Below are 60,948 nucleotides of genomic sequence, written 5' to 3' on the forward strand. Positions count from 1 at the left end.
TGGTCCAAAAAATATTTTTAGAAAAACAGATACTTTTAGATGAATAACTGCTTTTTCATTTAGAAGAAATTAGTAAGGTAGAAATGTGATTATTACATATGGTGCATGAGAAACCTAGAAAGCCAGTCTCAAAAGAACAGGGAACTAGTGAATAACTGACCCCATTTTTTTGTTTGTTTGTTGGTTTGTTGGAAACAGTCTTACTATGTAACCTTGGCTGGCCTGGAATTTATAGAAGTCTACTTGCCTCCTGAGTGCTGAGACTAAAGGTGTGAGCCGCCATACCTAACTGACTGTGGTTCTTTTTAATATAGGAATGGAAGACTGTGAAACAATGGAAGACGTGTATATGGCCTCAGTGGAGACAGACCGTGGGGTGAAGGAACAGCTCCATTTATATGACACCCGAGGCCTGCAGGAAGGCGTGGAGCTGCCAAAGCATTATTTCTCTTTTGCTGATGGTTTTGTTCTTGTGTACAGTGTGAATAACCTTGAATCCTTTCAAAGAGTGGAACTTCTGAAGAAAGAAATTGACAAGTTCAAAGACAAAAAAGAGGTAAGTGGCTATTTCAGATGCCAAGTGTGAAGTCTAATACTGTTAGAATTGTAGTGTAGTATAGAGTAGCATTTTGTGTAGTTCACACATTTAAAAGCCATTCAGTTTTATTGGCAGGATCTGCAAACACAGGGTATGCAGGACTGGCTGAGCCCTTTTAGCACAAGTATGGCTTCTGCCTTTCTGTTTTACTCTGTCCAAGGTACGCTTTCTAGCTCCCTAGCTCAGGTTCTGCATAACTCAGTCATGTAGGGATCATTGTTTCTTCAGGCATTTAGTATATCTGTGGCAAAATATGATTGCTGTCATCTTCAACCTAATAAAAAAAAAAAAAAAAACCACACACATACAAGCTAATAACTAGTCATCAGCTCCTACCTATTTGCCACTTTTCCTCTGCCTGGAATTGTCTAGTCACAGATCTTTACATCTCCCCCAGCTCAGTCATTATCCTTGGATCCAGGCAGCATACTGGTTAATAGCAATGATAGATTGTCTCATCACAGATTCTTTCCTTTCCTTATTTATTTATTGGCTTTTCTTTTGTGTTTTTGTTTTTCAAGGCAGGGTTTCTTTGGAGGCTGTCCTGGAACTAGCTCTTGTAGACCAGGCTGGTCTGGAACTCACAGAGTTCCACCTGCCTCTGCCTCCTGAGTGCTGGGATTAAAGGCATGCACCAATATACCCATCTGACTGGCCATCTTTAAAAAGAAAAAAAAAAATAGCGGGGGGGGGGGGGGGGTCGGGGGGTGTCATCAGGTTAAAGGAAGGAAGAAGTTGGAAAGACCACGGTCTGAGATATCATTTGGCTAAAGACATGAATGCAGCAATTTGTTGGATAGGAGCCAGAGATGGTAGTAGATGGTAGTTATGAAGTGGGACCCACATCCATCCCACCCCCCCCCCCCCGAAGCAGGGTTAAGAGTGGAATTTAACATAGGGTTTATCGGGAATGTGGTGGTATAACTAGAACAGGGTGATGAAAATACTCTGGGCTGGATGAGGGACTTTGGGGATGTGAGGTAGACTGCAGCTAGAGGTAGCAGAGCTAGAGGGTGCATCCTAGTGACAGTAGCACTGGCTGCAGTTAGGCATAAGGAGGAAGTAGGGTTGGTGTGGAATTGAAATCAGGAAAGGGAGTGACCATGGCAGGGAATGACTGATCAGGAGGAAATGTGATCATCAGAAAAGTCAAAACCAAGAGTCCAGGTTATGGAAGCATGTACATAAGGAAGGAGTGACATTGTTAGGGACGATGACCACAGTCATGATGGGGTGACCATGAAATTAGCCTGTGATTGGCAACAGCATGTGAGTGGGGGCTTGGTAGGTGAGTGTGTTGGACTAGGGGCACTAACGTTCTGCAGAAGTTGTTAGGACAGGACTCTGTCCCAAGCCAGTCATTTGGGAAGAGGGGACCTCAAGAAAGTGCCCCCACCAGACTGGTCTGTAGGGCATCATCTTAATTGATGTGGGAGGGCCCAGCTCATAATGGTCAGTGACATTCCTGAGTGTAGTACTGGGTGCTTTGAGAAAGCAGACATGGGGAGCTAGCCAGTAAGAGTACTCCTCAATTTCCTGTTTCAGTTCCTACACTGACTTCTCTCAGTAATGGACTGGGACCTGTTAAGCTGAAATAAACCCTTTTCCTTCCAAGCTGGTTTTGATCAGTGTTTTATCACAGTAGTAGAAACCCTAACTAAGGCAGATTCTGTTGGAACACCACTGGGGTACTACATACCTTAACTACACTGCCTCTTCCAGAGACTCAGCAGTAGTGGGAGACATGCCCAGAGCTCAGGCCTTCCCTAGAGGCCAGGGACAGCTGTGGTTCAGTGCTCTGCTCAGGACTATTCCCAACAACTCCCCCATCCCTTCCTCCACTGGCCTTACAATCTGAGGGCTGCCTCCTGCCCTTTTTGGGGGGCTTCGGCACTGTGGTTCTTTACTATGTTCTAGTCATGCCAAGGACTGCCTGTTGGGTAGTTAAATGCATGATTTACTTGTACTTAGTGTAAAATGTTCCTTCCGGCTTACAATTCACAGGATATTTAGTAGGACAGTAGTAGTTCTGACCTTTTAAGGACAGAATAACCAGGAACACACTGCCTCTAGAGCTACAGAACTCGTAGCTCTGCAGTGTCTTTACCTTAAAGCAGTGTAGTCATGGTAAGCCATGGTCCTAGACTGGATGGTAATTTCCAAGTCAGCTAACCAGTAGTTAAAAATATTGACTGTTTGTATGACTCAGGAAAAGAAGTGAGGTGATGCCTTCTCTTATTTCTGTCATGTCTGAGGATGCTTCCACCAGCCTAGTACTGTGGACTAACCTAAGGCCTTATACTTGTTAAGTTCTCTACGTCCCCAGTCTTTTATTTTTTAAACTTTGTTTTTGACAGTCTAAGTTGCCCAAGCTGGCCTTGAACTTGCACTCCTCCTGCCTCAACTCCAGAGCAGCTGAGATTACTGACTCTCATCACCTCAGTATTATTTAAGTAAAGCAGTCTGCCAAATGGAAGAGCGATTCTTACTTACCCATTTTGCATAGAAACTGTTACTGACCCTATACTAGTGTGGTCTTTTCATCATTTTCTTTCAGGTGGCAATTGTTGTGTTAGGAAACAAACTCGACCTTTCTGAGCAAAGACAAGTGGATGCTGAAGTGGCACAGCAGTGGGCAAAAAGTGAAAAAGTGAAACTGTGGGAGGTGACAGTGACAGATCGGAGGACACTGATTGAACCCTTCACTTTACTAGCCAGCAAGCTTTCCCAGCCCCAGAGCAAATCCAGCTTCCCTCTGCCAGGGAGGAAAAACAAAGGGAACTCCAATTCTGAAAACTGAGTCAAGCCTTGAATGTCTGTAGCATGGCACAAGGCTACAATTTAACACGGCCCTTTACAAAACCACCTCTGGGCCTTATGGAACTCCTAAAGTGGTAATTCAATGCACTTTATGTTATAATTAACTTATTGGGATAGTTTATTATTGTTGAACATATTTGTCTTTATTTGAAACCTGTTCTTGAAATCAACATCTTTGTTACTTATGTTGCACTTGTCATTAATAGTAAAATAAAATTTAGAGAGTATGCAATGTACCATGGGTACCCTTCCAGCCTGTTAGGAACTGTCATATTCATTGTAATTTTATGCAAATTCCTTAGTGTGAACATAACTTCAAAAACGTTTATTACTGTGTGCATGTGGTATGTGTGTATGCAGTCAGTTCTCCTTCCATCTGTTGGTGAGTTCCAGGGGTCAAGTGAGTTCCAAGGCTGCTGGATTTGCATGGCAAGCACCCTTTCACTGGGGAAGGCAGATTAATCAGGACTGGAGAGATTGCTGAGTAGTTAAGACTGATGCTCTTACAGAAGACCCAGGTTCAATTCCTGGTACCTACTTGGTGGCTCACAAACACCAGTAACTGATTCCAAGGGATCCAATCTTGCCTTCCTCAGGTACTGCATGGACAGTGTCCATATATACATGCAGGGAAAACCACTCATATACATAAAGTATTTTAAAGTTTTAAAGGCTAATTATCTAATGTCTAAGATTTAAAATGTGGCAGCTGTTTTGTGTACCTAAGTATATCAATAACAATTTGGATGTACATGAATTGAAGTATAACAGAACTTAAATTTAGGATAAGTAGTCTTGTCATATTCAGAACCCTGTTTTTATTCTATAGCTAGGCCTGTGCTGATGATAAAACCAAATACTAGAGGATCTTCTTTTGAAAATGGCTAGGCTGAGATAAAACACCCCTTTCCTTCTGATAACCTTGTCATGTACAGTAGAATATGTCAGACACTGAGCTACCATTATTCTTAAATATTTATCTGAGTTTGTACTGTAGTTTATGGAAGATCTTAGCAAAATTCAAACAGTGTGGTAACTGTTAAAAAGCTTGACAGCACTATACTAAGAACTAGGAAATAAGCTACTTGGAGGTTTCAGCTATAAACCAACTTTAACCATTTAACTGAAAAGCAAAATATGAAATAAGTTATAGTAGAGAACGTATTAAGACAACAAGTAAAGTATGGTTTTAACAGTAGTCATCTCAGCCCAGTGAGTATAGCATACTACTACACATCAGCATTAGTGCTGTTGGCTTTTTTTGTTGTTGGTATTGCAGACTGAACCCAAGGTTTCACACACATGTCATTAACTTTTTTACTTTTGAGAAAGGGTTTTAATAAATTACCTAGGTGGAATCCTTGTGCCCTAGACAACCCTGAATACTGGTATTACAGACAATCAGGTTTGCCCTGCCATCTCCCTTTAAAGACAAGGTCTTATTATATAACCCTGGCTTGTTTGGACTATGTAGACCAGGCCAGCCTTGAACTCAAAGCCTTCCTCTGCTAGGATTAAAGGTATGTACCACTATGCCCAATCTTGGCCGGTTCTTTAAAAACAAACAAACAAACAAACAAAAAAACAAAAAACTTTTTTTCTCCTTTTTAATTATCACATGGATATTATGTCACTTCTCTAGCCTGCCCTTCAAGGTATGTATCTATTAGCTTTTTCCTCTTAGGTATTGTATATAGATCCCTGACAAGCAGTCTATTTTTTTCTCTTGACTGCATTTAGATCTTATGCTTTAATACAATGGAATTAGTTACCATGTTTTTAAAATGATAAGAGTAAACATCTCCTGGGTTAGCTTTCCTTTTTCTGAGACATGATCTCAGGTAGTCTAGGCTACTCTCAAACTCAGTGTATTGCTGAGGATGACCTTGATCTCTAATCCTCTGGCCTCCACCCACAAACTGCAGCAGCAGTACTACTGAGTCAGAGAAACTGCCGTGCAAGGTGGTAGCACCAACTGACCAGGGCAACTCATTTCTTATGTGCCCACTGCCATTGCATCTGCAAATCAGATAATGCTTTCAGAAACAGGGAGCAAGTTTATCTTTGAAGCTTAGCTGACTTTGACTGCCTATTGGGTTTTGGGTTTTCGAGACAGAGTTTCTCTGTGTAGCTTTGAAGACTGTCCTGGAACTTGCTCACAGAGTACTACCTGCCTCTGCCTCCTGGATTAAAGGTGTGCCCTACCATGCCCAATTCTATTTTTTTTTTTTTTTTTTAAGATCCCTCCAAATCTGCGTGTAAGTACCTGTCCTGGCATATGTTAGTAGCATGTATTCCTTAACCTGCTCCAGAAGCAAAGACTCCAGAGAGGCAATGAATATAGAAGGGTCAGGGTTGTTCTTAATATTGTTTATTAGCACAGTAACAAATGCAGACGTAAGAAGTCTAAAACACATAACCAGTCCACTGAGCATTTGCTATTCCACGCCTACGGTTAACAGCTTAAGGTATTTCACTACAGGTTTCCACAAATCCTGATTCAACCTTTAATTTGCAAATGAAATAAAATACATTAACTACTCGTTTCCTACATGGTATCTCATAGCCAGGTGTCCATTTTATATTTATATGAGGTAACAATCTCTACAAACTGTTAAATACCATTGTTTCCTTCTAAGAAAAACAAATTCAAACTTTTTTAAACAAGAAAATAGGACTTTACATAAATGGCCATGTGTGTAACCTATACAAATTTAAGCTGATTTTGAAATTACAGTAGACTACAATCAATGGAACCCAAGTGTCTACACATACATTCTTTTCTGTTGTACTAAAAGTCAGCTAATCTTGCAAAACTGACAGCTCTAAAAGTCACTATTACCAATTTGTCTACTGTAGCAAGATACCTTAAGTTACAACAAAATCTTAGGAAGTAAGACTGAATAATATCTGTTATAGAAATACCCTACTCTTTACCAACTCCCACCCTCCCCCACCCTTTCAAAATCATAAGCAGCTCTCTTCTGTGACAGACAGATAATGGAAGAACTGAAAACCCAGTTTATGTAGCGTATCTCTTGGTCCACTGTCTGGCCATTCTGTCGTGTTCTGCTCTGTTGGTCATATACTGAGTGGCAATACTTCCCACCAAAGGGTCAGCTGGAAGAAAAATAGGTAGATTACTTTGGAGAAAGAAAATCAGATACTTTAGATATAAACACACAGCAGTTATAACCATGCCCTATGTCTGAAACACCATGGTGTTTTCAAATCATTAAAAACAGTTTTTGAAAAGATTTATGTGTATGGATGCTATAGATGTGGGCTGCCATGTGGGTGTGGGACTTGAATCCAAGTTCTCTCCAAGAACAACTGCTCTTAATAGCTGGGCCATTTCTCCAGTCCAGCCTTCTAATCTCAATAAAAAGTAAAGCAAGGAAGGTTAGGAAAAGTCTTGCTAAAAAACGGAGTGGCCTGGCTTTATTTTCTTATTCTCCTTCTCTCCCAGCAAGTGGCACTCTTGTTCTTCATGAGTATGACCAAACTTACAAGTGTGGATACCCAAGGCGCCAGGACCAGCTCTGCTCACAATTAGAGCACTGTGGATGCTGTGAAGTCTGTGGCTGGTGCAATCGACACTATTATGTCGGTATACCTAGAAAAGGCCAAACCCAGACCACCCAACTAAATGTATTTCTCTGAAAATGGAAGGCCTAGTTAAATTTATATGTTTATGCAGAAAAATAAATCATTTCTTTTTATTTTAAAATGATTAGACCTGGGCTAGAGAGATAGCTCAGAGGTTAAGACCACTGACTGCTCTTCTAGAGGTCTTGAGCTCAATTCCCAGCAACCACATGGTGGTTCACAACCATCTATAATGAGATCTGGTGTTCTCTTCTGGCTTGCAGGCACACATGGAGGCAGAATGTTGTATACATAATAAATAAATCTTAAAGAAAATAAAAAAAAATGCCAAAATTACATTTGCAAAGATCCTTTAAAAAATAAATGAGTAGTCCCAGTAAGATTGTAATTCTGAAATAATTTCTTTTTATTTTAAAATGATTAGTCCCAGTAATTCTGTAATCACCAAGTACTTGGCAGAAAAATACCTCTTTAAAAAGTGAGAATTGGCTGTGGGGCAAGTGCTCACTGAACCACCACCTAAACAAGGAGGCAATAGAGCCACCCACCCAGCCTCAGTGCTGAACACAGAATAATAAAGTGGCTGCATTTTCCAACTAGTGGGTTAAACTCTTGATTAAAACATACTTTGAAAACTTGGTTCTTGGTTTATGTGGAAAACAAGTACCTTTTCATTTAGTAAGAAATAAAGTACAGATTATGACCCTTACCAGGATTGCAGTCTGTAAGGAGTGAGCAGATAGAGAGGAGGACTTTCGAGATGGTTAGTGCTGGGCTCCAGTTGTCTTTCAATATGTCCAAGCAAATAACTCCTTGGCTATTAATATTACAGTGATAAATTCTTGTACGAAATGTAACCTAAAAATAAGATTATTGTTAAGCAGCATTCAGGTAGGAGACTTTTTACTACATTTCAGCTGGCTAATCCATAAAATGTAGAAGACTTGACTGTGAGGTTACAGAGCTCACTCAAACCATTTCCTTTCATTTTAAGGCAATACCCACTGCCAAAGCCAAAGGGAGTTCAACACTTCCTCTCTTCTATAGGGTTTCTCTTTTCTTTACTTCTTTTTTGTTGTTGTTGTTATTTTTGAAACAGCATTTCTCTGTGTAGCCCTGGCTATCCTGAAACTCACTCTAGACTAGGCTGTCCTCAAACTCAGAGATCTGCCTGCTTCTGCCTCCCTGGGATCTACTGGGATTAAAGGTGTGTGTTAACACCGCCTGGCAGGGTTTTTCTTTTCTTAATAGGTTAGCCTTGTACTATATATCCTAGACTAGCTGCAAACTTTAATCCTCCTGCCTGTTGCTGTTTCCAGAATGTTGGGATGACATGCTTGGCTTAATTTTAATGTTTTAAATATGGATATTTCTAAGTTTGAATTGTTGGTTGTTTGCTGACCTCTTGTGTTAGCTGGTAGTAATACACTGCTTTTGAGTAAGCTTCAAATCTAGTAAGCTTGACTATAAATAAATAAATAGCACATGTTTTAAGCACTTACCTCTAGAAATGCCTACTGCCAACTAAGTAGTCAACCCAATCAATAGTTATTATATTCACTTAAAACTACAAACATGTATACCCAAGAAGCTGAGATCTTTTCTGACCCGCACATCATATCTAGACTGTCTATCTAAATCACAGACTTTACCTAAATGGAGTATCCATAGGTAAGAAGGCATTGGTAGTGGGGGAGAAGGAATGGGGGTGGGGGGAGGGAGAGGGAGAGGGAAAGTACATGTGAAAATATTAATAATTTAATAAAAAAAAAGAAAAAAAAGAAAAAAAAAAAAAAGAAGGCATTGGTAGGACACCAACACAACCATGGAAGGAATTTAGCTTTTGTGATTACACTTTTAAAACTTCAATGTGTCTCTCATAGGAACAGTCAAATCTGAGAATACATATGAGATTTCTTACCTTTGGAGGCTTGAAGGGATATTCTGGTGTAAAAGTGATATCAAGGAAGAATACACCACCTTCATATACAGATCCTGGAGGTCCAAGAATGGTTGATCTCCACTCATAGATGTTGTCACCTTTGGGACCAGCACTGTGAAATAATACACCAGCAGATAAAGGATGGTGACACTGTCTCAGAAAAGGAAAGAAGCCCTGCCCTGCCCCTTTGGTTTAATGCCTGGATTCTTCATAAAGACTGCCATAAACTCACCATCCATCAGGGATGACAGAGGAACGTCTGGTCCATGCTAAGCCTACTAGTTATAACTAGACACAATACCTTCAACTCTAAAATGTCTTAATATGTAAGGTAAAACAGCAATTAAAACCATGGCTTCGGTTGGTGACTGTTAGATCTCAAAGAAACCTGAGCTACGTCTCACTAGGCTGTGTGTCTTCTCCCTGCACTTCTCACCTCCCTCCCAGAGGCTGGGCTTCTATCCCCCCTGGCTGTCCTGAGCAGATAGAGAGGAAGGACAAACTGCTCAGTTCCCCCTCCTGTTCCCCCCCCACAGCCTCTCTACCTTATAACTCAGCTGTTTTGACTATGGGTCTCTCTTGGTTTGCTTGTCATCCCCGTGTCGTCCGTCTCCCCCCCCCCCCCCCCGACTCCAGATCATGGTCCTGTTCAATCTGCTGGCCAGGTTCAGTCTGGACTCTTCCAGATGTCCCTGCCTGTTCTCCCCCTTTTTCTACAATAAAACCTCCTCAACCACACCTAGGACAGATCATGTCCTCATTTAAGTTTTCTCAGGGCTACATCATCTCTTGTAACTATTTCTGGTACCAAGAATCTCATTTTCTGACCCATAGACTGACTCTTCCTTGTGCTCTATCTCCTTAATCTTTGCCCTAACTTAAGGTGCTTGGCAGAGTTTGGACCCTGGTAGGGCTGGTCAGCTAGCCAGGCTAGCAAATTGGTGAACTCCAGGTTGAGATAAAGGCATTCAACGCTGACTTCAGTCTCCACGGGCACACATAATGAACATATACATATATACACTTTTGCTTTAGCAATAGATTTACCCTGAGACAGAGTAGCCCAGGCTGCGTTGGAAGTCATGATCTCCTGACTCAGCTCCCACAAACACTGGGTCATCCATAATCCCAGCTTGATGATTATGCTTTTTACCTTATGAAGTAATGAGTGAGGTAGGAGAATGTCAAGGATGTAATCAGTTTTCACGTCAGTGTTAAACTTTAACTCCAGTAAGCCATTAACCAAACCCTATTCTTGTTTAATATGCTTAGGCTAGACCCTCACTTGGCTACAGTAAGTATCCTTAAACATCGACCTGGCTACTAGAGTGCTTTGTATCCAAGCACCTTAACAAAAGTGGTAATAGCTTACCCTCCAATTCTAAGACCTATGAGAGTGCAATACACCTACCTGCTCTGATCAGTAAGGAAAATACTATGGCAAGGACAAGAGTTGGGAAATAGTACACACTGCATGCAGGCAAATGGCAATGCAGACAAACTACTCCCCTCAATCCCCCAGACAGGTTTCTCTGTGTAGCTTCCCTGGCTGTCCTCAAACTCAGAGATCCACCTGCCTCTACCTCCCAAGAGGTGGAATTAAAGATGTGTGTCACCACTGCCAGGCTCAAAACTGCTCTTTTTAATATACTAGATTTGCTTCAACTCTTAATGAATGCTCATGTACAGGGCAGAGTGCCAAACGGTCATGACTAGGGGCTGAATAAGACAAACTGTCCTCAAAAAATTTACATTAACTGATTTAAAGCAGGGTTGACTTTCAGATGAGGGGACAGAGATGAAGTGGAAAGGAGAGCAGATAAAAGGCTACCTGTGACTCTACTTCCTTACACCTAACCACACTGTTTCTTTTCCCTTTCAGTTAGGATGAGAGAAGGATGAAAATAACATGATGAGAGTGAGCTTTGAAAAGAGAACAGGCTGGGAGTGAAAACACTAACAACATTGAGATTTTAAAATATGGGCCTGACCAACTGGGATAGACATGTTGCAGCAAGAGCTCATACATAGCCCCAAACACATGCCCTGTGACCTGAGCAAGTCATTAAGCCAGTTCAAACTGTGTCAGACTTGGCAGTGCTCAGGAATTAAAGGGAACTGAGGGAATCTAAGACTGGCTCACAGGCGTCACTGATGGTGATGGTCACCAGTAGAGAGAACCGGCTCAGACAGTACAGCCTTTAAAACCCTTTAGTGTTATTTCCAGGGACCCAAAGCCAGTGTGGTAGACTGTAATCCTCCTTAGGTTAAGGCAGGAGGCTAGCCTGGGCTGGAGACTTTCTTTAGGTTAGATATCAGTACAGTCACTCATCTTCGAGTACACAGAATTGGTATCACTTTCACAAGGGGTGCAGGGAAAGACTCTGAAAAATTACTTATTTCTACTTACATATATGTGACTATGAGAAAGGGGGGGGGTGATCCTCCTGCCAAGGCCTCCAAATGCTGGCATGATAGGTATGCACCATCACACCCAGATGCCCATCCATTTCTCACTAAAATGGCTGAGCAGGTTTACACTTGAGGTCAGCTAAGTTTATTTCTACTAGCCTTCTGCCTTCTCCCCCTTTGTTATGTAACACAGGCTGCCTCTGAATTCAAGACTCCCTGCCCCATCTTCCCATGAGTTGGGACTGCAGGTGTCCACACTCCAGCATTGTTGCTTGCATTAACAGGAAATACTTTGGTTTCCACAATAAGAAACTTAACTGTCACCAACCCGAATGGTTACACTATATGATGTTCTGGATGGAAGAGTAGCAAGTGCTCTTAATCAGTGAGCCATCTCTTCAGCCCCACTTACAGATTTTCTTAGACAGTTAAAGCAGCCAAAATATGGTTCAAAATGAAAGTAAAAATAATAAAACTCTTTTACAAGGCAAAAAAGATGGTTGTTTCTTGTCACATACACTCAAGAAAAGTGAAAACTGCTTCTAATGTAAACCTTGTATTTTTTTTCCCCTATAATGCTTTCTGACCCAACACAGATTTAAAGCACTAGGAGCAGGTGTAGCGAGCCACAGAACAATTCTGCCAGTGCAGCCAAGTCTGCCGACTGTCAGGCAGCATCTCACTTAGTCAACAGGACTCTCCCCACTGGTGGCTTTTGTTGCGACTCCAAGGTGCATGTGACCCATGGATATGCTCACTTTGTTAATGGTACACTGCTGACTATAATTCCTGAAGCCACCATTGGCAGTAACTTCAACTCAACACATGTGACTTAAAGAGAATTTAGACAGCACAGATGAGTTCAAGTCATTTATGATACAAGCATAAACCACCAACAAACAATAAACAAAAGAACAAAAACAAAAGCCCTGTCATTGGAGCAGTCCTCGTAGAATCTGATGTGCTCTCTGGATTGACCTTAACTTTTCCAGTATAAAAATTTCCACAAAAACAAACTTTTGTTTTACAATAATTTCTGTGAATCCTCCCTACTCCTCCTTCCAGCACTCTGCAGCTCTCCCATACAGTCAAGTCAGTTACATCCCAGTTTTCAAATGAGAAACCCTGAAGAAGCGGAGTTACACTCCATTTTAAAAACTATACTTCTGGCTATCAACTTTAAAATTTTATTAGAAGACAGCACCTTGGCTTACAGACATATAAAGCCCTATTTTAGTATAATTCTTCAGGTTTCATTTTTGAGGAAGTTTCAAAAGTTTACAATCTCTCCTCTTCCACCTTTGAGGGCTGAGATTACAGGTGTAGGTCACTGCACCCAGCTATTCAAGTATAATTCTAAATACTTAAAAATATAGAGATCCTCGGGTTGGGAAGAGAGGACAATAAGGCTGAGCTAGAAGCAGGCAGACAGGCATCAGCAGGAAGTGAGAGTGTAGGGCAGCGCAGTCCATGTGAGCGAGCATGTTTCAACAGAACCCAAGCAACTTCTGGCATCCATGATGTGAAGTAAAGAACCAGTATCCCTAGGGAGCAAGAGGCTGTAAAGACTGCCAACGGGCTAGTTACTCCATGTATCTCATTTATAGGACTTTGAAGATAGTGAGCAAGCTGCTTATATGAAGCACACTATTCACACACAACACTCCACCCAGTCCCACATTTCAAAATAAGTTTCAGGGTATCGGGTGATAGCCAGAGGCTAACACAATCTACAACAATGTCACAGTCATTTCTGGATTGTTACACCCGTGAGGGAGGAGGGTCCTGCTAGCATCTGCCAGACAGAGGTCAGAGGATACCCTATTAAGCATCCCGAAGTGCACCAGACAGAGCACAAACACAGACTCACTGCAGATTCCAGCAGTGCCGAGGCCAGGAAGCCCTGCTTTGGAGAACATGGCTCAAGGTCAAGGTTGGAAAGGAAAGGGCTTTAGTTAGTTATACTAACACCCAACATTACTGCCTTGTGCCTACTACAGAGAAAGAAGTACATATGGTTATTATTACTGTTGGATTTGCAGGTACTCTGAACAACCTCTGAACTTGCTACTCGAAGTGTAGTCTACTCTCTAGGCAAGCAAGCAACATCTCTTGGGATTCTGTTAGAAATACATACACCAGACTTTACCCTATACCCAATTCACTTGTTTTTTAACAAGATCCCTAAATGATTCTTGAATACACTCAGGTTTAGAAGTCAGCTATAGTGGACATTAAGTGACAATAAAAAGAGCTTCCAAGTTGCTGTATTGTAGCTCTTTCCTCCCTCATCTGTACTGGAGGGCTGAGAGCAGCTGTGGAAGAGCAGCTTCTTTTTTTTTTTTTTTTTTTTTTGCCTCTCGAGTGCTGGGATTAAAGGCGTGCGCCACCAACGCCCAGCCCTCCCTCATCTGTAACTCTGCAGTAAGACATATCACCCTTCAAAATACTTAGTTCTGTTAAATGGCAAAACAATCAAGTTCACACTGTCTATCTATATCCCCTGACAAACACTATTCAAAACCCATTTCTTTTTCTTCCCCTACCCCTTAAGACAGGGTCTCTCATTGTGTAGATCTGTCTGCCACTAAAACAGGATGGCTTCAAACTCACAGAGATCTGCCTGCTTTTGCCTCCTGAGTCCTGGGATTAAAGGAGTGATCCACCACACCAGGCTCAAAATACTACTTATCTTGTCTTCTTTTGCTAGGAAACTCAGAGAGTATGATCAGCTATGCTGGTAGCAGAGGGTAGCTCCTCCCCTCCATAATGAGGCTGCAAACACTGTCCTCCCCCTAAGACCTATCTACTTAGCATATGTAGTTAGGGCTTTTATTTAAACAAACAAACAAACAAACAAACAAACAAACAAACCCACAACAATCAACTCTGATTAAACAATAGTGATTTGTAACCTAGATGTGGGGAGCAGAAGGAGCTTGAAAATTCTGAAAACTGCACCAGAGACTAAGAGGCCTGATATAGCATACACGACTATACCTTCAGGACTGGAGAAGCTGAGGCAGAAAGTAGACTGGAATGAGTCAGACAGTCTAGTCGAAGAGATTGAGGGTAAAGGCTTTCTTAGTGAGCACTGTGCAATAGTGTATACAAGAAGAGGAGAGGAGGATGCTGGGGCTGTTAGAGCTGCAGTCAGATCACTGTCCCTTGGACAGAACTAATAGACTGGCTCTCAGGTAACACATCACTGTGTCCAGGGAATCCAGACAGCCTCACTAGATCAGAGTGGGCCTTTGTATCTTCCTCAACAAAGGGAAGGAGAGTGGCCTAGGCACCCAATCAAGAGTGGCATTCACACCAACACTCAACTCTCCTACAGGAGTGTCCAACAAGAAGTAAACAAATCTCAAATGGGTCCAAATTCTGTGGCTCTCATAGTAATTAAACAAGAACTCTATCTACATCGGGGTTACACCTCCACCTTCTCTAAGGAATTAAAACCCTTTTAATTACTTCATGTGCATGCATGTTGTCCCCGAACATGTCTGTGCACCACATGCATGCACTGCCTGCAGAGGTCAGAAGAGGGCTTAAGATCCCTGGAACTTGAGTTAAAAACAGTTGGGAACTGTCATGTGAGTGCTAAACTTGAACACTGGTCATCTGGAAGAGCAGTCGGGGCTCTTACTGCTAAGTCATCTCTCTGGCCCTTTCAAGAATTTTTCCCCTCCCATCTCCTTTCTCATAGAACAGGCTGACCCTGGAATCCTTCCTTCCTCTATCTTCTCAATGTACATTGGGATTTTTTGTTTGTTTGTTTTGAGACAGGGTTTCTCTGTGTAGCTTTGGAGCCTGTCCTGGAACTGGCTCTGGAGACCAGGCTGGCCTTGAACTCACAGAGATCCGCCTGCCTCTGCCTCCCGAGTGCTGGGACTAAAGGCATTCGCCACCACTGCTGGGCTGTACAACAGGATTTGTAATGTAACTTTTTATAACACACAAGGCCTTCGGATGCTGTAGCATTGAGATTTTACAATGTATTACATAGTAGGAGGAAAAATCTATCAGGGCTATTACACAGGTATGATACAGTTATCTGGCTACACATCTGTCTTATGTGTCTCTGGAGAGTGGTAATTTCCTCACACATACTAAAGGGCCTGCTATATTAGTGTTCAACAATACTTAATCAAAAGGTCAAATATGCACCACTGTTTAGGATTACACAGCAGTATTCAAATCAGTTGAAACAGTGACATCATTATCTCAATTCTTACCCAACTAGACCCAAAGTAATGACAATCTGATGCATCTGGAAATTTATATTCAATCTGATGTGTTTAGAAAACTGGCTATTTACTCACAAATATATAGTAATGAATCTGAAAAAAAAGAAATGGATTTAAAGAGAGACTAAGCAAGAAAGGGAATACTCTTTCCTTTAACACCAGCAACAGCTCTATGTAAAACTGTATTGTAGATTGTGTATTCTAAATTGAATTTAATTCTGTCTTTGAAGGATAGCACTTAATCTGAAATATAGTATATCAAATAAACTTGGAGTTTTTGAAATTCTGAAAAAAAAAAAAAACAAGAATAATGGGGGCATGGCTCAGCGGTAGAGGCCCTGACTGGAAGTGAAGGGCTTGTATATAACTTGGGTAGGCTTGTCTAGCATGTTGCAAGGTTGTATATTTAATCCCAAGGATTGAAAACTAAATTTATTTGAATCAAAAAAAAAAAAAAACAACTGGCTATATGAAGAATAAAGTCATGATTTAACCACATTTTAGTTTGCATGACTGCATGTGTAATGGTCAGAGGACAACCAAGTGAACTCCAGAGCTAGAACTCAGGTGCTTAGGTGTGGCTGCATTCAGAAACTTTACTGGGTAAGTCACCACACTGGTCTGATTGTATGTAATAAGAAAACCATTGCCGGTGTGATTTGTAAGCAAAGAGGCTGAGACAGGAATGGCTGGACTAGTCTTTAGTAACCTGAAATAAGCAATATGCTTTTATCTCTGGTCTGTCAGCACATGCTGTGAGCACAGAGAAAGCAAATGAAATGACAATCAGTTCCTGGTCAAAGGCTTAAAATGGCATGATTAGAGAGACTCACAGGAAAGCCATTTTCTTAGAAAGGTTAATGGGAAGCATTCAGGATAACAGCAGATCTACAGCACTGTAGACTAAGTGAGAGGCATCTGGGGGAGAGCAGGTCTTGTTCACACACACACACACACACACACACACACACACACACACACACACACACACACACACACACACAAAGAACACCAACATTCCCACAAAGGAATTAACAATTGACTTAGCTGTGGGATGGATGACATAGGAACATCTTTGCTCTTTCACACTGCTCCTACAGTTTCCATGCTGCAATTGCTGTCAATCTCAGAATACAAGTGGGGGCTGAGCTGGGGCTAGCAACTCTGGAACCTTGCTACAGTAATTTTTGGTCACTTACTGTGTGACATGAAACTGATTTTTATTGTTTGGCAAAATTTTTATTAGTAGTAGTAACAATTTTAAGTGTTTTATAGCTCCTGTTGCTCTAAAAAAAACAGTCATTTTTATGAAACTTTCTACTTATGGGGAGATTACAGAGCATTTCCATACCTTCCAGTCAAGCTTGGAACTTTCTTGCCTTCCCTTCCAACCCACTCACTCTTGCAGGACATGAAGATCCAGTCCATGTAACACTCCTCAGTCCATAACTCATAGGGATTTCTTTAGAGGACAGATATGCTTTCAGAGAAAGCTGGCATTTATAGGGCCAGGGAAAGAAAGGCCACACAGAGCTCCTAAGAGCCCGTTCAAGAAACCTGCAAGGTCAAGACTTTTCACAAACGCAAAATGCTATTTGCTATTTTCACTCAGAACTTCAAGGGATTTTCCAGTGGCTGCAGCTGTGCAGGGAATGAATGAGGCAGATGAAACCCCAGCTGTCTTCTATTAAGCTAGACATTAAAGAAACTGGCAAATATGTAATACAGCACCACTCTTCTAAGGTTTTTTAATTTTGGAAAATGGCTATTTTCATTTAAAATACTGTTTATATTCATTGTTATTTTAAAATTAGATTTTAATGTTTGTTTTAATTTGTAATATAGCAAAGATCCATAAATATTAGCTACACAATCATGTTACTGTGTCTAATGGGATGGTCCAAAGGTGTAATGGAATATTCGTTTTAGTGGTACTATCAATCAAACCCTGGGACCTGGTTATTCTACCTGACACCACACAATCCCAGTGTCTACAGATGGCTTTCTTTTGCCAGAGACAGGATATTGCTTTGTAGCCCAGGCTGGCCTGGAACTCTGTTATAATCATGAGCCTCCGTGTCTAGCTTGTGTCATCCTGTACTGTTGTTTTGAAACCAAAACATCTTGAGAACCAACTAAGTTAATTATTTTAAATGTTAATTAAATTAGCTAAAACAACTGAGCATCAAACATGGTGGTGACACTCAGAAGACAGGCACTCAAAACAGGCAGGCAGTGATCAAATCTCAGATTTAGTTCAGTCTGAACTATACAATGAATACTATCTCAAAAACCAAGGACTCAGGTATAGCTCAGAGGTAGAGTACTCGACCTGACATTTTCAATGTCCTTCACTCAGTCCCCACAAGGTAGCACATGGGTTTAATCCTAGCATCTGGGACCAGACACAATTGGATCTCTGTGAGTTCCAGCCCAGTCTGTTCTACATAGCAAATTCCAGGACAGCTAGGGCTACATACTGAGACATTGCATTAAAAGAAAAAGGGAAGGAAGGAAGAAAAAAAAGGCAACAAGAACAGTTACTAGGACCTAGAAGAAATATAACTGGGCAGTTTCACAGTTTGGGGTGTGGGAGAAGACACTCTCATCCAGGAGAGACTGTCACCAGCCTAGGCAACAGCCTCCACTGTCTAGAGCTGTTATGCCCAGACTGCTCACTCGGAGCAGTCTTGGGTTTTTTTTTTGGGGGGGGGGCAGAAGGGGGCAGGTTTTGAGACAGGGTTTTTCTGTGGCTTTGGAGGCTGTCCTGGAACTAGCTCTTGTAGACCAGGCTGGTCTTGAACTCACAGAGATCCACATGCCTCTGCCTCCCAAGTGCTGAGATTAAAGGCGTGCACCACCGCCACCTGGCTTTGGAGAGTACCTCTTAACAACTGGATTCTTTGAAATTTCTCCAACTTCTTTTTAATATAGCTGGTGAAATTTATATGTAAGTCTATGCAATATGACTTCCCAGCCAAACTGAGTCTTTTTGATTCTTTCCTTAAAAAGAGCACTTGCTGCTCTCTTTCCTCTGACACACAGGCAATGCCTTTTATTGTGTCTTGGAAACTCACCACCTCCTCCAGAAAGCTGGCCACCCTGAGGATCATTGGAGAGGTCACCCAGAGAATGGTAATCACCTAGATGGCACAAATGTGCCAGCTGTAGCTAGTTTCTTCCCAACCCAGGCATGCCTGTGGAGAAGCTCTCAGAAAACTTAGCCAGTGCTACCTGTTACCAGAGCCCAAGTGAACCCTGTCCCAGTCAACCTCCAGATCTAAGGAAGGTTACAATAATAACCAGTGGCTGTTCAGGTATTCGGGTTTTTTTTTTTTTTTATTTTGGGTTTGTGTGTGTGTGTGTGTGTGTGTGTGTGTGTGTGTGTGTGTGTGTGTGTGTGTGTGTGTGTGTGGAGGGGGGTTCTTTTTTTTAATGTAGCAATAAAATAGCTGGTAGTTCTTTCTCCAAAATGGATTTTCCCTGATGTTAAAGCTACACAGGAAGACACCGAAAACAAAGTGTAGGAAAAAGTGGTGGAGTTACAGTGTCATAGCTGGCACCAATGTCAACTAACACACCTAGGAACTGGGAACTCAGTAGAGAAATTACTAAACTGCAGGCATGTCTGTGGGGCATTTCTTGATTGCAATTTGATGAAGGAGGGCCCAGCCAACTGTGGGTGGTACTAGGCCAGGGCAGGTTGGCCTGAGCTGTATGAAAAAGGAACCTGAAAAAGCCTGTAGGCAATATTTCTCTATCATTTCTGCTCCAGGCTCCTGCCTTGGCTTTGCTTTCCTCAAGGGTGGACTACACCCTGTAAACAGAAGCAAACCTTTTCTTCCCAAGTTGCTTTTGGCCATGGGTATTTTTTGTTTTTTCTTCACAGCAACAAAAACTAAGAAGTACAAAAGGATATTTCAAGAGCACAATATCAACAAGCTAACTATTAAAAACTTATCAATAGTGGAAAAAATGCACAGGCATTTCTCAAAATGGGAGAATAAATTTTCAATCTTAATTAGTCCTATAGAAATGTAAATTAACAACGTAGTAACTTTTTCTGTATTAGAATGGCAACAAATTTTAGTAGACCCCTTTCTATGAAATCCTGGCTCTCAGAATATATCCTAAAGAATAACTGCTATGGAACCTCTGTTTTCTTTTTAATTAACACATTGCAGACTTTTCCTGTTTACTGTGTTTACCTCATCTCATTTACAAGCATCACATTTTCACATCCTTACTACTATATGGTTGTCCTATCCGTAATTTAGCTGTTTAAAGTAAAGAACAAAGTGCTACAGTATAAGAATATTTAAAAGGATTTATTGTAGGATGACAAAAGTATGTGTGTGCACTTTTGTGTGCTGTGTGTGCGTAGGCCAGAGGTCAACATAGGATGCTCTACCTCACTTATGTTTACTCTTACTCTGAGTGTTTTGCCTGCATATACCTATCTAGGCATATATATATGCTCTGTCCATGGAGGTCAGATAAGCTTCAGCTACACAAAGTTCTGAACTGCCTGACTTCGGTGCTGGGAACTGAACTTTGGTCCTGTGGAAGAGCAGCAAGCACTCTTAAGCACTGAGATATCTCTCTGGCCCCTCCACCTCATATTTTTTAGACAGGGTCGATCACTGATCTGCCTCTCTCTACCCTGCCCCCATGCTCCTTCCAGTGTTTTGGTTAGACATGTGCATCATGCCTGGCTTTTATGTAGGTACTGGGAATCTGAATGTAGGTTCTCAGACTTGTACAGCAAGCACTTTACCCACTGAGTCAACCTTTAGCCCCTTCCACCTTATTTTTTGAGATAAGTCTCTCACTGAACCTGCATCAAGCTGAATTGCCAGACTGGTTGGTCAACAAGCCCCAGGATCCCACCACCTTGGCCAGCTCTTCCATGAGGGTTCTGGGGAATTGAACTCAGGTCCTTTACACAGCTAAATTATGGATAGGACACAACCATATAGTAGTAAGGATGTGTAAATGTGAGACTTGTAAATGAGATGAGTTAAGCATAGTAAACAGGAAAAGTCTGCAATGTGTTAATTAAAAAGAAAAAGGTCCCATAGCAGTGTACAAACTACCTTATTTTTATATGCAGCCAAACTTTTTTTTTTAATCTGCTGATAGATACCTAAGCTAATCCATAAAGTGGCTATCTTGAATAATGTGTGTTAAAACAGCTGTGTAGGTATCTCTGCAGAAAGCTCTCTCTTTTATTGTGGCTGGACTGACTTACATCTCACCAGCAATGATGAGACTCCTCATGCCTCACACACACCTTGTATCTTTGCTGACATTTATTCCTTGTTTTCTTTTTAAGAAAATCTTTTAGATTTATTTTATGTGCATGAGTGCTTTGCCCGTATGTATAGTGTGCACCACTTGTATGCCTGATACCCACGGGAGTCAAAAGAATGGAGTTACAGATGGGTAGATGGGTGAACTACTATGTAGGTGATGGGAACTGAACCCGGTCCTCTGCAAAAGCAGCCAGTGCTATTAATCACTGAGCTATCTCTCCAGCCCCTGTTCTTTACTTGATGGCAGCCATTTGGCAGCCAAGCTCTTAATGGTGTCTATACCTGGAAGATTAACACAAAGGACATTTACCCAGGCATAAATTATTAATTTAGAAAGCAATGACCATGATTTTTTTAGAACATTATTTTCACACTGAAAATTTAAACAAGGGGGGAAAGGAAGCAAATATCTAAAGCTCCCCCTGTGGGTGACAGCACTTTGGCTAAAGAGTGTCAGGGCTCAGCAGGTCAGTGGGCTGGCTCCACATCCCTACTCCAATTGTTCCATCTTTTCCCAAAGAGCAGGCAGCTTGGATCTAAGGTAAGACACATCCACTCCTACTTCTTAGGCCCCAAACTGCTTTCAGTGATGATCCGCTGACTTATTTGAAATGCCTAGAGTCAGATACAGATTTTAGATTTGGGGGGATTTACAAATCAAGCAAGCAAGCAAGCAAGCAGTGTGTGTGTGTGTGTGTGTGTGTGTGTAAAATTAAACATAATGGGATGGACTCAAACTTAAACATGAGATTTATTTAGAATATATATGTATCTTATATACTGAATATGATTTTTTTAGTGTATTTATATTTTGATTGCATGTCATTTGAGGTCAGTGTGGCATTTCTACTTCAAGTATCCTGTCTATACTCAAAAATTTTGGGGCATTTTACATTTTTAGATTAGATATAACTCAATCTGTATGACATCATAGGTAAGGCTCTAAAGTAATAACTGCTCTCATTCTCAATTTAAATGCTTGTAAAAATTACATTTACCCCCACAACCCCTCTCTGTGTCTGGAAGTAAAAGAACTTGTAGATACTGGCTTTCTCCCTCCACGATGTGGGTCCTGGAATTTTACTCCAGTCAATAGGTATGACCAGCCACAAGCACCTTTACCCACTGGCCCCTGAAACCTGTCCATGACTAAAGTGATTCAAAAGTCTCCTGTGGCTCAGTTGTCACATCAAAGGAATGACTTGGGACCTGTGAAAAGTGAAAGTTTCTCCCTACATTAACTTCAAGAGTTCGCTCTCTTGGTTCATGTGCTTTTTCTTTTTCTTCTGTATATACAATATAGGATTAGGGAGCCAAGGACCAGCTCTGGGGAGTGACCACAAACACTATAACAGGTAAATCAAAGGCAAACTTACTCCAAATCAGCTCCCAAAAACAAACAACAAACAAAACCCCCAACAACCAGCAACAGCAAGGACTCTGAAAGCCAGAGAGGAGACCATCCACCAAAGCAGGGTGCTCTTCTCTGCTCAAGTGCACACACAAAATGAGCCGGACTATCAACTGATGCTCAAAAACTACAGTGCGAACTGACAACGAAGCTACATCTCAAATAAAATCAAATTAAGTCTGGAATTCAGTCCTCCAAAATTTATTAGTTTGTTCTGGTCTAATATTTATGTTTAAAATACCATTTCAAGAACCAAACTAAAACAAAGGGCAAAAGTACCCTACTATTTTCAGAAAAATAGCTAATTTTCAAGAGTTAATTTCTTAACATTGAATTCTTTTGATCTCTATCAAACTCTACATGTCAGGAAAAGTTGCATTACAGCCATTTAAAAAGCACAGACATCCACAGCCTGGTCCCCAACTCCAGGAGAGGTCCCTTGCTCAACCAGAGCCCACGCCAGCTGCCAGAGCTCCACATCTCAGGCCTAGCCCAATTGTCATCAGAGAGGCTTCATCCAGCAAGCAATGGGAGAAGATGCAGAGAACCACAGCTAAACATTAGGTGGAGCTAAGGGAACTGAGGGCAAAGAAGGACTGCAGGAGCCTAAGGGGTCAAAGCCACCAGAATCAACTAAGTGGGGCTCACAGAGACGGAAATGACAACTGGGGAGCCTTCATGGGTCTGCACTAGGTCCTCTGCATATGTGTTATGGTTGTTAGCTTAGTGTTCTTGTGGGACTCCTAACAGTGAGAATGGGGGTTGTCTCTGGCTGCTCTTAGAACACCTTTCTTCATACTGGGTTGCCTTGCCCAGCCATGACATGAGGGTTTGTGCCTACTCTTATTGCAACTTGTTATGCTGTATTAGATTGATATCTCTGAGAGCCCTGCTTTTTCTGAAAGCAAACAGAGGAGTAGATCTAGCAGGAGTGGGGGTGATATGACAGATTGGGAGGAGTGGAGAGAGGGGAAACTGTAGTCAGGATGTAATGTATGAGAGAATAAATCTCTCTCTCTCTCTCTCTCTCTCTCTCTCTCTCTCTCTCTCTCTCTCTCTCTCACACACACACACACACACAGCAGAATGAGCTGGGGGTGTATGCAGCACAACAACGAATGGCTAGCATAAGTGAAGTAGTGGATTCCATCTCTAATACCACTAATGTGTTCTGGGTTGAATTATGATTCTTGAAAACTCTGTGTGTTGAAGTCCTAAATCCCAGACTTTGTTTGATTAGAAGGAAATCCCTTAGAGTGGGCCCCAAATCCATAGTGATGTTCTTATAAAAAGGAACTTTAGATTATATGTATGCATGCATGCACAAATGCACACGAGAGAGACAGAACCATGTGAAGATAAAAGCAGAGATCTAGTTGATAGGATACAAATCACTAGAAATCAGACTAAAGGGAGTAAAGAGATTCTAACAATCCTCAAAAGGAACTATCCTTGCCAATACCTTGATTGAGCAAGCAGGTTGGGTAGACTCAGGATGCACAGACCACATTGTCTCCAAAGGCTGGATATTACTTATGTGGAATGAAGTCAGATGGACACAAGTGTTGGGCTGGTATACAGGATGTCAGTCCTGGTTCAGGTCTGGAGTTTGAAGCTATGTCTGGGTATCAGGGAGGGTGCTGGGGATTAACAGTCAAACTATCGGGCAAGACCTTGGAACAAGATGTGCAGAACCTTGCTGAGTGGAAAGGTTGTATGCTGTTTTATTGAATTTGGTTTTCAAATCCTGGGTTGTTTAATTATTTCTTCTAGCTTTGTTTGTATTTTCCTGGGCATTGCTCAAGTATTTATTCTAAGTTCAATGGGGCATGTGTATTCCATTTGTTAGTTGTCAGATATAGATACAGCAGGTTGCCAAAACCCACAAGAGATGCAACAAGACAAGCTGTGTCTGATATGGTGTGGGTGGGATGAAATCAGTTAGACTGCGGCACAAGATGTACATCCTGGTCCAAGCCTGGAAGTTAGCAGTAGTGTGGCCTGGGCTGACCTACAGATCTGGGCCCTATCTAGGGACTGATGAGGGTGTGTGGAAAAGAGGATGGTACACTCTCCCAGGCTGCATATTGCTGCAATATGTGAGTCAGGATTATGATAGATGCCGCTAGTTGGAGTGGTTGGAATAGAGTTGAGGAATCTAGGTTTCCTTGTTAGGGATAGGGAGCAAGTAAGGACTCTCAGAGGGGATGGCTGGGGCTAGTGATACAAGTTGGCATTCTCCATATTAAGGGATGTTCCAGAAATGGCACAGGGTCACAAGTAGGACTTGTGTTCCTAAGGGCATGAGACAATGGTGACAGGAGCTTCTGTGTGGGTTTAGAGACCCTCCCTGCAGAAGGGTGTCCTATTGTAGGAAAGGGAGGGTATGGTTGCTGGTACAAATCACTGGTGTTTCTGTTTAAATATAAAAACAAAATTTATTTAAAAACTAAGAACCTGTAGAATTATACAGAGAAAAAATTATGGTGCATGCGTGCACAAGTGTGTATGAGACATGAACATGGCCCCCCCAAAAAATATTACATTACCCTTAATTTTAGCACACGGTAAATAAAGAAAGTAAGGAAAGGATGAGAGAAGAGTTAAAGCCAATAAGGCCAGGCAGGCAGCTCTGACTCAGAATCCTGCTTTCTGACTACAGTTAATAGTTCTCTCCCAATGGTTACCTGGCATTGGGGCTCACCCCTGTTAATCACATTTACGTTTGTTTTTCCAACCCTGCTTAAGCGATTTCGTGTTAGGATTAACCAAACAATATTTTGTGATCTGCTAAAAGGTGTTACTAAAATTCCTTAAATAAACATTAATCCAGGGCTGGAGAGATGGCTCAGTGGGTAAAGTGCTTGTCATATAACCACGAGAACTGGAGTTCAGATCCCTAACACCCAAGTAAATGCCAAGATCCATAAGCCCAGCATTTAGGAAGTAGAGACAGGAATCCTGGAGCAAGCTAGTAAGCTACACTAGCTGAATCGAAGAGCTCTGGATTCAAGAGAAAGAAATTCTGCCTTGAAATACAAGGTGGAAAGTGACTCGGGAAGACACATACTCAAAAAGGTGTGAAGGAGAGAAGTTTCTACAATAATGTGACAATCTGAAAGTAAAGAATTCCACCTTCATGAAAATCAGAAACAGTTGAAGGCTTTAACAGTTCAAATATTATATGTGAGTTGCAAAGAGAACAAGAAATAAACACAATTCTACTCCCATCTCCAAGCTCAAAGGTGGGATACAATACCTATTTCCCCAGCACAAAAGTCTGGTGGTCTCAGATGCAGCCTAAGAATAAGGTCACTTCTTTCAAACTTGTAGCCAGGGACTGAGAACTTTGACAGGCACTGGGATGATCTACACTCAACTATGAGATGATCCTTGATGAGGGTACAGTACCACATACTGCTGCTGCATCCTCTGGGGAGATGAGCCCTGAACCTCTTTGTTTCTGCCTACTCCACTCCATTGCTGAACCCACAAACAAGGAGTACAATCCCTCTCTAAAATACAATTCAATGATCAAAACTAGAAAGCAGCCAGCAACAGGAAGCTGAAATTGTCGAGAATAGGAAATTTCAAAACAAAAATATTTTCCCCCTTTGGAAATTGAAAGTGAAGGCAAACAGATTTTAAAAACTCCAAGGAGAGTCAGCTGAGGTCTTCTAAAAAAGTAAAAGTTTCAAGAAACAAAACAAAATAAAACAAAACAGGAAAAATGCCCTGTAAAGGATAATCACAGGCATGGAGGTCAAAGAGTGGTAAGAAACCCTTTAAATTAGGTCTGGTGGTGTATTTCTGTAATCCCAGGAAAAGTACTGGAAGTTGAAAGCATGAGTTACAAAGTGTGTGTGGGGAGGTGAGCTTTCAAACAAAACAAAATACTCCCCTCCCACAAACAAACAACAGGGTGAGGAGATGGATCAATGAAATAAAGAAAACACTTCCCATGTATATAAGCTTGAGCTCAGATGGCCAGCACTCAAGAGGCCAGTTGGTAGTATACATAAATAATCCCAGCAATGTGGGGTAGAGCAGAGACAGGTGAATCCCTGGGGGCTTGCTGGCCTATTAGCTAAAATAACAAGATTTAGCAGGTTCAGTCCCTGTCTCAAAAAAATAAGAGTTGGAGAGTGACTAGGAAGACACCTGACATGACTGTATAAGACCACACAGGCATGGTGAGGTAAGATACACACTTGTTGCCCCTCAACTGAAGAATGGATAAAGAAAATGTGGTATATTTACACAATAGAGTAGTACCTCAGTGGTAAGAAACAATTCTAAAATTCTCAGGCAAATGGACAGAACTAGAAAAAAACATCCTAAGTGAGGTAACCCAAAACCAGAAAGACAGATATAGTATGTACTCACTCATAAATAGATACCAGACATAAAGCAAAAGATAACCAGCCTATAGTCCACAATCCCAGAGAAGCTAGAACCCTCTTCCAGAAACAGATGGAATCAGATGCAGAAATCCACAACTAACCTTTGGGCCAAGCTCCTGGAGTATAATCGAAGTAAAGGAGGAGCAAAAATATGAACAAAGGAGTCCAGACCATGATGAGGTAACCCACAGAATCAGCTGACCCAAGCTAGTGAGAGATCACTAACTCAGGTCTAACAAATGGGGAACCTGTGTAAGACTGAACTAGACTCCCTTAATATAGGTGACAATGGTGCAACTGGGACAATATATGAGGCCACTGGCAGTGGGTCTAAGATCTAACACAAATGCACAAACTGGGTTAGTGGAGCCCATTCTATATGGAGAGATACCTTGCTCAGCCTAGACACAAGGGTGTGGGGGTGGAGAGGTGCCTTGGTCCTGCCTCAACTAGGTGATGGGACAGACTTTGTAGACTTTCTATGGGAGACCTTACCCTCTCTGAGGAGCAGATGGGAGGGGGGGTGGGGTGGGGGGAGCTGGAAGAGAGGGGAGGGAACTGGGATTGGAATGTTAAAAATAAATTAATAAAAGGAATTTTTTTAATGAAAAAAAAAAAGATACACACTCTAGGATGGCCACTAAACTGTAGTTTCTCTCCTGCACACTTTTCCCAGGACACTTAACTAAAGGCATCATGACATCTGCCACTTTGGTGCTTTGTTAGTGGTTATTTGTGCTGACAGTGATCATGAGAGGACACAGGGGGACTACCAGGCAAGACACTGCTAAAGTGATAAAATTAGAGCACTCGAGACTCTCTTGGCAAGACTTCTGTCATGAGGTGTGGCTGTCAGCACTGGAGCAGCAGCAGCTGCAGCTCTAGTCCCCCAGTCCCCAGAAACCTGAACAGGGGACAGAATGTTCATCTGAAGCCAGCCAGAGCAGTCAGCTAGGAGCACAAGCTTCTGTCCTTGGGCTGCTCCACCACAGTGACACCAGCTAGAAGCAGCCTTCACTCTAAGGCAAAAAGAATCTACAGACATGGTTCTGCCTGGGAGTTCAGTGGTCTTTCCAGACAGAATGCAAGGCCCAGAGTAGCAAGTATAAAGTTACATCTTCTTGTGTTTACGATGGGGCAGTAACTGCTCAGAAACACCCACTTTGCTTGTCTGCTGGGTGAACTGCTAAGGCCAAATCATGAAGTGCCTTTAAAGAGCCAAGATAGTTTGGGTAAAGCAAATCCACAATGGGTTCTTTAAAATATCACTCTGAAGAGAATTTCCCCACATTTTGCATCAAAGATTCAGGCCAGGAGCAGTTTGGTAAGTAACTTTAACCTACCTGCAGCCATTCAGCTATTAACTGAAAGAGGCTAGACCTAACCCTCTATATCCTGAATACAACCTCCTATTGCCCAAGGTAGGGGAAACTTCATCAGTGTTTGGAGTGAGGAGCCTGGAAATCCTAGGAAATTATGATACTGAAGCCAGAAAGATGGGCCAGGTAATCCAGAGTCAAGAGGCATGTGCTCAGATGAGGATGGCGTGGGTTGGGGGTACATGCCTCTCTTAGCTTTTCTTGAGATGAAGAAGCAAGAATTTAATGGGAATGAAAGGACAAGCTACAAGCCAATTACTATCTGGGAAAGATGACAAGTAGGCCAAGGAATAAACATTCTCTTTCTGGAGCTACCATGCTTTCCCGGGCAGAGAGCAGGTTAGGTGAGGCTAAGGACCTGACACAAGAAACTTTTGACCAGGAGTGTTTGGGAGTGACCAGGAATAAGAGCAGACTGAGAATCAGTTTCACTTCCCTTCAACACCTATGGCACAATTCAAACACCAAAGTGGTAAGAAGCTAGAGCCTTCTCATAGACTGCAAGCAGTAAGAGGCTCTAGTAACCTAGGTGGAAATGCAAGGTGATGCATCAGGGCGTGTGGTATTGCTTAAATAAATGTTAGGTCACAGTCAAAGGTTTCCAAACACACAATGAACCAAAGGTATTTCAGGCATGGCAAGCCTTCACTGAAGCCTTCACTGGGCACACACGAGATGTGCACTTTGCATTGTGCATGCAGACAGGCACACAATGCCAATTAACACTGTCTTGGACACTTTGGCTGGGACTATTGTAGTTCTAGAGCTCCACTTTCTATTGTACACGGGAAGTTCTGTGCTATGATAGAAACAATGATTTAATTAGGGAAAACACACGTTTAATATTTTCCTGTCATTCCTTAGCACATAAGTATAAAATTGGTACATTTCAGGATTGAACTGCACTACCATGTTTAAGTTTTCAAAAAACACTTATTAATTCTTTAATTATATACAATGTATTTTGATCATATTCACCCCCATTCCTCCAAAATCCACTCTTAACCTGCCTGTGCCAACTTACACTGTTTTAATGAATGGATTTCTGACAATTTCTGAAGGTCTTAAATAGACTTCTGCCATTCTGTTCGATGTATTTATGTGAAGTATTTTCAATGACAGTTATAAAATCGAAGTAACAGTCTATGCTCTATATCCCACAGGATGAATATTCAGCTAAGATATAGTTCTTCACCTAAAATGAACCAGCACATCCATCTCATTAGTATATAGGTTAGCTTTGTCTTTAGGAAGTGGTAAAAGTATATGTATATCAGAGAACTGCTTTAAAATAAATGTATGATTTATTCTCAGTAAATACTTTTATATTTGTTTTACACACCCCATGGTTCTGTTAAAAAAAAAAAAAAAAAAAAAAAACTTGGAGAAAGGGATTGTGTAAGTGAAAAACACTTAAGAGTCCTGCTTTAGAGGACAGGTCAAAGGGATGTGGAGTAGTGTGAACTCAAGCAAGGGGGGATTCAGACCCAAGCCCAACACAGACAACTATCTAGTTGACAGGAATCAGAGAACAGCCTTTAATCCCAGCACTCTAGAGGCAGAGGCAGAGAGATTTCTCTGAATTCCAGGCCAGTCTGGGCTACAGGGGGAGATTCTGACCCCAAAATATAAATAAGTATGTAAAAACAAATAAGAGAAGGACTAGGTACCATATCACAGAGCAAGTCTGAGGTTGGCCCTGGCTGTATGAGACCATGTCCCCAAAACAAAGCAAAGTCAAACAACAAAAAGGCAAAGCATTCTACTTTCTCACAAATTTTACCATATACAATGTAAATTATTTATTTATTTAGGTATTTATTGTATACTGGAATTTTGTCTGTGTATCACCTGCATGCCTAGTACCTGTGGATACAATGTGAATTTATCATTCATCCATCTATTTGTCCATTCATTTATTTATTCTGTGACAATGTTTTGTCTGTACACCACCTGTGTACAACCCAGTGCCAGTGGAGACCAGAGGAACACATTGGATCCTCTGTGGATTAAAAGGGATTCCAATACAGGTGAAGTCATGTATTCATGAAAGCAGATCATTTCTGACAAGATTTCAAGTGTAATTTGTTATTCTAGAGATTATTTTTAAAATAAAAATGAGAACTATTTTTCAACTTAGTTTCACAGACCAGTTATTTCAAGTCTGTATCTACAGATATGCGCACACACATGTGCATAATACAGGGAGTTGTGAGCTGCCTGACATGGGTGCTGGGAACTGAACGAAGGTCCTCTACAAGTGCGGCAAGCACTCCTAATTGCTGAGCCACCTCTCCTGCAGGGACTTGCCATCTTAATCGATATGCTAAACAAGTCACTAACTTGTCTTTTGTACTAGACTGAAACACTTAATAACCTATCATTTCACAGAGAAGGAAAATCAGACCAGTGAGAACTGGTAGAAATAGCTCATGCATGGCATGGTCTTTTCACCTGGCCCTGGGGATAGAGTTAAGAGCCAGCCCAGCAGTATGTGCTATCACAATGGCACTATCTGCTGGTTGCCTATAGAGGAAACTCTCATACTTCTCTAGATTTGAGTGTCCTCATTTGTGAAATGAGGAATCAACCTAAATCTAGCCTCCTGCCCCAGTCTTTAAAACTTCCAAGAAAAGCTAGCATCTTTGGAAAAAGAACTAAAGTTTGTTTTTCACTGAAACACTGTGTAGGTTTGTATACAACAGTTAGAGATTTTGAATCTCTAATATATATATATATATATATATATATATATATGTATATATATATACATATATATACATATATATATATATAAATATATATATATTCCTTCCGTAGACCAAGGCTCCACCACAACCAGGCCCTAACTTTCCAGCTATGTATTCCTATCACAGCACACAATGTGTGGAAGGCTCTAACATTCAATTAGTGGATGCATTTGGGTGAAGAATTGTGAACAGAAAGGAAACAAGAAAAAGTTTATTTAGCACTGATTGCTTATTTCCCAAATTTCACAGGCAGGCAGTTAATTTTATTCACTGGTTATTTATTTTAGATATTCCTACTTTAGTTACAAAGTAAGAATGTAAAAACCTATTCAACAAGCCTCTTGATACTACAAATTCATGCCTCTCCAACCTGTATCCAGTGGGTCATGTTCCAAAAGCCCTACTTAAAAAAAAAACAACCACCCACTTGTGTAGGAAGGGGATGGGAAGGAAGAGTTCACAGGAAGAAATGGAAGGAGGAAGAAAAAAGAATGTGAAGAGGAGAGGAAGATCAGAGAGGAAAAGAGGTAGGAAGACATAACATCATTCTTAAAAGCTAAATCCTTTTCCTAAAAAATGGTATCTTACCTTTACTACACCTAAACAGTAAAAACGGCAGTTCAAAGATTGTTAGAAATAGCTAAAACCTAGAAGGAAATTCTTCCCCAACGCCTCTTATTTCAATGCTTATTTATGTAGTATGTTAACTACAGAACAACACACCAAAATTTAAAGTCTCAATTCACAAGAGTTCTTCAAACAATAACCTACAAATTGGTGCACCTGTATCCTTTACCCTGAGGCTTTTCTTCCATCTGTGGCAAAGTCTTTATATACTCTTGCTAGATTAGGCCTCCTCACACTCTTCCAGCCTCTGCCTCTACCTGCCTTAGTAGTGGGTTTCAAAAGCTAAAAGATGGGTGGAGCTGGGGTCTAACTCAGAGGTACAGGATCCTGAGCTCCATAACACACACACACACACACAGAGAGAGAGAGAGAGAGAGAGAGAGAGAGAGAGAGAGAGAGAGAGAGAGGGATAAAACAAACAAACTTAAAAAAATAGAAAAGTTTCTAAAATTGAATTTCCTTTAACAATTTAGGATACTTTAAGGGCAGGTGGCACCACTCCTGGCCCTAAGACCATTTTTATTATATACTTTGTTATGTATGCACCTGAACTGAGGTTAGATGACAACTTGCAGGAGTTGGCTTTCTGATTCCAACATTTGGGTTCCAGGAATTGAACTCAAGAAAAAAGAATTTGGTGGCAACACATCTTCTCTGGCCTGTATCTTGGTTCTTATCCTTGGCTTCTGAGTTTTGTTTCAGTGCAGATGGGTGAATTTCCTCTGGACATGGCTCTAGTGGAGTGGGGTCCTTGACCTGTCTTTTATGAAAGCATTCTATGTAAAGACAGTAGCAGCCCAGGTTGAGGCCATAGCACTGACATGAACTGTAATGCCACAACTGCTTCAATAAGTTTGCTCACTGTGTAAAACCTAAAAATGTCAATTCACTAGCTACTCTCTATGTTCTTTTCCTCAACTATAAAGAACTGAAGCAATGAATTATTTATTTTTTTCTGTTCCGAGGACTATCACCAAGCCCTAAAACAAATCCAGTATTCATTAGAAACCCCATAACTTCAAAGACAAAAGAATGGAGTGTATATATCTCATTTTCAGAGCATTCAGGAGACGAAGGGCAGTCAGACAATTGCTTATTCCAGCACAGTTCTGTTCCAAACCAGCTATCAGGGCCCAGTAGCCTCCAAACTCATGTGTGAAGCATGCCCTCCTCAGCAGACATAAACCTTGAAAAAGTACTGGCTCAGTGGTTCCCAACCTTCCTAATGCTGTGACCCTTTAATACAGTTCCTCGTGTTGTAGTGACCCCAACCACAAAACTATTTTGTTGCTACTTCATAATTTTAACTGTGCTACTGTTGTGAATAATGTAAATATCTGATATGTAGAATATCTAATATGTGACCTCTGTAAAAAGGTCATTCAATTCCCTCCCCAAAGGGGTCAAGACTCACAGGTTGAGAACTACTGGACTAGATCCTGGCTGGGTTTGACACACTGGCAAAGACACACTGGCTTGCTTCTAGATAGTTATGGACATTATAGCTGATATAGTTAAAGAAAAATTTCCCAAATAACTTCTGTTTATAAAATTATTGTAATACAAAACAAAACTTTAAGAAAATGTTATCCAATTTCTAATCCCAAAGAGTTATCCTAATATTGAAGAGAATGGAGGACAGCTTCTGTTGCTTTCTTTTATATGAGGGCTACAGGCTAAGAAGACAGGCTACACACTTGTGAGGACACTGAAATAATGAGTCATGCAGTGTCCACAGTGCACCCTCTGCAGGAGAAAGAGCTACCCAGGGTTCCACACCCATAGGAGGGAGACTTGAGCCCATACTCTTAGACCCTAAACCAAAGCAAATGGATGATTCTATGATAATGAGCCATGGGTGGCTTTCACCTAAAGACATTCCAAACAATATTTTGAATAGTGAAGCAAGTGTTAGCCTGTTAAGTCATCTTATGAAAAGCTCCCATTTTCTGATGTGAAACTTTTGGCATCTTTAAATCAACCTCCATCCCTAAATACAGAACACAATTTATGTAAAATATAAGAAATTATTCTCCCTCTAGCTTTGCCAACACAGTCCATTCCCAAAACCCTTTCTTTCCCATCTGCATAAGATTTATAGTATTAAGGATTGCTGAGGAGAGCTTCTAGACACCCTGAGGGTTTCCTCAGTCAGCATTTATTTATGTCCCCCAACCTGGCTGGACTAATTTTCTTAAAATGGGAGAACACAATTTACCTAAAATTTAAAAATCTGATTCAATTTATTACTATAGTTGCTTATCAAACACTTTGGTTCAGCTAAGGTTCACAGCAAACAGATCATTTAGGTTAGGAACAAGCAACATAAACTTAGGTTCACAAAATAGAAAATATCTCAATTGTACCTACCACTACAGAATAAACAAGTTCAGGAGAACAAAAGCTGAGAGAAAAAAGAAAGAAAGAAAAAAAAAAAAAAAACACTGGACAATGGTGCGTGTGCGTGTGCGTGTGTGTGTGTATGATATTAGCATGAAAACAACACAACCACCTATACACAGGCATACAGACTACTATATCCTTTGCAAGTCTTCATCACTAGTGACATGGCAGGGGTGGGGCAAGAGATAGAGGCTACTGACATTATAATATGCAATGACTGTGCTCTCATAAGGGAATATTAGAAGACTTCATGAACACCTTTCTGAAAGATTGCTTCCTTAGAGGCAAGCATGACTGGAGAATTAAAGAACTGGAGAATTAAAGTACCAGAAGCAGTTTTTTAAATGTCATGATTTTGGACCTACTGTTTGGCTAGGAATATTTTCACAGGGCCACTCTACAGTAATAAACCCATCTATGCCCACAGATACACTACCAGCTTTCTTTTCCCCTTCCTTCTTTACCCACCTTCTAGATCTCTTTGCTTTCTCAACTCTGGTTGATTGCTTCTCATGAGCTCAGTCCAGACCTTTCAAAAGCCTATTAACAGAAGAGGGGGAGTCTTTCCAGCTGTTAGCCCCATGGTGAGCCTATTAAAATGAGTATTATTATTATTTCCCTAATTTATCTTCTCTGGACCCTATTGCCAAAGACCTGTGAAGTCGTGGACTGGGACAGAAGCAAGACTGGAAGTCACTATACCAGATGCCTAAGAATGAGATCAGAGAGTTACAATAAGCTCATACTCTTAGCAGTCACTAATCTTGGGCTGAGAGTAGCAGAACACTTTCTTTCTCTACATGGACTCTGACACACTCAATACCCAGTTTATAATTTTAGTCCCACAAAAGTGCTTTTTCCCAATGGTGGCTGTTACTCTCATTTATTTACCAGCAACTGCTTCAATCAGAGTCTGCAAACATCCAGATGAACTATCTATGTTCATGTACAATCTGACCTACACACTGCTAATCACTGGGCAAACTATGTATTTTCTTTAAAATCAAGACAATAAGCCAAATATTGCAATATACATCTATAATCCTAGCTCCTGGGTAGTAGAGACAGAAGTATCACAAATTCTAGGACAACGTAGGCTAAAAATAGTAAGACTGTTTAAAAACCAGCATTTTAAATGTCCAGTGTGTTTGTGTAGTGGTAGATGCTTTTAATCCTAGCACTTGGGAGGCAGAGGCAGGCAGATCTCTGTGAGTTCAAGGCCAGCCTGTTCTACAGAGTGAGAACAGGATTCACTCTGAAGCCCCCACATGGCAGCTCACAACCATTTGTAACTCCAGTTCCAGGGGATCCAATATCCTCTTCTGGCGTCCTGAGGAAGCAGGCACACATATGCTGTACATATATATTCTCTGGCAAAATACTCATATACTAAAATAAAATTAAGTAAATCATAAATGATAAGACTAATACTAAGAAGATATAAGCTTTGACCACTTTCCTTTTTTTTTTTTTTTTTTTTTTTTTTGGTTAACTAGGGAGGTTTATTTGTTTGGATATAAATTTTCAGTGCCTGAAATCAGACTCTAGATAATGACTTTTATTTCACTTGTGAGCTTTATGTGGCGTAAGTGGGAGCAGCAGTGTGTCTGAAGCATATTCGCTTTGACCACTTTTTTTTCTTTTTTCTTTTTTGGTTTTTTGAGACAAGGTTTCTCTGTGTAGTTTTGGAGCCTATCCTGGCAATTGCTCTGGAGACCAGGCTGGCCTCGAACTCACAGAAATCCACCTGCCTCTGCCTCTGCCTCCGGAGTGCTGGGATTAAAGACGTGCACCACCAACGCCCAGCTGCTTTGACCACTTTCAACTCGAACATTAAATAAATGACAACTACTACAATTTGTTTGCACGATCCCCATTTTCTCTGTTTTCTTCAGGTGGTAGGTACAATAAAAAAACTTATTAACAAAACCAAACCAGAGAGGCACATGTTTTTAATCCAAGCACTCGGGAGGGCAGAGGGCAGACCTATGTGAGTTAGAGGCTGACCTGATTGATCATAGTTCATTCTAGGCCAGCCAGGGTTACATAGTTGGACCCCTGCTAAAAATAAAAAAGTAACTGTATGAAATTCTCAAAAAGAACATTCTATCTATAATTTTTTAAAGATTTATTTTTGGTTTGTGTATGAATGTTTTGTCTGCATGTATGTATGTGTATCATGTTTGCCTGATGATCAATATAGGCCAGAAGAGGCATCAGGGATCTGGATAGTGTCAGACAACAGGATACTAGGATTTAACTCAGGTCCTCTTCGAGAACAGCAAGTGCTCTTAACCACTGAGCCATTACTCCAGTCCCAAAATATTGCTGTTTAAAGAAATTTGGGGCCTGCAAGATGACTTAGTGCCTAAAGGTACTTGTCACCAAGTTACATGACCCCCTAAAATAAATAAAAGTAGTTTAAATTTTCTTAATTAAAAAACAAAAAACCCAATTCAAAAAAAAAAAAAAAAACCACCAACCCCAAACCCCCACAAAACAAGTCTAGCTGGGCTTATTCCTTTAATCCCAGCAAGTGAGAGGCAGAGGCTGGCATATCTCTGATGCCAGACTGATCTAAATAGTAAGTTCCAGGTGAGGCAGGCTACATAGTGAGATGTTATCTCATACCCACCCACCCCCGAAAAAAACAAAACAAAACAAAAAAAAAACCCTCGGTCTATTAGAATGGCAAATACAAATAACTGCATGAGATACTATATATAATATATTATATGTATATACAGAACATACATATGCATATATATGTATGCAAATGTGTGTCTGTTTGTGTGTACACATAAATGTCACAGGACACAGACAAGCTGTGTGGATAGAATGAGATCACCTCAGTTCTCTTTTGGTATTGAACCCAGAGCCTACTACACCCCAGCCCCAGTGGAGGGGATTTTTATGTAAACTATAAAATAATGGTAGAAGCTTCAAGAGGGAACATTTTATACATTTATTGTGGGGGGGGCGCATATGTGGTGTTTGGACTACAAACTTTCACATACAGAGTCTCCCCTTCTGTTGTGTAGGTTCCAGGGATTTTACTCAGGTTGTCAGGCTAAACAACAAGCTGCCTTTGCCCACTGAGTCATCTCACCAGCCCTAAACCCTAGGCTTTTAAATAAAGACTGACAGTTGGGCATGGTGGTACATAGAGTCCAACAGAATTCTGAGTTCCAAGCTAGCCAGAGCTACATGGTGAGAGAGACCCTATTAAGAAATAAAAGGAGCTTGGGATAAAGATATCCTTTATTAGAAAAACACCAGCCAAACGCAAGCCAGAATGTGCCAGGGGCAGCAAGGCAGGGAGGCCAGAGAGAAGGGGCTCCCATGTGCTTTGCAGCCCCTTAAAACCCTATCCATGAGTCATCCTGACCTCACCTTAACCATGCCCTGACAGGCGTGGTCAGGCATAACTGTAGCCAGCTTCTAGCAGGCATGGCTTACACTGTCCCCTACATAGACCCTGTCTATGAATAGAAAACCACAGCAACAACTAAACCTACACTAGAGAACACCAGAGGGATGGGGCTACTCTGATGAAAACCCTTAAGTGGCTCTTAAAATTTACATATATTTCTGTATATGAGTAAAGCTGAACACTGCAACTCCAAGAGAGGTTTACAACTCAGAACCACAAACATACCAGTGGAGCACTACTGTAAGGCACGAATCTTTGAAGGGTAGAGATCAAATCTGTAAACCTTCCCACTTTCGAGCCCGGGGACTTGGGCTAGCCACTTAATCATTGAAGGCACGTCTATAAAATGAGAATGCCAAACCACACTGACATACTTCATAAGGTTCACTGTTATCACCAGCTAAGTTTCATTCAAATTTTGTCTGTTTTGAGACAGGGTCTCTCTATACAGCCCTGGCTGTTCTGGAACTCAGAGACCTGCCTGCCTCTGCTTCACAGTACTGTGATTAAAGGTATGTGCCACAACCAGGCTTCTAGTTTTGTTCTATTTTTAAATGCTCGTAACACAGACCATGAAGCTAAAATACCTTTTAAGTCTCTGAGTTGTCTAGAATATCACAAACCAGGCCTTCTGTAAAAAGCAGCTTCCAGGAATATGTACACACGAATCACTTCCAATTCCCTTCGCAGTCAAGGGCAAGCTCACATCCTGTATGCTTTGGCTGCATTATTACTGGGACTACTTCTGAGTAAACATTTATGTTTATACTCGACTTTTGTCCCCTTAGAAATCTGAACTGACACACAACCTATCTATATTAGGTAAGTGAAAAGTTTTCACCATGGCCCTTTCCTTAGTTGTTTAATAGCTCAGAGAAGGAAAACAAACAAAACAGTAAGAAAATGGTCCTGCCTGGGAAAGTGTGACACATCTGTGATTCTAGCACTTGGGAGACAGAGACAGTTAAAGGCTGTCCTTGGCTACACAGCAATTAAAGGCTAGTTGGGCTACATGAAACCCTGATCCAAAAAAAAAGAATCACCACCACCAACAAAAAAGAACATGGTTTCTTTTTATTACTGGTTGGTTGGTGGGTGGGTGGGTGTGCACGCACAAGTGTCTGTAGAAGCCAGAAGGTGGCACTGTATCAAGTAGGACTGGAGTTACTGGGAGCTATGAGCCACAGATGTGAGTGCTGGGAACTGAACTCAGGTCCTCTGGAAGAGCATCAAACTCCCTAAACACTGAACTATTTCTCTAGCCACAAGAAATGCCATTTCATATCAATGCAACAATACTAAGATGCACTACAATCACATTGCATGTTGTCATTTCTATAGAACCTACAGAACAGTTAGGGGGCTGCTCTTCCAGCACACATATGGCAGCTCACAACTATCTATAATGCCAGTTCCAAGGGATCTGGCATCCTAACACAGACAAATACGCAGGCAAAACACCAATACACATAAAATAAAAAAATAAAATAAAAAACAGAAGCTAATGCCAGAAGTTTTAAATATACATATAAGAATGATTACATCACCATTCCACCACTGTGTCCTCTCACACGGGTTTCAACCTCCTATAGGTCTGAGGCTTACCAACTGGGGATTCAGCTCAGTTGGTTTTGTGCTTGCCTAGTATATAAACATGCCCACAAATGCACACTACACACCCTAGAACTGAGACTTCCCACTGTGCAATTCAATTCTTCCCCATCACAAGTAACCATGTTAGGATTAATGGGCATGCTGGCAAGCTGTCTCACAGTTTCCACGAAAGTCTCTTGGTCCCTAGAGTCCTTGATCCAGATAGGTTGGTCATGTTCATCGCCCCAGTCTCACTTGTTCCTACTCTATAGAAGGCCAACCACGGGATGCTTTTCAAGTGCTGGATTCCAGCTGCCTTCATGGACAGGGACAAACAGGACTGAAAGCAACCAGGACACAGGGATGATCAAGCCCTGGCTATGACTCAGTGCCACACATGCCTTACAAAGTACTTGCTTCCATCCAGACCTTATGCCGAGGACACTGAGCGGCACTGTATTTCCTGTCACATATAGGAACACAAAGTTACAGTCGCATGGATTCAATTACTAGTGAAGTTTCTAGATAGTGCAGATACAAAAGCAGATCTGCTCTATTACACAAAGAAAAGTCAGGAAAACTATTAATAAAAACATTTAAGCCAGGGATAGTAACACACACCTAAAATCCCAGCACTCAGGAAGCCGAGACAGGAAAATCTTTGTGAATTCTAGGCCAGCCTGGTCTACATAGCAAGTATGGCTACCCTGGTTTTTTGAGGCCCTTCTCAAAAAACAGAAAATTAAAAAAAAAAAATGTAGTAATAAAAAAGAGAAGCCACAATCTTTAATAAATAAGAATTTTTATGTGGCTTTCTTCAAATGTAGGCAATGATAGTGAGGACTATTGAGCACTCCTCCATGTAGGGCTCTGTTCACTGGCTTCCAAACAAAACCAAGAGAACCATCTGCCCTGCCCATCAAATCCCTCCACCATGCTTATCCTCAGCTACCATGCTAGCCACTCTGGCCTTCCTCACGCTTACTAGCAGTTGCCATTTGACCTAAAATACTCTTCTCATAGTTGGATCTCTATAATCCAGTGTCATTACCCCACAGTGGCACTAGCCAATGCCCAAACTGGCTAGGTAATGTCCATCTTAGGCTCCTAGTGCAGTTACTTTGTACAATGTAGAATGTGCTTCCATATATAAATAGGCAACAGTAAAATAAAAGAGAAGCTGTTTATCAGAGAAACAAATTTCTTTTACTACCCTTCCTCTGAGTGAATAAAGGTTCCTTGAGAGCAAGAACACTTGGGCTATCTTGAGAATACCTGGCATAACAGTGATGTTGGAATGAGTGGGAATATACTTCAAGGAACCTCTGTCCTTAGCTGTAACTTACTAAAACCAAAGGGGCACAGGAAGAAGTACAGGGTAGCATGTACCAAAGTAGCAACGGGACCACAACAATTTATACAGCTCAGATGAGGCCACAGAGAAACAGAGGAAGGATTATAGGTGGGCCAGGTAGGAGAATGCTGCCCAATGCATTTGAGCCACTGACAGTCATGTAACATCAAAACAATGCCAAAAGCAGTAATGACTTAACTGGAATAACCAGCAAGCTGCTGTTTTACAGACAATTCTCATGATGCAACATAAGTATTTGGTATGTGATGCATTTTAAAAACTCTAACCCTTCTTACTGTGGTACATTCTTATTGAGGACTGAACAATGCCCTCAGTGGTTAGGCTCCTGAGAATTAATATACAGTCTGGTACATAAAGTTTTTGTTGAGCGTTTTTAAGCCTCAAATCCCAGGCTGGCCTTGAACTTGCTACATAGTCAAGGATGACCCTATTTGGGTTCTCCTGCTTCTCCGTTAGGGTGGTGGGATCAAAGGCACGTACCATTTCATCAACTTTATTTGGTGTTGGGGAACAAACCTAGGTCTCCGTGTATCCTAGGCAAGCTCTCTAGCCACTGAACTATTACTCTGATCCATGCTGCTTTTTTGGTTTTGGTGGTACAGGGAATTGAACCTAGGGCTTACAAGTACTCTACCACAGAGCTATAATCACAGGTGGATACATTAAGTTTTTTCTGCTTCAGGAAAATTCAAATGCAACAAAATATTTTCTGGCTAAGTGAGCATGTTAACAAGAAATTTCTGAGAAAGCCAGGTATAGTGGCGCATGCCTTTATTCCCAGAACTCTGGAGGCAGAGGCAGGTGGATCTCTGTGAACTGGAGGCCAACCTGGCCTATAGAGTGAGTTCAAGGACAGCCAGGGCTATTATGCTGAGAAACCCTGTGTGTAGAGTGGGGGTTATTTAAAAATTTTTGAGAAAATCCAACTGGCTAGCCACAATTTTCTTAAAGGAAGGGAGCACACCAGGATGGGAGAAAGAGAAAGACAGAAATTTAGCGTGAACAAAGATTCGAAGCACAAAGGAAATGTTACTCGATATATGGACACTAGACTCAGCTCACAAAGCAATGAGATTTTATATATATTATTGCATCTTCAGGTCAAGTGGCAATAAGCAATTGTGAACACCTCAGACCTAGTGTTCCTGCTGAGGCCTGAAGGGCAGTGGGAGCTTCAGCAGTGGGAAGAGGATGGTTCCTGAGGGGCTATCAGCCAGAAGCACAAGCCTGTGGAAAGCAATGACAGCTGGATTGCAACAAGCCACTAAATGCAGAAAAGTTTTAGCAGTGGCTCTGGGAAATAAAAACAAGGCAGCACCAGTCACCAGGAGACAGAGGGATAAAATGACCACTACTTTTCTGCGTGGTAAGCCTCCACAGTAAAGAATGCTTCTCCACAACTCCCTGCTAATGCACAGCTAATAGGGAAGCTGAGAGACAAGGAAGGGAGGGGAGAGTTGGTCCTTCCCACCTGAAAACACCTGGCTGAAGGTCAGAATACCTTTCCCTTTTCCCACAAACATGTTTTAACTTTCAGGCAACACAATACAGAATGCATGTCCACATATATAAACAAGCAGTAATAAAATAAAGGTGAAACCGTTTTATCGGGGACACAGAATCCAAGTTCCAGAATCTAGCCGGAACAAGAACTGTGTCCTCAAGTGAGATTTACTTTAGAGGACCTTCATCATGCCACAGCACTTACCCCACATGTGAGAACACCCCAGGATACTATGCCAGTGTCACTGAAGAATGAAGCGATGGTGCCAAGGATTCTCTCCAAGAGGGGCTGTGCAGATAGGATGAAGGGCAATGCAGTGGAAAAGTGAAGCTGCAACCCACTGCCAGGCTCTATACACAAGTTACTATAACCACTAAACAAACATTTATTTTGAAATATTTCCTTAGGTTAGAGGAAAGTTATCACTCATGTTTTAGAAATCCTCTTGGGTAATTACAATAAAACAAATGTTTTCTTTGAGAGTCTTTTATGTAAACCAATTGAATATCTTCTTCTATTGGGATAAATGTGCTCTAGTAAAGTCTGCCAAGAAATAAATTTTTATAACACCAATTCCAGTAAATTATGTTTAAAAAGTGAAATGTATTCCCACAGAGAAGGCAAGGTTGTGGTAATGGGAGAAATTTAAATTACTTTTGTAGAACTCCCTCTGCAGATACACTTGTGGCTCACCTTTCTGTTTTCCTCACGCAGCATCTACGGCTTCCTTGAGCCCAGCTCCCATTCCCAAACATTACCAAATGCTACCCAAATTAATGAAATTAAGCAAGGCCAAGAGAACCTGCATAATCTGAAGTTGGTATGGCAGGCTCAAAGGAAAAGGATGTTTACCAGGCCTTTCTAGGATTCTAGAAAGTCAGGTGTGGTGACACAAACCTTTAATCCCAGTGCTTGGGAGACAGAGGCAAGAGGTTATCTTTAAATTCTAGGCTACCTTGGTCTACATAGCAAACTCCAGGCTAGCCAGGGTTACATAATGAGACCCTCTCTCAAAAATAAAATCTGGGAGCTAGAGAAATGGCTCAGTAGTTAAGAGTGTGTATGCACTGCTCTTCCAGAGGACCCACGTTAGTTCCTGGCACCTGCACTGGGAAGCTCAAAACTACCCATAGAACTCTAGCTTTGGGGGATTCAACACTTTCTTCTGAACATTTTTTGGGTACCTGCATATATGTGGCATATATATCCACTCATTTTTATTCTCTCTCACACACAAAAATAAAAATAAATTAAGAAAATAATTCTAGGAATTAGTTAATTTTGTCCTAAAGAGGACATAAGAAATAACTAACCACTTCTCTACATAAATACAATGAAATCTTTTAAATGAGAACAGAAACATCTTTTTTGTTTTAATTGAAAACCATCCCCTTTGATTTTGTTATTTAACGTGGATCTTCGTAATGTGGTCACCACCAAACCTGCAGTTGTGATGCGCAGTGACCACCTCCTGACCTTCCTATGTGCCCACTAGGCATCATTTTAGATCTGATGGTCACTCTACTCGGAATATTTCCCAGTCACCACTTCTGATTCCTTCCCCCACTTCTTGGTTTCTAGTATCTATACCCAAATGTGAACAAGATGCCCAAGCTACACCCAAAGAGCTCTTCTTTTATCCATTTCTTTCAGGGTGAGCCATGGGCTTTTCCTATTCACGAGACTCAATTACAGTGAGGTCTCCCAAATGGCTCCAAAATATTCCTGAATTCCAATTCCCCATATCTAACTTCTATTTGACATCTAAGTTTAGATGTCTGGTGGGAATCAATCTCACACCCACTTTGTCTGAGCAGTCATTCCAGTCTGACCTCCTCCCTATGCCAGGTTTCTCAGTATCAACAAAAAGTCACCACCATCTAGCCAACAACAAAACCACAACCTAGAAGAGCCCTTTATGCTCCTGTCTCATAAGTCCCAAGTGCAATCCAAAGAGGTCTAGGTGTTCTACTCCCATCTCCACTGTTAAACACAATACCACATTTCCCACTCATGCCTTCCTCAACCATGTTTCCATATACCTGAGGGTAAGAAAAGCCCTTTAAATCACTTCTAGCTTCAATACCAAGAAGGGCTTCCCCAGTTCCTTACTGGACCTGAAATCTCCTGGCTTCCCTCGATGTAATATTCTTACAGGATGTCCCCCTAGCATCTTCCCTTTTTCTCATCTTTGAGGTCTTTGCTTAAGTTATTTACAAGACTTCTGCAGGAAAACCATCCCTCTCTACCCAATGATCCTGTATCACTGCACTTCATGAATTTTCTTCCTACAAGCCATCACAGTATACAAATCCCTTGATTTGCTGTCTATACTGCCCACTGTGTGGCTAGTTTTATGTCAACTTGATACAAGAGTCACCTTGGAAGAGGGAACCCCAATTAAGAAAGTGTCCCTGCCAGACTGACTTTCGGGCAAGTAGTGGTGCATTTTCTTGATTAATGATCAATGTATGAAGACCTGGCCCACTGTAGGTGGTACCATCCCAGAGCAGGTGTTCGAAGTTGCATAAGGAAGCAATTTGAGCAAGCCATGAGGAAGAAGCAAGCCAGACAGCAGTATTCCTCCACAGCTTCTATTTGAGCTCCTGCCCTGACTTCCCTTAGTAATGGAGTGTGACCCCAAGTTTCATGTTCTTTATCACAGCAATAAACACCTTAACTAAGACATGTACTAAAATCCAAGTTTCACAGCAGACAAATGCTCTCAGTACCCAGCACAGTTTACTGCTTCAGCCACTAGGACTTGATTTCATGCATCCTGTGGCCACTCTGTGCAATTATCAGATGTAACATACCTGTTTTTTCTTCTAATAAGATCATTCCAAACTACGTTTTCCCCCTTGGTTTTTTGAGATAGGGATTCTCTGTGTAGCTTTGGAGCATATCCTGAACTTTTGCTGTGTAGACCAGGCTGACCTTGAACTCACAGAGATCAAAGGCCTGCCTTTGCCTCCCAAGTGCTGGGATTAAAAGCTAGTGCCCAAACTGCCTGGCCCAAAGTACTGTTTTTCTAGTATTTTTGTTGTTTGTTTTAGAGGTAGAGTCTCACTCACTCTGTAGCCCAGGCTATACCCATATTCAAGGCAATCCTCCTCCCTCAGACTACCAAGTGCTGAATTAGAGTCATGATATACCATGTTAAGCCCAATGCCTTTTTCTATAAGATTTACTAGTGGTATACCCACATCAATTTTCTATCAGAACAGACACAAATGCCTAAGGTACTGACAATATTAGTGACCATCACATCAATGCTAAGAACCCTACTGACACTACAACATTGATTAGTATTGCTTGAAACAGTACTGACATAGATCAGACTGGAGCAGTCTGATAGGATTCCAGTGGTCAAGCTACTTCTGAACACTACACAAAGCTAGTGACATCAGCCCCTTTCTTCCCATCTGCTATTTTACTAACTTGTCACATTCAAGGCAGACATTCTCTGACAAGCAGACAAAATTGAGATTTTAACAACAATGAGCAGGACACTACCCCAGACAGCAAACTGAGGAGCAACTTTCAGTTTTATTGTTCTAGCCTCTAGCACTGTCCCAGAGGGCAGGAGACATCACCTTGGCCTTCCAAAGGCTTCCCCTCTAAGTAGTAGAATGACAGGGATTCTGGAGAGATATTCAGTCATGTTCATATGTTAAAGAAAGAGTAGTATGAATATAGCAGTTCCTGGATTAGTATCTCAAGTAGAGGCTTGGTGAGCTTCTAGCCTCCAAGAATAGGAGGTTGTCCAGAGGGTGAGGACGGCTGCACCAGTTGCCAGGCCTTTTATTTCACTCGAGAGCATGACTAAGTAAGAGACTGAGTAAGAATGGGTTTCTCATGAAAACCCTGTTCCACTTTACTGGTGACAAGGGGTGCATCAGATGTTTCAGGAAGGTTGGTCCCAGCACCTCTAACAACCATTTGGACCAGCTTTAAGATACAGGAACTCAATTTACGTAGCATCCCTACATCAGTGCTCTTTGCAGGCACAGAGTAGGCAACCTTATAAAATGGAAACGTGCACCAGAGATACATTATTTTCTTTATTACATACTATCCTATTCTGAAGAATAGATCACTTTTTTTTTTTTTTTTTTTTTTTTTTTTAAATCACCCTGACTGATAACCAGCTCCTCTGTGATTCTGGAAGGGCCCAAACTGCCAACAACGCTTGGGGCCCTGGACAGCTGTAAAACCATTTGTGACAGCAATTTTCCCATTGTTTCCTAAAGAAATGTATAAAATGTTCTGGTACCCCATCAGGTCTACATTAGCCATTTGTGTCTATTAATTTAATACACCTGATGATCAACCATTTCTCGGGTACTGAAGGGATGCTGAGACTGAACAATCCCTTTTCTCAAGGAGCTTAAAGTCTCCCAGGAAAGGACAAGCAGGGGGCAGATGCTACTGCTCTTAGCTCTACTCAGGGCTGGAGGCTCCTCACACACCAGGGATGCTTCCAAGCCAGCAGAGAGCTGTCCGCCACCAGAACATCAGGCTGTCAGCTTTTCAAAAGAGATGCTCTCTGCTAATAGCCTCAATTCCACATTCTACCACTTTCTACTTTTGAAAAATGTTCCATCTCCTTCTTGTCCCTCTATCCTTCTCTGTTTGCTTTCCCTTCTTAGTCTATAAAAAACACACCCATAGCGGTTACATTTTAAAACCTAAGGGACATTTAAGTTTGTTCTCTGTTCCCAGAGCCTTGGTGGCTGCTTCTGCTTCTTTGCTTCCTCTTTTTCCCAGTCTTCTTTCTCTACCTGATCTTCATGTACAGACAGATACCCCTAAGAACACAGTAGTCTAGGACTGCCTAAGTCTTCCCTGTGCTATTACTATGATATGTGACCAGCTTTTAGAACACAATTCCTAGCCCTCTTCTCCCCAGCAAAAGTATTTCTCTTTATCATCACAAATGGACTTGCAAAGGTACCTGCAGCCTTGGCACCTCTGCCAAGCCCCTTAGATTTGACTCCAGCACACTTAACCATTTCATGGAAGTGGCTTCCACTGACACTCTGCAATAAAAAACAAAGAAACCATGTGTCCTGGTTAACTTTACTGTCAAGCTGACAACCTGGAGTCATCTGAGAGTCTCAAGTGAGGAATTACCTAAATGGGACTGACAAGCCTGTAGGGGATTGTCATACTGATTGCTACATGGGCATGGGGGAGGAATGGGAGGGTGACCCCATTGTAGGTAGCAATATTCCCTAGGCAGGGGTTTTGGGTTGTTTAAGAAAGTTAACAAAGATCAGCCTGCACAAGCCAGCAAGCAGAATTCCTCTATGGCTTTATAAGGCAGTGTGGAAGAGTAGGCAGGACTGCCTTCAGGTTTCTACTTGAGTTCCTACTCTGACATGTCTTAGTGATGGGCTGCAATAAACCCTCTTCTATCCCAAGTTGGTTCTGGTCACTGTATTTGTCACAGTAACCATGAAACTATATAAACTATACAAACATAAAGTTTTCACAGACAGTGAGTGTGTGCCACACTACTCTCCCAATGTCTTCTATAGCTCTGAAATCTTCAAACTGAAAAGTTGTGGGAAACACACAGGGTCAGAATCAAAGATTTAAGTCATTGTTTTTGCCTCTCAGAGAATTTTTAATCTACTCAATTTGCCCAATTTAAAAGCAGACAGATCTAAGAGATCAATAATGGATGAATAATAAATTCAAATATATAACCACACTACAAACATTTACTGATTTGCTACACAGTAACAGCAACATGCTGGGACACTGTATACAATCCACAACACAAATAACTTTGGAGAGAGACCTTGCCTCCCCTAAGCCACTTTTCCTGTCTTATCTCTTGATGTTAAAGTTACCAGCTGCCCCCAAACCCAGAACTTCAGCAGCCAAGTTCCCTAGTTCTTCTGCTTTCTGTCTCTGCTCTTCTCCACTCTAAGGACTACTACTGTCTGTTTCCCAAGCCCTCTTCAGTCCCTACCCACACTACAGCAGCCAACTCTAAGCCTACTGCTTCCTACCCAACTTTATATCATCCTTGTCTCTGTCCAAATTGTTCCACAAAAATTTCATTTCCCACTCAAAAATTTCGAAGACTCTAATATCTACAAAATGAAATTCAACGGCCTTGGCCTAACAGAGCAACTCACATTTTATCTCTTATTACAATTACATCCTCCCACTTGTTTTATACTCTGCAGCCAAAGGTTTACTCACCACAAGACCACAAGACAACCCTCTCTACCTGCCCTCCACCATGTTTGCTGCAGTTTCCTCCATTGAGTCTATGCCTCGTTCTTCACCCCAACTCCTATCCCCTCTTGAAACCTTCCCAGATGACTAAGTGTTCCTGCCGTGGCCCTCACACCCAGGGCAAAGCCATCTTTCATGTTTTTGAACCTCTATAGCATGCCACTGGCAGTTATTACAATATTTCACATTTCCACATTTCATAGAACCTTTAATAGATTATGGACCATTCAAAAGTAGTTCCTTTTCATGTACAATATGCACTCAAGGTTTCTAACACAGAATATCAGCACCTTTACAAGAATCTTTAAAACCAGTACCATCTTTTAAGCTGTAAGAATTATATATATATGATATATATATATATCATATATATATAGCTTTTATAGTGTTTTTAAAATAGTTTTTAAAGATTTATTTTATTTATGTGTATGCTTCTGTGTGAGTGCAAGTGCCCTGGAGGCCCATGAAAACATGGGATCTCCCTGGAGCAGAACTACAGGTGGTTTTGAATCCTCCCACATAGGCACTGGGAACACACTCCAGTCCTCTAAAGAACAGCAAGCCCTAAGCTCCGAGTCATCATCTCTCCAGCCCCCATTGAGGTTTTACACACACAAACCCACTACACATAATTGAGCATTTTACCCATTATAAGGATACAATCCAGTGACATTAATTACATTTACAACACTGTACCCCTACTGACACTATCCAGCTCCAGTAAGTTCATCATTCAATACAGCAACTGTGATGATTAATGATTCCTCACCAGGAAGCAAACAGAAGGGTCAGGAATTCAAAGCTAGAATTTTGAGACAACAAGAACTTGTCTCAAAAATAAGGGTGTGCTAGCATGAACCAGTAATCGCAGTACTTTGAAGGTGGAAGCAGGAAGATTAGAAGTTCAAAATCATCCTCCACTAAACAGCAAATGCAAGGTCAGCCTGAGCTACATAGACTGTCTCAAAACAAAAGCCTGGGCTTTCCAATACTGTAAGGTAGGCAACTAAGCACTGGGACTTTTTAGCAGAGAATGATAAGACGGCTGAGAATTATAAGACAAATGTTCTGTTTATTTTTATTTTTTCTTTTTTAATAATTTGTTTCAACTCAAATCATCTTAAAAAGAACTTTAACAATTAAGTACAGCTCTTGGTGGAGAAGGTCCTGGCTTAACTTCATATAGTTAAATAAAGTAAAAGAAAAACAAATATTAATAAAATTATATAAAGGAAAACTTAGTTTTACTACCCTCTCCTTGTGCTTAAAATGCTTAATGACATCTCAAAAAATATTTTATCTAAAATAAGACCAACCAAAATTCTGAATTTCCATTTACACTACAGGCTTACTTCTAATATAGATGTTCTCATTAAATAAAACTAAAGTAGCTGTGCATTGGTGGCACACGCCTTTAATCCCAACACTCAGGAGGCAGAGACAGGTGGATCTCTGTGAGTTCAAGACCAGCCTGGTCTACAGAGCGAGTGCCAGGATAGGCTCCAAACCTACAGAAAAACCTTGTCTCGAAAAACCAAAAAAAAAAAAAAAAAAAAAAAACTAAAGTAAAAAGCACTTGGGCAAAATATGCCACTTATGATGAGTAAATTTACTTTTCACTTTTCCAAGACTTTCACGTTTATAATTTAAATTATAATTTAAATTGACTATAGCTAGTCAATTTAGCAAAGTATGAGCTGTAAGCTACAAATAATAGGTACAAACCTGATCCTAGTGGCCTGAAGTTCATGAGCTATCTAGAATGCATGATTTTTCCATCCCAAATAGAGCCAAGCTTTATGGAATTGTTACAAGAAACACAATACTATTTCCCCCCTAAAAGAACAGAGGCAATGATAGCAGAAAAGCATAACCAAAAGCACGGTAAGCTGTAGAAATATTTCATTCACCATGTATACATACATACATACACACACACACACACATACACACACACACACACACACACACACACACACACACAGAGAGAGAGAGAGAGAGAGAGAGAGAGAGAGAGAGAGATTCACACAACAATACTAAATAGCTTGATGTTTGAAAGTAAGAATTTAATACAAAGCAATTTATATTTGTAAAAGTATTCAGGGTGGAGATGGCTCAGTAGTCTTGATGATCTATAAGTGGAACCAAATTCCATTTCTAGAACCCATGATAGGCAGCTCAGAACCACCTATAATTTCAGCTCCAGGGGATCAATGCCTTCTTCTGACTTCCATGGCCATCAACCACATGCACATACATAAACCATACTCATAAACATGTGTGCAGACAATTTATTTAAAAATGAATCTATTCAACATATTACCTTTTCTCATACAACATATCTAGCAAATAAAATTCACACAGTCTTGAAGTTCAATAACTTTGAATCCAAACATTTTAGTCAAGTCCTGAGACTACTGAACACAAGCAGCACAGCTACCCCTGACCCCCATCCCACCCCCACCCCAGGACTTCTGATGTAGAAGAGGCAGCTGTCCACTAACAGGATGCTGTGTGCCACCTGATATGTTTTAAGAAAGTAATGTGTCTAAATTTAAAACTGAATGCTGCCTGCCTGAAAGAAGTTCTAGAAAGGATAAACTATATCTAAAATTCATAAAATTAAAATCAATTTTAGCTTATTCAATATAATTTATAATTGATGGAATTACAATTTCACTAGGAACTACTGAGTTCTTATGCAGACGGCAATACCAGAAAAAATTTAATATATATATTTAATATATCATTTAATTAACGCATCTTAATTGGAAGCTGACTCAAAAAGCATCTAAGCTAACCTATCCTGTCTCCAACAATAAAGTCCGTCAAGATATTAAATAATTAACTCTTAGAGAGGGGCAGGTGAAATGGCTCAACAGGTAAAGGAACTTGCCCTAAGCCTGATAACCCAAGTTCAGTCCCTAAGACCCACAAAGTAGGATTCCTGCAAGTCACCCTGACATCCATATACATGCTGTGACACAAGGGCACATTTACACAAAACAGACAAATGTTGTTTTAAAAATTAGTTTTAAATCCTATACAGGTAGCATCACAAAATCTAAAACCAAACTCAAACAAGCGCCCAGGACTGAAACTACAGCACAATACAGGGTGGTAAGACAGGAAGCCAGTAAAAAATAGAAACTCAAATTCATACCACAGTTCTCAACCTGTGGGTCAAGATGCCTTTGGGGGTCAAACGGCCCTTTTACAGGGGTTGCATATCAGATATCCTGTATATCAGATATTTACATTATTAGTCATAATAGTAGCAAAATTACAGTTAAGAAGAAGCAACAAAAATAATTTTATGGTTGGGGGTCCCCACAACATGAGAAACTTTATTAAAGGGCTGCAGCATTAGGGAGGTGGGGAGCCACTGAGTTTAAAGGTCTAGTGGGCAGTATCTCCAGAAATTAAAGCACTTGTTATTTGTAAAGGGCAGCATAATAACTGCCTTTCTGTACAATAAAGATACCTCAATCACACTCTTCCCAAAACATTTAAGTGTAGTAAGATTTGTCACCCCACCATGTAGTGTAGTTCTTCCCCAGGCACAGGTAATACACAAAGGTCTCGGCTTGAAGGGGTGATTATGAGGAATTTACAAAGATAAAACACCCTTCTTACTTCAGAAACACAAACCTCTCACAGATGAACCCTGATACAATGACAAGAACTCGAGTGTGCTATCCTGCTGCTAAAAAACCGATTAATCTCATGAAAATCTCCAAATTGTTTAGTTTTAAATTTGATAGCACTTATTCACATTTTAGAAAACCATTTCTGTTTTAATAAATGATACTAGTTTTGAAGCTATGATATATAATTTGATCAGCTAAAGCTGTTTGACTCACAGGAGACACACACACAGGGGAGACAACACCAACAGCAGTGGCAGCTACAGCACAGACCTACCGTAGGGAACACAAGTGATCCCACACAAACAACCAAGGGACGCCGCAGGCTGTCATCTAAACAGCTCTTAGTATTTCGCCACTTTCTCAACCATTGAAAAGATTATTAGCTACAAAAGAAAGCCTAGAGAATAGTTAGGGGCTCAGTTAAAGAACACAGTTTAAAAGTATCTAACTGGGAATATAGCTCAGTTGGTAGAGTGCATGCACGAGGCAGAGTTTAGCCTGGCATAAAGCCAGTATGGTAGTTCATACCTCTAATGCCAGCACTGGGGAGAAGGTAGACAGTAGGATCAGAAACTTGAGGTCATCCTTAACTACATATCAAGTTTGAAACGTCTCAAGAGAGGAAAAAAAAAAAAAAAGACCTAACATTCAAAATGACTTCTCATATATAGGAACAAAATTTCAAAAAGTACCATAAATCTGATCAACATTAAGAACAAATTTATATAAAGCAGAATCACTAGGGTGGGCCCAGACAGCTCAGTGGGAAAAACGCTTACAACTCAAGCCTGGCAACCTGTGTTTGATCCCTAAAACCTATATAAAAGTACGAGAGACCAACTCTACAAAAGTTGTCTTTTAACTTCCACATGCACACATGCAGTCACACACAGAGAACAATAATAGTCAACAAAACAGCAACACTAAATTTTGCTTTTAATCCACCAATCATGGTTTTAAAACATGAGTGTTAAAAGCAAAATACTTCATTTAGCTTCCATCCTGACTACCTGCACATTCTCACTGTGTATATCTACTATCTACCAGTAACTCCGACCTGTAGATGTAAAGCACCAATGAAAAGAAACCTTGCCTTCTTCCATTGAAGGCTGAAGTCTGTAGACCTTCAACGATTCACTATCAATTTAGACAAACCACAACTTCTTTCCACCTTGACTCAAAAATGCAAAACTGATGATTTTTAAACAAAGCAAAGCAGTCAACACACCCTTTGGAAGCTGGCTACAGTTTTCACAATGAAACATACACATATACACTCAGTCTGTATTACACAATATCAACAAAACACCATCTTTTAAGAGTTTAAAAAATTATAGTTTAAAACAAAATTATTCCCAAAGTTATTTCCTGAATTGCTTTGCCAAAAGTCCAATACAAAATTGCAGTGGAATAAGTTTGAGGGTCTAGTGTTTGTTTCCGTTCCATGCTTCAGCATCTCAGACCTGTAATGAGCTTATTCCAGCAGAGCAATTCTAAACCAAAATTTTAACGCTGACATCACCCATAGCTAGTTTACAAAAGGGAGACTCCTTCACCTTAACTTTGCAGTTTGTTTCACATACACAAGTGCCCACTCTGTAAATCCAGTGCTTTTCAAAAGTCCTGAGCTTGTTGCATACTACACCCATAGTACAGCATACTTGGTGTTAGCATCAAACACACAAATCACAGAAGAGAAGCAAAATTCTACAATAGAAAACACAAGACAGAAGTCAGGAGAATTTTAAGAAGACAACAATTCATAGGCAGCTCACCTGCAGTTTGGTGGAGGGTCTAAAGTGATGTCTGCCAGCTCCTTCTGGATCCTGGGAGATTGGGAAACAGAAAGTTAGTTGCAGGTCCTCCCACCTTATTCCATCCATTGAGGAAGAAGAGGTCCCAGGTTGGGGAGACTTCCCAGTGCAGGGGAGCAGCTCGATGTCTCTCCCACCCTCGGACTTAACAATACTGCCAAGCACACTAGGGCAGTTGTCCTGGGTGTTTTCCACTTAAGAAACAATTTAAAAAATTCTTCATTGCTGTTTTCCCAACCTTCTCAGCACTTCACCAGAGAATGGGAGGTCATTACCCTGAGGTGAGCCTGCCCTGTGGACTAGCAGACCTGCCATCCCCCCTCCGCCCTGGCCACAACCAGGACCAGGACCAGGACTCGGTAGTACCAAGCCTCTTGGTCCCCTAACTATGGACTCCGCACGCCAGCCCCACCCCCAGAGCAGGCCGACAGTTCTGAGTGTCCCAGCAGACCATGACCACTCAGGCCGTGCCCCTGACCAGCACCCCTCCTCAGGCTGGGACCACGTACACCAGCGCCCCCCGCAGGCCCCGGCCTCACAGAGCAGCACACTGCCCCCGGGCCAGCACCCGCACACTAGCGCCCTCAGCAGGCCAGTGCTTCTCAAACCCGGACCCTGCACCCAGGAGCAGTGACCTCCCGGCAAAGCCAATATGGCCGCTCGGGCCCTAGTGACCGCCACCGGCAAGGGTCGAGCGGTCCAGGAAGTGCTGGGTGGAGCTGAGGATGGCGGGACCCCCGGCGGCCCCGCAAGGTGCACTGGCCACCTGCGCCCGCCGCGCGCCTGCCCGCTCCTAGCCCCTAACTTCCCGGCCGCCCAGCCCGGCCCGGCCCGGCCCAGGTCGCGCTCATTCGGCGCCGGCCCGCAGGCCCGCACCGGCCTCTCCGCACCTCCTCACCTCACAAAGAGCCCATCCCCCACCCCTAGGCCGAAGCCACTGACAGTTCACACCGAGCCCCGGCCTTTGTCTTCGGCTTACCTAGGCGCTTAGGGCACCAATTAAAACGACCAACTTTGGGGCCTTAAGCTGCTTCTCCTAAAGGGGGACTATTTTTATAACTTCTCCTCCTACCAGGCTGTTACAACTTAAAAAATCCACCAAGACAGCTCGGTAGTAAAAATAAAGCCAACACACACTCGGCAATCTGAATGACAATGGATGTTTTTCCCTTCCCAAAGAAAGTTTTCGGGAGAGTAGGAAGAAGCCAGCTATAACGCACTGACATTTTTTAGCAGGCACTTCTTCCACGTTAAAAGGAAAAACAAATTGAGTGGTGACTGGGGAAGTTCTTCAAACTTTCCTTATTGAAGGGCACTTCCTGTCCCCACAAAATGTGGTCCAGTTTAGAACACCCAGTCTCTACTGACATCTATTAGTGCCCTGCTAAATTCTATCACTCCCAGGAAACATTTCAGTCCATATACATTTGCATCTGCCATTTCATTCACATCAGGATGTTAGACTATAAAGTCTGGAACACCAGTTTCCTGATTCTTTTACCTATTGGAATTGACCATTTTTATATCTGTCAGAAAGCAAACATCTCCTCCTCCGTACTTGTAAAGAGACAGTTGCTCCTTTAGTACTTAGAGGGTGAAATACCAAGGCTAGTGAGATGGCTCAGCAGCCAAAGGTGCTTGCCATCCTACACATGAGAACTGACTCCAGCAATTTGGCCTCTGACCTGCACACATGTGCCTTGGCATGCCTGAACACACAGACCACACGAATACACACAAAATTATGATATAATTTTTAAAGGGCAACACCAGGCAGTTTTAGAATGGCACCATTTGCAGCATTTCCAGAGCACTGATCAAAGATGTACCAGTGACACAAAGGCTTGGTCTAAGAGCAAGTCTCACTTTCCGCTCTCCAGTGATCCTGGCTTAGAAACCACTTTCTTAGTCTGCTGATTCTGATTCCTTTTCCTGGTACACCATCTCCTGGTACACACACCCCTTCCAATTCCATGGCTAGTACCTACCTTCCAAACCAATGATGCAGAACAGGCCTACATCAAACACCAATCCTAATTCTCCCTTTCATCCTTTCCTAGATACCCTTTCTACTTTTACCTTTTAACCTTAACTCTGCTTTAACACACAGTTATTGTTTCAACAAGGTACCTAGGAATCTAAATGTGCTGCATTAAAAGATACATAAAACATGTTAGTTTACAGGCAAAATTATTATTTACTCTTTTCCAGCTCCTCTTCCTACTTCCAACATTTCTTTACTAGCTGTTTCCAAATAAGGTCTCAGGCTGGCAATCTGAATGACAATGGATGTTTCTCTATTTCCGAAGGTTTTCTGAGGGTAGGAACTTCCCCAGTCACCACTCAATTTATTTTCCCTTTTACTGGGGAAGAAGTGCCAGCTAAAAATGGCAATGCTTGGTACATTATAGCTGGTATCTTCCTGCTCACCAAAAACCCTGGAAAGGGAACATCCATTGTTATTCAGATCACTGAGCCTGGACTACACGAGGCCCTGACTACAGGAGAGCCTGTCTCCAACTCAAGAATGCACTGTAGCCAAGGACTGTGAACTGATCCTCCTGCCTGGCAGAGCCTTGGGATTACAGGTCTGGGGACTGAACCCAGGGCTTCAAGCATGCTAGGCCAGTTCGCTACTATTTGAGGTACCAAATAAAGTTGATTTTGTTTTGGAGACAGTCTCCCTATCTATATTCAGACCTCCTGGACCTCTCTTTGTAGAACAGGCTGACTCTGAACTCACAAGAGATCTATCTGCCTGCTTCTATTTCCAAGGACTGAGCTGATAAAAGGCCTGTACCACCATGCCCAGAACTAAGTTTTTAACTTCCATAGCATAAACAGACAAACTATATCCGCAGAGAAATCCAATTGTTTATACTCTACTTTTTTATACCTGTCCATTTTCCTCCCACTATAGTTACAAACACACTGAGGGCCTTCTAGCACAACACAAAAGCTGCACTGACCTAAGGGGGTGGGTCCAAAGCAGAGTGAGGATGGAGAGATTAAGAACACTGGGAGAGAGAAGCGCCATCTTCAGCAAGGAGGGGAGAACCCAGGCTCAGAGACAGTTCACATGGGCTTAATCAAAGAGGGCAGGTTAAGACTCAGGAGGGCCTGAGATACTATCACACCAACCCTTTGAAAATGAGAACAACCTTACCAAGGCAGCTCGACACCCTCTCAAGACCTGATCATTAACTATGGAGAATGGGCTGAAGTCACTACCATCAGGCCAGTTAGGTCACTAAAACAGTATACCAAGAATTTCAGGTCAGGGAAAATGACAGAACAAACTGTCAATCTGAGTTCCAGGCTCACTACTCAGCAGAGAGAGCCAAAGTCACTTAAATGTCCCATTTCATTTTAAATTCTAGTCCAATTTCCATTCCTTGCTATGGTTAACTATCTCAATGAAAAGAGAAGGATTTTTGAAAGGATGTCAGGGGCTTCCCAGGTCTCTGCTAGACTACAGGGATCAGGGAATGTCATTAAAGGTTGACAGAGACAAAGTATTCACCCGTCTTTTTACATAAGAGACTAACCCTCGGTGTAGTGAGTGGCTCACTCCTGAAGGCCAGCCTGGGCTAGAGCATAAGACACTGTCTAATAAAACAACAAGGCCTCCTTGAAAACTATCAAAATGAAGTTCTTAAACAAACAAACAAAACTATCTCTTCTTAAACAAGCCAACAAAACTATCTCCCAAAATACCTGAAATAATCATTTTACTGTTATTTACTGACTCATCTGCCCCAAACCGGAAAAGGCTCTTCAAATTCCACCAGAAAACATCACCTCAGTTTCTTAAGCACTAATGGGAGTTGATTATTCCTTAAGCAAGTTATGGAGAAAACTCTATTCAGAAAACGTCATCCCTGCAACAGGTGAGGAAGAGAGATGGTCAGAATTCATTGACAGAGTTCCCGGAAGGTACCCTTAATTATAAAGGAGGGTGACAGCCTCTGAGAAGTCACAGATTCGTGATTACCAGGACGAGGACTCTGAAATCACATTCAGAGTCACTCATAAAAGTAATGAGGATTCTCGAAACTTCATCAAGAAATAGACGAGGCCAGCCACAACTGCTGCTTATGGGCAAGGGCATTAACAAAACCAGAAACAGTAAGCAGGAGAGAAAACAGGTGGGACTCCATGCCCCATTTTCCTGCCAGAGAACATATGAGAACGTCGTTGAAGCCACCCTCCCTGACATGCAGCACGAGGCAACTGGGAAGCTAGGACTCCTGGAGAAAGGAGTGGGGTACCTCTTGGCGCTGGTGGAGAGGAGCTTCGAGTTTTTGCTCATGCTGACTTTACTCTCCTTCTTCTTGGGGGTGCTGGCTTCTTTCTCGGTCTGCTGGTTGGAGGATGAAGATGAAGAGGAGCTGGTGCTGGCCCTCGAATCGTCATCCGACATAGCGAACCCCCCACCCCACCCCGCGAACGGCCCCTGCAGGGGTAGGAAACAAAACAGAAACACAGACCATGCAGGCGCTGCAAAGAGGGAACTCCGCTGTCAGGAGGGCGCGGGCCGGGCCGCCCCCGCCGCCCTGCAGAGGATCGGGGCCCACCGCCGCACCGGCCGAAGATCCGCGGGGGCCGCGATCGCGCGGGGGCGGCCCGGGTAGGGCCGGGAGCCGCCGCCGCCGTCCCCGAGGCCTCCCGGCGTCCCCCTCGAGTTTGGCGAGGTCGGGACGAGCCGGGCAGGGAGAGTGGGTGAGGAAGCCGAGCGTGGGCCGCGTGGGCCGCGGGACACGGCGCCTGGCCAGGCCCGGCCACGCGGGGCTGCGCTCGCAGGCCGGCGCGCACAATGCGCCCCGGGCGGGCGGGTCCCCGCGGGGACCGGGCCGCGCTGACAGTTCGCGCGGTCCCCATCGCCCCGGCCCGCCGCCCCATCCCCGCCGCCCGGCCCTCGGCGCCCCCGGCCCGGCCCTGCTGCCCGCGGCCCGGCGGTGCCGCCCGCCCCCGGCCCCGCGGCCCCAGGCCCGCGGCCCGCCCGCTCGCCGCCCGCCCCGGGGCCCCCCGCACCTCTCTTTGTGTCTGGCTGCTCCGTGCCGCCGCGGCGGCTGCTGCTGCGGCTGCGGCTGGGCCTGGCCACTCGTGTCTCGCTCTCGCTGGGAGAGAAGCGGAAGTGCAGCAACAGCAACTATTAACCAGGCAATGGCTTCCCCGGCCGCACACGCTCCGCGCCACTCCTCCTCTCCGCCCCGCCCCGCGCCCCTCCCCCGCCGCACCTGGGGGCCGCGGCCCGGGATCCCCGAGCGACCCCGGCGTGGCCTGGGGACCCGGAGCCCGGCGGAGCCGAGGGAGCCCGGCGGGATGGGGGAGACGACTGCGTTCAGGTGGAGCCTGGGGTGATCGGGGGAAGTTCTTCCCAGGAGGGCTTTAGGAAAGGGCTGGGGGTGAGGGGGCCGGTGTCGGGGGGGAAAGATGGTACTCTCCGGGCGAGGACTTTGACTCCTCCTCAAAAGTGGCCGGTGTAGAGAAAGAAAGAAAAAAATCCCCCAACAGGATTTTCCTTTGGGCTGACACTTGTTTCTCCCTCTGGCAATTTAACTTGCTAGGAGCAGAGGTCACGCCTGTGAGAAAAATCCCAGACTCGGTTTCTGTTCAGGATACCAGGCGTGAGCAATTTACAACATTAGATACAACCCCTTCACTTGTTATAGAAAAGGATGTGGGGGTTTTTATGTACGCGATTGGAGTTCATGACAGGTAACTGGGATCTGTAACCGGGCTTGGGAGTTGTAAGATCACTGGGAATAAACCTTAAACTGCCGGTTTTGACAAGACTTGGAATTCTTAAATTAGGTATAAAGTCTGAGTTTTAGAAATTGAAAGAAAGCTCTAGAAAGCACCCTGCTTTCGCTCCAGTACGATGCTATTCAAACAATAATTTTAGAATAATCACACAGTAATGTCACTAAATTGTTCCTTTCGTGGCACTGTACCAAATTTTATTTTTGAAAACATTCCACCATTAAATTAGGGCTTAGTTTCTTGCCTGTTTGTCGTTTGCCCTGAAGGTAAAAACAAATCCCTATAGTCCAAGTACAAGGTACCACAGACACAAGATCTTGTGTAATGCCCAGACAACCGCACTCAGATTTCCATGGTCCACTTCAAATTATCTCATTCAAATTGTCATTGCCTCCCAAGGCAACCGAGTCTTCAGTTACTGTAACACATGATATAAAGCTTAAGGCATATATAGTAACCAGGCAAGCAGGCATTCTCACTATACGGGTAAACCCCTTCTAGCCTTTAATCTGAAACTCCAGCTGGGTCTGTAAGATTCATAAAGTAATTGTGCACTTTATTCACTCAGTCTCTAAGGAAATCTGTACCTAATAGGAGTTGTCTCCAAACACATGTAAAATCACTGGTGAGACTTCCACAGGTCATCATTTTGAGCCTCCTGTCAAAAAGAGCTGTTCCTCCACTACCCAAAGCATATGCATTTTTGAAGAAATGTGTTTGATTTTGTATGTGCTGGTACAGTTTATAAATGATAACATTGGCGGGTCATGGTGGTTCAAGTGTTTAAACCCTGCATTGGGAGTTTAAGGCCAGCCTAGTCTGGATCTCTGTGAGTTCGAGGTTAACCTGGTCCACAGAGCTGCGTTCCAGGACAGGCTCCAAAGCTGAAAAAAACAAACAAACAAAAAAGCCCAGCCTAAGTTCCAGAATCTCCATAGATATATATTGAGACCTTATCTCCAAAAAATCATAGAAAGCTAGAAATTAATAAATGAAGATAGCTATGTTATTCAGAATATTCTGAGGTAAAGATTACTATTTGTTTTAAAACTTTATTTCTTTTTGGTTTTTCGAGACAGGGTTTCTCTGTGTAGCTTTGGAGCCTATCCTGGCACTCACTCTGGAGACCAGGCTGGCCTCGAACTCATAGAGATCCGCCTGCATCTGCCTCCCGAGTGCTGAGACTAATGTCGTGTGTCACCACTGTCCAGCTAGCCATGGATCTTATTCAAGATCATGCAATACAACACTGAAGCTTTACCACCCACATACCACCTTCAGTTCTGGCAATATTGGCATGATAGAAAGGCCTCAGTTTTATTAAAGAAAATATATTAAATAAAAAAGAGCTCTGATAATATTTTCAAGAATGCACTGATGTACTTAGTGTGCATGATGTACTATGTACAGTGGGTATGATGACATGTGTCTTTAATCCCAGCATTTGGGAAGTGAAAGCAGAAAGATCTCTCTCTCTCTCTCTCTCTCTCTCTCTCTCTCTCTCTCTCTCTCTCTCTCTCACACACACACACACACACACACACACACACACACACATAAACACACACATATACATACATACACACACACATACATATTCATACATACACAGAGATAAACACACAACTGACAAGCTAGG

General features: G+C 42.2%; 2 protein-coding genes across 5 annotated transcripts in view; one reads left to right on the forward strand and one right to left on the reverse strand.

Annotated features, from left to right (window-relative positions):
• Positions 1-3,715, forward strand: part of Nkiras1 (NFKB inhibitor interacting Ras like 1) — a 10,660-nt gene extending 6,945 nt beyond the window's left edge. Inside the window, exons 3-4 of one of the 2 annotated variants that reach the window (XM_027389394.2) lie at positions 315-556; positions 3,156-3,715. In XM_027389394.2, the coding sequence (XP_027245195.1) occupies positions 315-556; positions 3,156-3,398 (485 nt within the window). In that variant the 3' untranslated portion in view covers positions 3,399-3,715. The remainder of the gene's footprint in view (positions 1-314; positions 557-3,155) is intronic. The other variant, XM_027389393.2, reaches the window with a different exon arrangement.
• Positions 3,716-5,767: 2,052 nt separating this feature from the next.
• LOC100767156 (ubiquitin-conjugating enzyme E2 E1) lies at positions 5,768-58,736 on the reverse strand. Of its 3 annotated transcripts, none has more exons than XM_027389390.2 (6): positions 58,578-58,736; positions 57,815-57,999; positions 53,505-53,555; positions 8,949-9,081; positions 7,738-7,885; positions 5,768-6,538 (listed from the first exon to the last, which is right to left on the reverse strand). In XM_027389390.2, exons 2-6 carry the CDS (start codon positions 57,964-57,966, stop codon positions 6,441-6,443), a joined length of 582 nt encoding a protein of 193 aa, XP_027245191.1. In that variant the 5' UTR covers positions 57,967-57,999; positions 58,578-58,736; the 3' UTR covers positions 5,768-6,440. The 3 variants fall into 3 exon arrangements, with proteins under 3 accessions (XP_027245191.1, XP_027245193.1, XP_027245192.1); XM_027389392.2 differs by having other exon boundaries at positions 57,815-57,903; positions 58,578-58,735; XM_027389391.2 differs by lacking the exon at positions 58,578-58,736 and adding an exon at positions 58,034-58,423 and having other exon boundaries at positions 57,815-57,903.
• Between the last annotated feature and the right edge of the window lie 2,212 nt (positions 58,737-60,948).

Source organism: Cricetulus griseus (genome assembly GCF_003668045.3).
Source record: "Cricetulus griseus strain 17A/GY chromosome 1 unlocalized genomic scaffold, alternate assembly CriGri-PICRH-1.0 chr1_1, whole genome shotgun sequence".
NCBI lineage: Eukaryota > Metazoa > Chordata > Mammalia > Rodentia > Cricetidae > Cricetulus > Cricetulus griseus.

Excerpts from the sequence above, each read along its gene's own strand:
- LOC100767156 (XM_027389390.2), bottom strand. The coding sequence starts at position 57,966 with ATGTCGGATGACGATTCGAGGGCCAGCACCAGCTCCTCTTCATCTTCA. Across the intron at positions 53,556-57,814 it reads CTCTCCACCAGCGCCAAGAG|GATCCAGAAGGAGCTGGCAG; the intron begins GTACCCCACTCC and ends CCAATCTCCCAG. Across the intron at positions 6,539-7,737 it reads CCTTACAGACTGCAATCCTG|CTGACCCTTTGGTGGGAAGT; the intron begins GTAAGGGTCATA and ends TTTTTCTTCCAG.